Source organism: Prinia subflava, chromosome 16 (assembly GCF_021018805.1).
Source record: "Prinia subflava isolate CZ2003 ecotype Zambia chromosome 16, Cam_Psub_1.2, whole genome shotgun sequence".
NCBI lineage: Eukaryota > Metazoa > Chordata > Aves > Passeriformes > Cisticolidae > Prinia > Prinia subflava.
The window spans coordinates 12782827-12851947 of record NC_086262.1 but is presented as its reverse complement, the minus strand read 5'-3'; the positions used below and the strand labels follow the sequence as shown (position 1 = coordinate 12851947).

General features: G+C 50.1%; 3 protein-coding genes across 4 annotated transcripts; 2 read left to right on the top strand and 1 right to left on the bottom strand.

Moving 5' to 3' along the window:
• Window positions 1–18145: 18145 nt before the first annotated feature.
• Window positions 18146–29922, bottom strand: MFAP3 (microfibril associated protein 3). 2 transcript variants are annotated; one of them, XM_063413944.1, is made up of 3 exons: window positions 29799–29922; window positions 24841–25302; window positions 18146–23491 (listed from the first exon to the last, which is right to left on the bottom strand). In XM_063413944.1, the coding sequence occupies exons 2-3, from the start codon at window positions 25118–25120 to the stop codon at window positions 22746–22748; spliced, it is 1026 nt and encodes a 341-aa protein (XP_063270014.1). In that variant the 5' UTR covers window positions 25121–25302; window positions 29799–29922; the 3' UTR covers window positions 18146–22745. The 2 variants fall into 2 exon arrangements, with proteins under 2 accessions (XP_063270014.1, XP_063270015.1); XM_063413945.1 differs by having other exon boundaries at window positions 29772–29909.
• Window positions 29819–40226, top strand: FAM114A2 (family with sequence similarity 114 member A2). The gene is made up of 14 exons (XM_063413943.1): window positions 29819–29968; window positions 30992–31197; window positions 31411–31507; window positions 31947–32042; window positions 32343–32455; window positions 33411–33545; window positions 33711–33869; window positions 34214–34337; window positions 35291–35370; window positions 35957–36085; window positions 36298–36437; window positions 37145–37217; window positions 37763–37816; window positions 38542–40226. Exons 2-14 carry the CDS (start codon window positions 30994–30996, stop codon window positions 38638–38640), a joined length of 1503 nt encoding a protein of 500 aa, XP_063270013.1. The 5' UTR covers window positions 29819–29968; window positions 30992–30993; the 3' UTR covers window positions 38641–40226.
• A 14964-nt stretch (window positions 40227–55190) lies between these two features.
• Window positions 55191–69033, top strand: LOC134558922 (LON peptidase N-terminal domain and RING finger protein 1-like). Its single transcript, XM_063413260.1, has 12 exons — window positions 55191–56052; window positions 59687–59805; window positions 60228–60350; window positions 60564–60668; window positions 61309–61438; window positions 62211–62304; window positions 63436–63550; window positions 64172–64293; window positions 64684–64842; window positions 65305–65467; window positions 65553–65699; window positions 66813–69033. The coding sequence occupies exons 1-12, from the start codon at window positions 55206–55208 to the stop codon at window positions 67008–67010; spliced, it is 2322 nt and encodes a 773-aa protein (XP_063269330.1). The 5' UTR covers window positions 55191–55205; the 3' UTR covers window positions 67011–69033.
• The last annotated feature ends 88 nt before the right edge of the window (window positions 69034–69121 follow it).

Genomic DNA, 69121 nt, shown 5'->3' with positions numbered 1-69121 from the left:
AGCTGCCCCATCCCAAGCAGGGTCAGTCCTGCCTGCAGGCTGCCTGCAAGGGGCTGTGCCACTCCTGTAAAAGCCCCAGGCACTCCTCCCTGGTTTTTTCCAGGGAGAGACTTGCCAGATAATGATATCTGGCTAAGATAAAAAATAGCTCGAGGAAATGCACGCTTGTAAGGGACACCCCCAGACTCTGCGCCTGCCTCAGCAGTCACAGACCACATTGCAGCTGGGATTTTTCCTTTGAGGAAAAAAAATCCACTATTTAGTCACGTGGAGCAATGCTTGCAAAAGCACTGAAATGCCCTCATCTCTGCAAGCTGTCAGAAATGAGGGTGGGGAAAGGGAGCTGTGGCCCTTGTCCTTCCTTGAGAGATGCTGCAGGAGCAAGGCTGCAGTACCAGCATCCCTTTGGTGCCCAGTGTGGGACTCCAGCTAAACAAAACCACAGAGCTCAAGTGTTAACTCCACGAAATGAAGGGGCTGAAGATTTTTGATGGGTCTTCTCCTCACGCTGTGGCTGGGGGGTGAATCTCATTAGCCCAGTTACAGCAAAATGAGACAAGGCTGTGTTTTGAGACTCCTGCCTCAGAGCTGGGGCTGGATCCAGCCTCAGCCTGCACAGGCTGCTGGCTCCCAAATCCTCACCACCATCTCAGCTGAAGGATGCTCTTTGCTTCCCTTCATGAGAAAACTGCAGGAAGGTTCATCCCGGGTGGCCTCTGGGGATCCTTCAGCCCTCATGGCTGCTGTCCCCAAAATCACAGACCCAGATTCACGTCTGGTGCAGCCTTGGCTTCCTCCTCCTGGAGCAGCATGGACACAACCTGGAGCTGGCTCACACCTTCCTCACCTGAATGTTGGGTGTGGCATCATTAAGAAATAATACCCTGGTTCTTTTTATATTTTTCCCCTCAATTTATAGCTCCTGGCTTTGTGCAGCTCTTGGCTGCTTTCTCAGTCCCCTGCTGGTCCTCCAGGACTGCTGCACTAGTGCTTAGCCCTCCAGCCAAGGATGCTTTTTGCCACTGTCCCCAGTAAGCAGGGCTTTGCTCAAACTGGTGTTAACAGATGACAGCAGAAATAGCTCAGAAGACTTTTAAAACCCTGCTGCTCTTGAAACTTTTATTTAGCTGCTATAGCTCCTGTGTGATCCCTGCTTGGGTTGCTTGAACAACAGCTGGAGACTAATGTGGGCTGTGACTCTTGGGGACAACCAGAGCCAGAGAAAAAGGCCAGCAAGGATAGTGGCAAAAGTGATGATCTTGCTAAGAAAAGCTGTAACAGAAAACCCAGAGCTGCTCATAAATCCCATCCCCTTGTTATGCTCCTGAGCAAAAAAAAAAAAGCCAAGGTAAAAAACCATCACAAAAAGTACCCTGCTGTAAAGCCTGTGTATTGTAAAACTCAGGACATAAAAATAATAATAAAGCTGCAGGAAAATGTGGAGGCACAAGCTCTGACCCAGCAATAACAGAGCATCCCAGTCACACTGTGGGCAGGAGAAGGCAGCCAGTGAGGTTTCAGCATCAGGCTGTGGGGTCTGACTGGCAAAGCTTGGCCTTCCATGTGTTCAGCTCATTAAAATTCCTTGGACTAAGAAAGAATCATATGCATTATGAAGTGTTTCCCCCCTGCTAATATTTTAATTGCCAGCTACTCCCTGCTCAGGGCGGGGAGAGGGGAGTAAGGAGCTGAGAAGTGGCAGTGAATCATCCGGAGGAGCAGATGGAGTGAGGAGGGGACAGGGGCCGGGCAGGGATTGGCACTGAGCACACACCTCCCCCTCCCCTCAGGGGAGACCTCTTCAAACAACAGGTCTGGCATTAATATCTCATTCTTTATGAATAAATCAATAAAGGAAGCTCTGTTTGGCCGCTTCTCCTCTGAGTCACCTGTGATGCTTCAGGTCCTGCTCATCCCTGAGCTTTCCCTCCTTGGGTGGACACTGGTGGGAAGGGGACATCACCATCCCCTCCTGCACGGGCTGTGCAAGCCCTCCTGAGCCCTCCAGGCTCTTTTAGGGGAGCTGATCTCAGCCCTGAGGAGCAGCCTGGCTCCAGAGGGGATCACCCCAAAGGAGGAGCCCCTGCCCAGAGGTTTGAGGTTTTGCCATTTGTTTATAGCATCGATGCTTTGGAGTTAGGAAGTCAAAAAGGAAAGTTTTAAGCCTGCTGCTAAGTGCCTTACAAATAAATGGCTTGGAAAACATATTGGGGTGCTGGAGGGGCTGTGCTGCTGTGTATTTCCATAGAGGTCGGAGAGGGAACTGGAATGGTGCTGTGGGAACAGGACTGCTGGGATTCTGCACCCAGGGTGGCTCCATCCCAACATGCAGGCTGTGAAACTGAAGAGGGTTTGGCAAAAGATGAAGTGGCTAATTAAGAGCTTCTAAAGATGAAAATGTTGTGATGGAAGCATGGGGAGAAGAACAATTCCCACTGAACATCTGCAGAACATCTGGGCTTTGGATGGCTTTGCCTGCAGTCAGTTTGGGAATTTAACATGACACTCAAGAGAGCAGGGATGGGAAACCCAGAGCCTGCTCTCCCTTTTCTCCATATGTGCTCACAGGCTCCCTGTCATTTTTGTGGTGTGTTTATTCTTTTTTTTTCCCAACAGCTTGTATCTTATTGAGGAATTATGATCTAAACCACCGAGGCCCTGAGGGACCAGGGCTCTGAGCAGAGAAATGCTGTGTAACACCTCCCGGGGTGGATGGATGCTGGCAGATACTGCACTGGAACAAGAGGTTCAGGTGGTTTAAGATAAACTGCGTGTGCTGGGTTTTAATGCATATGCAGAGCTGCTCTGCTCTCTGACAAAAGAGACTGGCATTTCTCAGTCTGCAGCTCATGAAAATTACTTACAGCAAAAATTATTAATATTACCTACAGGAAGCTGGTGTGTGCAGCCATTGATCAGCACAGTGTCCCACAAGGGAGATTTTTGCTTTCTTGGAGTATTTGTTCAGGTGTCCAGAGCTGAGCAGCTCCTTGAGGCAAGAGCAGTTTTGCCTGGATGGAGCAGCCACAGAGCTGGGTGTGAGCTCTGCCAGGAGCACATTCACAGGAGGTGATTGTCCCAAAGGGATCAGAGCCAGCCCCTCGTTCTCCCTCATGTCTCAGACAGGACATCTGGAGGCACATCAGCTCCTCTGACAGAAGGGAACCCTTTTCCAACCGATGGGTCTGTGCACCCAGCAATGCAACTCACAATATTTTCTGGGCAGCTGACCTCAGGCCCCTCATCTCACCGGGTGTCCTTGTTGTCTTTTATCTGTGTTTGGCATCCCTTTGCTCCCTGGTGCATGCAAAAGTGTTTGCCACTCCTCCTGTGTGGCTCTTGTACCCGAGTCCTGAGTGTGAGCTGAGCCCTTGAGCATCTAATTGTTAAGAAATCAGAGCAGTTTTTCTGCAGCACTGAGCCTCCCCCCTGTCCCCTTGCTGCCTGCATGTTCAGTGAGGCAGCAAAAGCTGCTGAGAGTATCCAGGGGACCCTGCAGGGGCACCTGTGACTCAGGATAAATCCTAATTGCTAACTCTAAAATCTTTAAAAACATAAACAACTGATATGCTCTGGACTTCTCCTCTCTGGCTCTCAGATACCTCGGGAGTGCATGAACAAAGGGCTGTGTTCTACCTATGAATCCACCACAGCCATCAGCTGTGCTGAGCATGTTATACTCTGTTAGGAGCAGGTAAGGACTATCAATGGATGTGTTAGAGTCCTGATGAGTCCTCTCCTCTCCTCTCCTCTCCTCTCCTCTCCTCTCCTCTCCTCTCCTCTCCTCTCCTCTCCTCTCCTCTCCTCTCCTCTCCTCTCCTCTCCTCTCCTCTCCTCTCCTCTCCTCTCCTCTCCTCTCCTCTCCTCTCCTCTCCTCTCCTCTCCTCTCCTCTCCTCTCCTCTCCTCTCCTCTCCTCTCCTCTCCTCTCCTCTCCTCTCCTCTCCTCTCCTCTCCTCTCCTCTCCTCTCCTCTCCTCTCCTCTCCTCTCCTCTCCTCTCCTCTCCTCTCCTCTCCTCTCCTCTCCTCTCCTCTCCTCTCCTCTCCTCTCCTCTCCTCTCCTCTCCTCTCCTCTCCTCTCCTCCTGCTGGAGCCCAGCACAGCCCCAGCGTGTTACAAGGTGATCAGTATTGGGATTAATCAAGGGATTAATGCACTGGAAATGGCAGGTTCAGAGTCACTTTGGAGCTGTCACCCTTGCTTGGCCTCGTGGGGACAGCAGAGCACGTCGTGGGTCCCAGGCAGCTCCCAGGGCACTCCCTGCCTCTGTCTGGGCTCAGGGAGGTGCCCATCACCTTGGCTGAGCTGGCTGAAGTTAAACAGCTCATGCAGACCTTCCCAGGAGCCCGGGGATGTCTGTCCAGGATGATAAAGGTGAAATAAATCCCAACCTCAAGGCACCTTGTGCCTAGGCTTCCAGGCAGAAAAGCAAAGCTCCTTATGGACTGGAGATAAAAGTGACACCCTGCTGAAGCTCTTTAAAGAGAGGCTGGCTGCAGCTCAGCGTGGGCACAGCAGCCTTGATCTGGCAGCAGGGCCTTTCCTAACTTTCCCTGGGTGATGCACAGTCTCGGCTGTGCTGGCTGCACTCCACCAGGTCGGCTGAAGGAGTCCTGGTTCTGTGTTCAGCAGGGGGAAAGCAGCAGCATTTCCTCTCCTGCAGCCACTAAATATTGCTCTAATAATCAAAAGGCTTTTCATCTCTGTAAACCATGTCCTGCTAATTCTTCCTGCAGACACAACCCAGAGCCCATCCTCTCCCACCTCACTCATTTCCCACTTTCTCTGAGTCTTTATTGCCTAATAAACATTGTCTGATTCAGTTCTGGGATCTGCTGCTGTGTTGGTGGTCCTGCCCAGGACAGCCCCATCCCTGCTGGCCTGGGCTCCTGTCCCCAAGCCCTGCAGGAGCAGCACTGCTGAGGGGATGGGGAGCAGCAGCACAAAGCTCCTCGATCCCTCCATTGAGGAGGTGGAAGAGCCCTTTGACAGCCAGGTCTTTGCTCCAGAGAAGGAACTGTTTCTGAGTGAGCCACGATCAGGGGATGAATTCTCAGTGCAGAATTGGTTCATCTCTTTGGCCAAACATGCAAAATGGAACCCCACTGTGGGCTGTCACCCTGAAGCAGTGATTGATGGCACTGAGGGGACAGTGGGAACTGTGTGACAATGCAGAGACTTCAGCTCTAGATCAGGCCAGGGGCTCTCTGGGGTGATCAGTGGCCTCAGAGCTCCAGGAGGGCTGGAGGATGGCACAGTGTGGGCTGTGGCACTGGCACACACCCAGACGTGGGCCCTGCCTTGGGGCTCCCCTCAGAATGTGTCACAGCACACACATCTGCACCCCTCCATGCCCTGGGTTTGCCAGCCTTGCTGCCATCCAAACAGCACTTCTGGTCTCTCCTGCATCACAGAGAGATCTCTCCATTTGCAGCCAGAGGGTCACGTATTTTGGGCAGATGCTGAGATGAGGAGTCTGCAGGAAGCTTCCTGCATCATCTGCCGTGCTGAACCCACCAGCTCCAAATGTCTCCTGTGGGCTGGAGGCAGCAAGTGGCTCCTTGGCAGGCTGAGCCCATCCTCACACCCTGAACTGTAATGTTATAAACGTGAAATCTCATCAGGGCTGCCAAGGAAAAAGCTCCAAATCACAAATACCTGCCATTACAGGTGTGTGAGGCGGCCAAGCAAACAGCTTCTTGCCCCAGTGCTACTTTTAAGTGCTCTCAGCTGGGGTCTGCTGCAGCTTCTTTGGGTTTGTCATTCAAGAGAGAAAACAAATCCATTTTTATTTTCAACAGCAAAATCTTGGTCACTGCCCAGATTCACTGACTCAAACCCCTTTGGCATTGGATAAATGCTTTAGCCAGGGAGCAAGAAAAGTGCTTATCTTTTGTGGGGAGGGAGGGTGGGTGCCTGCTTCCATCCCTCCCCAGCAGGAGCTCCGTGCACGCTGCTCCCAGCAGCTCTCCAGGCACTGTGGTGAGCTCCCCCGAACACTTTAGTGCATAATGGGGCTGGTTCAATAATCCCATTACAGCCTGTCTTCAGGATGCCAGGACTAATTGGCAGGCGCTGGGACCTTCATCCCCAGCTGGAATTTTATGGCTCATCACAATTCACCGCGCCGTGCAGTCCCTGGGCCGCACACGTGCCAGGAGCTCCGTGTGGAGCCGTGTCCTCGCCGGGCCCTTTGGGGACCCCAGTGCAGCCTGGCCCAGCCCCCAGCAGGGAAAGTTTCTGGTTATTGCAGCTGATGTGCCTCGCTGTGTGCAGTTTGCAGTTTGATGGGATTTGCTTTGTGCAGGCTGGAGCTGCTCCTGTGCCAGCAGGGCTGGGGAGCCGAGCACAGCCCAGCCCGGTGCTTGGCCCTGGGGATGGGATGGGGAAGAGCAGCCTGAGCTGCCCCTGCCAGCCTGGGGGGCCATGGGAGGGGCTGGCATTAGGCTTTGCTGGGCTGGTGACATTTCTCAATCGCAGCTCTTGGCCTCACCATGCTGCCCTTCCCAGCAGAGAACTTGAGCTGTGCTTCACTTTGGAGGCAGGCAGAGGCACAGCTCACCCCACTGCAATGGGCACACCTGTTAAAGGCTGAGGGTTAGGCTTTTTTCCTGATCTAAAGCAGTTAAAGAGCAATTGTGGCTCATCCTGGTGGCTTGTTTTCATCTGGGGTGTGCCACTTCTAGGGAGTGGCATATCTTTTAGGGAGAGGGCAGAGAGCTCAGGGCAAACTCTGACAATGTTGTGGGTTTTATTTCCACTTAAGCAATTCAGACTTCAGAGACTCTGTTTCCTCTGGAGCACAGCGTGGTGATGAGGAGCAAACCCCTGGCCTCTGTGTTGTGTTTCCCACCCTGAGATGTGACTCAGATCCTACAGACTGAGCTCTTGAAACCATACAAACCTCCACCCACAGCATGGTCTTCAGCTGGAGACTAATTACAAGATGATACTGGACATGCCAAAACTTCACAAGGCTTCAGAAAGTGATTAGACAAATTCTAGGAAGAAAAAAAATCCATCAAGAGCCATTAAGCATCAAGACAAGCTCTAGGACCCAGATGGGAGGATGCCAAGGAAATGTCCCTCCAGACTGTCTGTTCTCTCCACTACATCCACTATTCCAGACCCAGCACTGGGATGCTGAGCTGAAGAGACTTTTGGTCTGGCCCAGATACATTGATTGTGGGCTTTACCTCCTGTCCTGTCCTGTCCTGTCCTGTCCTGTCCTGTCCTGTCCTGTCCTGTCCTGTCCTGTCCTCTCCTCTCCTCTCCTCTCCTCTCCTCTCCTCTCCTCTCCTCTCCTCTTTGCCATCAGCTTCTGGAGATGTTTTTAATCAAGACCTGATATCTCTTGGTGCTGGATGGAGCAGAATGTCAGGCATGTCTGGAGTGCTGCGAAGAAGCCTCTGGGATGAGGATCTGTCACGGGGAAAGCCAAGTGTGGCTCTTCAGACAAAAACTTGTTGAAAAGTAAAGAAAAAGGAGGCTGGAAGAGCCTTGGTTTTCACAGCTGAGGCTGGCAGGCAGGAGTGACAAAGCCTGAAAGCCCACAGGATGCAGCCAGGGAGGGCTGTGCCATCAAGCTGCCCCAGCAGCTGCCCGGGGCAGGGCTTCAGCTGCTGCTGCAGAAACCACAGCACAGAAATGATGACTTTTATGTTAGATGTGGGCTACAGAACCAGGTATCCACTGGACAGCAACCTCAAGTACATTTCAGTGCTCTCTTCACTGCTTTTGTGTTGGACAAAGCCCTGGTTCAGCCCATTTCTCCCAGCTAGAGCTGTTAGTCTAAATAAAACCCTGCCCTCGTTCTGGCTCCAGGTCCTGCTGTCTTGGCTTCAAGCCCATCACCCTGCCCTGCCAGGACCTGGCAGCACAGTGGGATGCTGTGCCCAAAGCCACCCCTGGGAGCCTGCCATGCCCCTAGGAGAGGCAGCATGCCTGATCCCTTTGGTGTCCAGCTCCTGTGGATCCCCCCTGCCTCTGCACTCACCAACATTACTTTTTTCCAAATAACTGAGCCACTCGTGTGTCCATCATCTTTAGGAGGATGAGGTGCTGCTCACACAGGTCTGGTTCACTGCTTCCTCCCTGCCCAGGTGCTGCTGGCCTTGGGCTGCCTGTCCCTGGCTGTGTCCCAGGAGGGCACCTGGGCATGGGGAGAGATGAGCACTCAGCTTCTGCCTCCTCCTCTGGTTCTGAGCTGTGATTCCAGCACAGAGCTGTGTGTTGGGGCAGTATTTCATGCTTGCCGGTGTTGGCTGATAAACCTTTGATTTTCACTTCTGGGAATAATAGCAGAGTAATGAATTATATTCACAAGAATAACTGTAATAGTCATAAAACCGCAAATAGAAGAAAATTGTAAATCAGTCACCCCCTTGTAATGTGCTTGCTTCATCTGAATCACCCTCCCTGGGCAGATTATCAATTTTATTTGGCTTTTCCATCCTAAACTTTTATTAAGTGGGGTGCCTCATGCGTAAAGATACCCAGCACAGGCCATATGTTCCAGGGATTTATCTGTTTACTTTGCCTTCCTTCCCTGCCTCTCCCCTCCCTCTCACGACCTGCAGGCAGCTGACCTCAGACCATTAAAGACACATGTCCCTAGTGTCACTTTACCCTTATTATGCAAAAAAAAAAGAAAAAAAAAAAGGCTGTTGGTGCACAGGCCTTCCTCTGTGCTGTGCAGCATTACCCACACCCTGAAGCATCTTTAGACTTCCATGTAATTAAAATAGAGAGCCATTAGCATAGCTCCAGGGTAATCAAGGGGACACATCCTCAACCCCAGCATGTCCTGGGCTGTGGCACAAAGATGCTGCTGCTCATAGTCCATGGAACAACGCTCATCCTGCCCCTTGTGGGTAAATGGGACAGCTCCTGGGCTAGGAGAGGGGTGGGAGGCAGCAGGGAAGCATCAGGGGCAGGAGGGTGACAATTTACCCCTTGCCCCTGTGCTGCTGGGGCTGATCAGATGGAGGGTGTGGCTCTGAGGACAGAGCATGGCACCAGGGGCTGTCTGTGTCTCTGCTATGACATTCCCTGTGCTTTATCCTGGCCATGGTGGGAGCCAGCAAAAACTTCTGGGCCCAGGTATCTTCTCTTGCTCAGTGCTGCATGGTAATTTTTAGCAAAGTCTTCATCTTCTCCCTTTTTATTGAAGATTCATATATTAAAATAATCCCTTTTTCCTCTGAAAGCCACCTGTTCACACCTTTTTCCTTGTCTTGTATCAGAAATCCTCTGGTTTCAGTTGTGTTTAAGGGGTTCAAGACTGGCACACTACCAACTCTAAATCAATGCTGATGGGAAGGAGGTGAGAGCAGCCCAATGAGCTGGGGAAAGGTGCAAATTCCAGTCAGCAAAACACAGCTGTTGGGTTCAGTGACCCTTTTGGAGGCAACCTGCATGCTGGAGTGGGGTTTGCTTCAGCTGGATGTGAACCTGCCAGGGCCTGCACGGTATTTCATGACTTTTGGAAACACTGACTGCAATTTTCCATCATAACACAGCAGGGGAAAAGGGAAAAAACCACAGACCGTGTGATTTACGAGATGCTTCTCTTGGATTTCCATCTGTGATCTGAAATTACCAAGCAATGTAGAAACCCCGAATTGTTGCTCCAACTGCTCCCATTGTGGGTGCTTTTGCCACGATTCCTCATGCAGCTCCAGCTTCTCCTTCCCCACGCCCAGCAGCCTCCAGTGCTGGCTCTGGCCCTTGCCCAGCAGCAGGTTGGTTTTGTGGCTCACCATGGCCAGGGCATTTTGGGTTGTTACTGATGGCTGGTGGAGCTGAAAGCATCTGCCCCCATCAGGGACTCTTGGTCAGTCTTTTAACAGCTTAGCAGGACCTGGAACATCTGTTGAGTGAAGGATGTGCTGGACACCAACATTTTCTGCTCTGGCAAAGAGCTCCTTGCAAACTCAGGCTCATTTGGCTGAGCAGCAGGCTCTTGGCAGGCACTGGAGCTGTGAGTGTGTGTTAGTGCAGGCACCATCCTGGGCTCGTCCTCCTGGCCCTGCACACGTGGGCATTGCCTGGTTTGTCATCAGTGCAGCCTCAGGGGTGACCATAGCAGGGTCAGGGGGTTTTGTCCAGCTCCCCCAGTCCTCCTCTCACCGCTTCTGCTGAGGGGCTGGGCCAAAGCCAGGCTTGTGATGTGGTTTTCCCAGTCCTCCTGGAGGGGCTTGCATTGTCAGCCTGGAGGGATCTCAGATCACCAGCCCTGCTCCTGCTGCTGCTGGATTCATCTGGGCTTTTCCAGAGCTCCTGTTTGGCCTCATCTAAGGAAAACCAGAGCCTGCCAGGCGTGCACCATCAGCAAGGCTCCAGCCCTGCTGTGCAGCTCAGACTGTTCCTGGCTTTGGCAGAGCTGGAAAATGCTGAGAGCACCCGAGCTGCAGAGGTGACAGGGCAGGGGGAGGGTGGGGGACAGGCAGGGAGCACAGGGTCACTGTGACTCTGGAGGTGCTTCTCTTAGCACCAGGCAGCACCTGGATCTGTGATCCAAGAGGCTCACAGGGGGAAAGAGCTGTCACAGGAGCAAGAAGGGAGGTGGGAGTGGGAAAGCTTGAAGATCCCTCAGCATCTGCTGGAGGTTCAGCCCAAGAGTTGCTCCCCAGACAGGGTCTTGCTTGCATTTTCCAGGTGATGGGTTGACATTTGCTCCCCAGTCCTCTGTTTCCAGAGATGCCAGAGGCTGGGGGGAGCCCACGATGAGGGCATGAGAGCAGAAAATCCCTTCTGGGATCCCTGCAGGGTGTGTAGACTGCCCTTGGTCCTCCAAAAAGCAGCGTGGGAGTGAGTTGTTGCTTATGCTGCTTCACAGCCCTGCAAGGGGTGGGGACAAAAACCTCGTAGGATTTGGATTTTAAAGGCAAGTTCAAAGTTCAAAAGTAGCTGTAATTTGAACAGAAATCTGCTCTTTGCAGCCAATTAGCAAGGCTGTGAAAGCAGCAGGAGCATCACATGTTTTGACAGCATTAAAAAGGCAACAAAACTAAACAGTGTGCACTGAACACGGCACCCATGAGAGCTGCTCAGAGCAGAGCTGGCGGTGCCTGCAGCAGCACAGCAGGTCCCAGGGACCAGCAAGATCCCAGCCTGCCACCAGAGCCAGCATCCCTGCCCTGCCCTACCCTGCCCTGCTGCTGTTTGCAGGAGAAAATGACACAATTTTTGTTAACTCCACCCAGAGCAGTTTTGCACACAATGCTCTGTGTTTTCTCCACTTGGTCCTCTCTTTATTCTTTTTGGCTTGAAAATTTTCTTGGGTGGAAGGGTCTGGTTTTGGGCTGTCTCTCTGCAGGGCAGGCAGCATAAAGGGATGCTCTGTCTGCCTGGCTGTGCTCACATGAACAGATGAGTGCACAGCTGTTTCACTGTCCCAGCAGAGTGAATCAGTGGGCCTTTAATTAATTTATTAATAAAATAATATTAATTAGGTTACATTAATTATTTTAGCAGACTTGGGGAATCACACAGGCCTGGCACAGTATCCAGGGTGTCACCTGGGGAGGACAGGGGAGGAGGACTCTTCCTGAGAGGGGCCTCCCCGTGTGTGGGGTGAGGGATGCTCTGTTGTCCTGAGGATGCAGGAGCTGGGTCCTCAGGTGATTTCTTTAGGGGCTATGAAGCATTGAGGCTCCCAAAGAGACGGATTTTGCTTCTCTCTTGACTAACAGATAGTGAAAAACTCCACGTTTGCTGTCTGGTGCTCACACACACGGAGATCCTCCAGGACCTGCTCCTATCAAGAACCTCTCGATGCAATCGCCTGTGGTTTTTTTGTGAGAAGGGGCTGACGTGTTTACCCCAGTGCAGATGTGCCCTGGGTGAGGGGCTCCCGGTGCCTTTTGTCCCAGCTGAGGCAAGGGGAAGCTCTCCAGACACTTGCGGCAGAAACGGGAGCGAGCAGGATCCAAGCCCCCTTTATTTCGGCACTGAGAAGGGGACAGACCCCGTCCCTGGGGACCCTCCTGCCCCACATGAGCTGTGTCCCTTTCTCGGGCCCAAGCCAGAGGCTTTGGGACAGCACCGGGAGCAGCCCCGGTGCCGGGAGGAGCCGGGGTGGGAGCGCAGCCCCGGCTGGGATCGCACTGATGAGCCCCGGCAGCGCCGGGAGGATGCTCCCCGTGACTCAGTGACCTGCTCAGGGTTTCTGTTCTGGAGGTGAACGCTGGAAAGCAGCTCTCTCCTTCCCTCCCTCTCCCCTCCAAGCCAAAAAAAAAAAAAAAAAAGAGCTGCGACAGCTTGATTTAGGGCTGGATAATGAGACAATTGTGAGGAGGATGGGTACAGCGGGAGCCGTCGCTTGCCAAATCATTTGGCTTAATTGATCAAATATTTTTTATGCATCGTTTATTCCTTTAAGGTGACCATAAGCCGCTTCTCCCGCAGCTCTGAAATGAAGAGAGCGACGCTGGAATTCACCCCGGCTGAACCCGGTGCCACAGCGGGGGCTGGCTGGCCCCAAGGAGCTCCTGGGCACCCAGGACTCGCCAAGCGGAGGGTGGGCGAGCAGATCCCGCCTCTCCAGAGCCCACCAGGGCAGGGAGCACCCGCCTGGCAGGGCTTGTGCCACCCGGGCTGTGGCTGCCCATCCCTGGCACCGTGTGTGCCCTGGCTGCTGCTCCTGCGAAGGGGAACACCCAGCGAGCCGAGACGGGCACAGAACCATCGCAGGAAATGTTCTCCCCACGCGATTAAGTCGCTGTGATCACTAAATACTTCAGCCGGAGCTGGATTTCTTAATCTACAGAGAAAAAAAAATGGAGAAATCAAACGCGTTCTTTGTTGGTGTTATCTCCTCCTCCCGCTGCAGGGTGGGCATTGCTGTGGGTGCGGGCAGGAGGGGGGCACACACCTCGAACCCCAAATTCTCCTTCGGACATCGCTGCTGCCCGCTGCCCCCCGAGCCCCCCGTGTCCCTGCAGCCCCTCCTGCCCCGGGTTCAGGCTGGCTCCGGGGGGTGTCGCTGCCCAGCCGGGCTGTGACACGCTGGAGAAAAGCTGCGGAGGGGCTCCCAGGGCTCCTGCCCGCAGCGCCATCCCCGGCACAGCCTCGGCTGCTCCTCCGTGCTCAGAGCAAACCAAGAGCTGCCTCTAGCGGGGCTCCAGGCGAGGAGCCGTGCCCGGCCCTGCCCCGGGGACTGCTCCGGTGTGTCTCCATCAGCCAACCACGGCACGGAGAGGCACCGCACTGCATCCCATCCCACCCATCCCCATCCCCATCCCCATCCCCATCCCCATCCCATCCCATCCCATCCCATCCCATCCCATCCCATCCCATCCCATCCCATCCCATCCCATCCCATCCCATCCCATCCCATCCCATCCCATCCCATCCCATCCCATCCCATCCCATCCCATCCCATCCCATCCCATCATTTCCCCGCCAGTATCTCCCTATGTTACCCACGTTTCCCTGGTCCCCAGCACGGTGCTCCCCGCTGCCTGTGTCAGCCCAGAGCCTGGCTCTGAGCTCACCTGTGTGTTCTGGTGTTTGGATGCTGCTTGGCACACAAGAACCTTGGCCCAGGCTCCCTTGGAGCTGAACAAAAGCAAGCCTTCTCTGCTGAGATGAGAGCGGCAGCACAGGCACACCTGGCACTTTGCTGCATCACTCCAAGGACAGTTTGGAGGGAAGAAAAGCACACAGGTGCTCACAGGAACAGGAGAGAACAGCAGGGATGGCTGGCAGAGGAGAAACACGTGGACCTGTGTGTGCTCCTTTGCAGGGGTGGCTTCACTGGTGCACTGGGAAATGTCAGGGACTGAAGAGAATTGGTCTGTGCTGTTGTCCCCATGCCTGGGGCTCATGCTCAGCCCTCAGCACTGTCCCCTCACACCCTGTGTCCTGCACTGGCTCCAAGTGTTGCATACAGGTAAAACCTTACAAAGGGAAGGCCTTGTAAAGCCATGACTCGGGCCTGCTGCTTTGGCTAAGCAGAAAAGGACTGTGGTAAAGTGACTCAGATGAATTAGGGGTAGAAAAAACAAAGTGATGAACCCATTGCATGTTCACATCCTGCTGTATGGTGATTGGTTGAATTATGTTATGATTTAAAACTATGTAGCTGATAACTGGCTAATTGCTTAAAAAGGCCAGGTTTTTGGGATAAAGCAGCTCTCCTTTGCACCTGCCTGGGGACTCTGAGTCACTATGGACCATCACCTCACATCTAAGGGCACCTTTCCAAGCTGGGGATGCTGGAACCTGCTCTAGATGAGAGCTAAGAGATGAGGCAGCTCATGAGTGCTGCCCCAGGTTCTATTTTGGACTCTCACAGCCACCAAATTCTGTTTCCTCTTATTCAAAAACCTCCACTAACTGTCCTCTTGCTTCACCTAGAGAATTATCAGGCAGGAAACCTCATGGTCCTTTTGGAGTTCGTGGCCAGGTGAGCTCTACCAGCATCCATGGAAGCAGAGGGCTCTCACATGCTGCTGGCCCTCCGCACATCCCCCTTTGTTCAGAGCAGGTCAAGTGACAGAAGATTTCCTTCACTCACCCAGGGGTGCTGGTCTATATTCCTGTGCTTCAGGAATGAGCAACTAGACTGTGAGGCTTCAGAAGAAGGCTGGAAATGCTGGAAACATTGGAATTGAAATGCAGGGAAGAAGACAATGAGATAGAGGTGAATTGGCATCTGGGGCTGACACTCCCAGCCCAAACTCAAAGGAGGAAGAGGGGCTGAGCTGGCCTGTGCTCTCTGCTGTCAGTCGAGGAAGGTCACTGTGGTTGAGGCATGTCAAGAGAGTTGCCATTCTGTACAACCACTAATGGTATTTGGAGCTCTGGATTTAAAAACGATGATAAAGGTAATCAAACTGTCAGGAACAAAGACAGATGGGGAGCTCCCTGGAGGCAGTGAGGGATTCCCTGCTTTCAGTGAGCAGCAGCAATTTATATTTCACTCGCACTATGGACTCAGAGCAAGGAGCGGGGCAGAAGTGCTTTGCAAAAAGATGGTAGGAAGGAGTACACACACACTGAATTTGTCTCTGCTTGAGCTTCCAGACCTTTTTATGCCATCTTTTGACATCACCAGGAAGTGTTGCAGGGGTTATAAACTTCTCCTAGAAAATATTTTGATGAGCAGAAGTCCCTGATGGGATAACAGCCAGTAACTTCCTGCAGCCAGGTGCATCCTGACAAAGAACAACCTCTTTTCCCCTTCCTTGTGTTCCCTCTCAAGGCTTCAGTGAGGTCCTTTCAGCAGGAACTGCAGCTCTTTAGATCTATCTGGGCTACAAGGTTCAAGGTTCTTTCAGAAATACAGTCAGAAACACCAGTGGTGGAGATGAAGGAAGGGGAGAGAGGAGCGAGGACTCTCCAGCTGCAGATCCATTGCCCCTGGCCTGCCAGCTCAGGTCTTTGATGGCTGTGGATCCAGAGCTGGAGAGTGCAGACCTCTCTTGCTATTCTCCGAGTTCTCCCTTTGTAATAACTCTGGCACCCCTCCTGTCCTCTGTCTTCAGATGTTGTCTCTTTTCTCCTCTTTCCTTTGTGCGGTGTCACGGTGGCAGCGGGAGCAGCTGGCAGCTTTTCTTCCTTTGTGACACGGAGCCATCCAGCATGGGGCTGTGTCTGTGCTGATACTGCATCCATGCAGCCCTGTGCTCCAAGGATCCTGTTTGCTTTATTTCTGTGGATTAAAAAAAAAAGCCCCAAACCCAGTAAGAAAACAGCCTCGCTCAGAAGAGTTCTAGCAGTTAATTAGTTTCAACATTGCAAGGCCCACTGCCCAGCAGCTAAAAATCATCGTGTTTGAATGGTGAATTAAGTCAGCCAAGCAATAAATCTGAGCAACAAAACAGTCCCTTTAGCTCAGAGAAGTTCTCTTTCCCCAAAACACTGAGAAATGGCTTTTTCTGAGAGCCCACAAGGTCATCGAATTAATAAAGCATTTCAAGTAATCTGTGGAAGTGAAGTGACACCCTGCTGCAAGAGATTTGCTGTTAAAGCCAACTTTCTGTAACAGAGTGTGATGCATATAGGATTTCCAAAGCAAACCTGTCCTCTAATTTAGGGCAGTTGTCCAAACTCCTTCATGTCTGTTCTGGTCCACTGTCTTCCTCCCTAGTCATTATTTAGGAGAGTTAAGCTTGAAAAAACTCACAAGGGGAAAAGCAAAACAAAACAAAACAAGAAAGAAAAAAGAAAACTTGGGATGCTCCCACTGGTCAGGCAAGATACTTCTGAATATTTTCATGCACTAAAGTGAAGACACCAAGGAGAGAAAGTGAGTGAAATGCTGGAAATCTCTTGAGATAGTGGTGGGACAGGCTCATGTGCTTTGCAGTGGTTTCCTTCCAGCCCCTACCACACACAAATACAAAGCTATCACCAGGCTGCTGCACCCAGAATATTGGAGCCACTCCTTTGATATGAACAGCAGTGGTGTCAGGGACATTTCCATGAGCCAGCACACACAGCAAGAAGGTCCAAAGCTGAGGAAGCAGCACTCAGACATCCAGGCATTAAATAAAAGGAGTTTGACTTCCAGTTAAATTCTGCCAGCCTAGGCTGAATACAGAATGATCTCTCCAGGCAAGACAGGCACATAAAGCCAAGTATGGCCCCTGCTTTATGTTGCCCTCCAATTCTTTTCCTACATGTTTGGAGTGGCCCTGATTTGTGCTGCAGATGTAGCAGCAGTAGGCATGGAAAGGATGAGATGGGTGATGCATTAAGAAATGATCTGTGGCAGATATTAGGGAAATCTTTGCAGTAGTCTGGAGAGTTTAGCAGGAGAACAGGTTGCCTGGGAGATGTGACATCTCTGCCAGCAGCTGTTTTTAAGCCAGGATGGACATCTGTGACTGAGAACACATCCTAGGTGGCCTCTCATGCTCCCTTCAAACCCAGGGCTGTTCTCAGTGTCCTGTCTTTGGAGGAAGAGAAAGCAGCATGCAACAGAATTTTCACTTTCAGCTCTTGCAGATGGCCCATAACAGGTCTTATGGAAGAGCAGGGAGCAGGGAAGGCAGGAGGAACTCCAGCCAGTTACCTCCAACCCCTTCAGTGGAAGTTTGTGTGATGGCAGCCTCTGCCTTGCACTTGGAACGGAGTATGTTCCTTCCCTTTCCACTAAAATGGCTTTGTGCACGTCTGTAGAACCATTTCACATGAAATATATATTTAATAATACAGTAGCACAAAGAGGCACTGAATAGGACAAACATAAAGAAGAGATGCCAATAGCCTCTGCAATATTGTGTCCACTGGGTCTCTTCTTCAAGACATCCCAACCCAGGTTCCCTTTGCCTTGGCTTCACTCAGCACAAAGCTCCTCAGAGAGTGTCCAGTCACAGAGCTGTGTCCTCGCAGCACTACCACAGCTCACAACGCCTGCAGTGCTGCAGGCAGCTGAAATCCCAGGGCTGCTCATCCCTCCCCAGCCCCTGACAGCACTGACATCCCAACCCTGCAGCACACAGGAGTGGCTGCAGCCTCTGCACGCTCACCGCCATGCAGCAGGACCCCCAGATCCTGCATGGCTGCAGATGGATGGACACTGATCCTGCATGGCTGCAGATGGACAGACACTGATCCTGCATGGCTGCAGATGGACGGACACTGATCCTGCATGGCTGCAGAGGGAAGGACACTGATCCTGCATGGCTGCAGATGGATGGACACTGATCCTGCATGGCTGCAGAGGGATGGACACTGATCCTGCATGGCTGCAGATGGATGGACACTGATCCTGCATGGCTGCAGAGGGATGGACACTGATCCTGCATGGCTGCAGATGGACGGACACTGATCCTGCATGGCTGCAGAGGGATGGACACTGATCCTGCATGGCTGCAGATGGACGGACACTGATCCTGCATGGCTGCAGAGGGATGGACACTGATCCTGCATGGCTGCAGAGGGATGGACACTGATCCTGCATGGCTGCAGAGGGATGGACACTGATCCTGCATGGCTGCAGATGGATGGACACTGATCCTGCATGGCTGCAGAGGGATGGACACTGGTGGATGCTCTCACATCCCCGTGTGGCCGCAACGCTCCAGTGTGTGCTTTGCGTTTGGGGCCACAGAGGATTTTTCTCCCATTAAATAAATAAAAGACGTTCAGAGCAACTTGGGATAAAGCCATTCTAATCCTTTTATTCTTTCCAAAAGGAAAATGATTCCATATTCAGGGCACTGTGCAAACAATTAATTAACCTAACACAAATGAAAGGCCTAATTGCTCAGTATTATTGCACTCATTGGCAGCCAGGCGTGACCAAAGAATAGGTAGTGTTTTACCAGGGATAAAGAACAACTTCCCTGCTTTTAGGGCTTTTTTGGTATTTCAGCATCTAGCAGAACGATTTTTTTTTTTTTGAATGATGGTGTAATTCTCACTTCCACATGCAAAAAAGCTGGCAGTGTTTGGAGACATCTGAATGAGCTGCTATCCAATTAAAAAAAGAGGAGAGGAAAGAGACTCAGCTGGTGTGAAATGACCTGGTGGAAGGGAAGTCAATAAAGCTGTAACTTGCCTGAGTTGAATGACACCGTGGTGTGTCTGCTGTGTCTCCAGCTGGAGAATTCACTCACAGAAGTGCTGTAACTTTAAGAAAAAAATGTATTTTTTAAGGTGTGCACCTAAAATTAAAGTACAATCATCCTTGATGCAGCTCACTTTTCAATGATCTGTTGTTACCAGATGGAAAAGTGCTTTAAATGGATGCAGATGAATTTGTTCACTGTGGATAGGATCATGAGGGATCGGGTTACAGCAGCTTTAAAAAACTGAACTGTTATCATTAATGCATCTCTCATAACAAGGAGATAGAAAGCAGATGCTGACTGAGTGCTGACCTAGCCTGAGGAGTACGGGTCCAGTAATTCTTCCTTTAGGCAGCTGATTCTCATGGGAAAATCCCCAAATATTCAGCTGTAATGCCATTATCTGCCTTGTGCAGAGACTGGCAAATAGAGACTCTTCTTTAAAAGCAATGTGGGTGAATTCTGCTCTCATTCACACTTGCACATCCCCATGGAAGGCACTACAGAGGGCTTCTCAGCAAGGTGGATTTTTGGTCTTTGGGGTGAGAGATTACAAAAAGAAAGGTGCTGACAATATAGAATAGTACCAGCATGTGAAAAAAGAACAAATAAAACAGATCCATGGTTGAAGGTCACACACATAATATGAAACAAAGAAATAAGAAAGGGCCTTCCTGCAACCATTTCAGGTCTGTACCTGTTTGTATATGCAGCTGGGAACAGTTATTAGATGCTGTTGAAGAGTTTGAGACACACACACAAAAAAAAAATCCAAAGATGTCATAGCAGGAATAGTCCTTCAGATGACTGAATATCCCAATAACCTCTGTCAGGCTCATTAACAACATTCTGCTGAGCTCAATGCAGCTGCTACATAATCTTGGTGAGACAGGCACTCCTCGCTTGTTAAAACAGAAAATTCCAGCAGAACAAGGTTTTTCTTTTCAATTTATTTTGCAAATCTACCAGTTCATTTTATGAAAGTATGAAATCCTACATGGTTACATTAAACAGTTACATTATAATCCAGGTAATACAAATAATCACTACAAAGTTAGTTTTAGGTACTCTTGGATAATGAGTAGGTTTTATATTTTTTTAAGGTAAGTCACAAAGAGGATAGAATAGCCTTGTGATTGTCAGAGACTTTAGTTTAAAGCAAGGAAACCACTGTAGATTCTCCTCATCCTACAAAAAGTTGAGAGAAACACTTCCCATGTTAATGTTCTATTAGATTCATCAATGACATTAAGTGCACACATCTACTCTCAGGGTAACAAGAATAGCTCACAAGTTGTTTGGAAACTGGTGTCAAATTTCATTCGCTGGAAATCACTTTTACCATTTAACATCACCATCGTCCTTGCTTTCAGATGCATAAAAATCCTGTAAAATGCAGCGAGCTCCAAATCCTCTCTAATTGAATTCAGTGGGAGTAGGATCAGTTGTTACATTCAGGAGGTACTCCCGACATACTGAAATCCTTACAAAACAACCTCCTTCCCAGGAATGAAATTCATTTAAGGAACAAAATACTGTAGTAATTCAGGAAAACTCTCAGCTTTGCTATCCAGCAATTGACACTGCAGCTGCATTTCTGAGGACATTTATGCATGGTCACTCTCCTCTCAACCAGCAATAGGATGTATGAAGACACCAGGTAACTGTGCTCAAGAAGAACTCAGAGCTACGTAAATAAAGCATAAAAATCAAAAAAGAGATCAAATCAGTCTTGAAACTGCTCTCCTGATCCCCATGTGACACACCTCCAGTGTCATTCTGCTGCCTGTAAGCTGCCACTTCTGATGTGACATCTGTCAATCACAGCTGCTCCCTAGGAAGCACTTAGTTTAGATTTTGTAGGGCTGTCTCTCATGGTGTGTGTATTTAGGGGTAACACGTCCATACGTTGCATATCATGCAACAGTTCCACAGAAGCAAGGAGAGCTGTTTATAAGGCAGGTGCAGGTACATTCTGACAGTCTGTGGCACAAAGGAGATTTAAACAGATCTCTCTTGTAGCCTTCACCTCTTTTGAAGATCCTAAAAGGTGCAAACTCCCAAATCTCCCCTCACACATGTGCAACAAACCTGCAGAACCCATTGCAGCACAGAAGTGAAGCCAGCAGCTTCCCTCTTCTATGAGAAATAGATATTTATCCACAGAGTATCTTTTAACACTGATAACCTCAAAAAACTTAAAAGAAACCAGACAGGTTACACAAAACCATGCAAACTTTTCACCTGGACATAAAGTGCCATCAAACTATGGAAGCAAAAAACAGAAGTCACTGTTGAGGCAGCTACTCGACGTGTGTACAGAAGGCTTTATTCCCCTAGAGCAGACACAGTTTGCTACAATCTTGGAAATGGCACCAAGCTGGTGGGAATGTTACTGTGATAAAGCCCAGCAATTTCCTTCCTGACTAACACCACTCTTACCCGACAGCCAAAGGCAACCAGAGTGATTTAATTGGTGGCTGACTGCAGGAATTCCCCCAGAAGCTGGTATAAAATGGTAATGGATGATGTCATTTCCCTCTCTCTGATATGGTAACTGTAATTCGTTGGGCCCCCTCCTTCTGAGCATCACTACCACGGGCAGCCCCACCCTGCTATCACCACTGTGCCTCCTTGTTTTCCACCTCTACTCATGTAAATGTAATGTCAAATCCTCATAAGAATCCTGAGCAGCCCTCCAGAATCACTTGTTCAACTGACATTTCTGTAATAATAAAGAAAGAAAAGAGAGTTGTGTGAAATTAAATGGCGCTCCTGTTGCCAAGCTGTTAAAATTATATGGCAATATGCTTCCAGTAGTTGTAAGAAATTAATTTGTGGAGTGCTTACAAGCTTTACATCTACTAAATCTCAACAGGATAAAAAATGCTATTTAAGTGATACAAATGTTAAGGAGTAAAAAAAACCAAAAAAACAGCACCAAAGAGTGGAAGAAGAAAGTAGGTTCTTGTCTGCACTCTGATTCCTGGAGCTGGATCTCTACAGCTGGGGAAGCCAGGTGGGAGATCCTTGCTGAAGTACTTGTGTGTGTACAGATGCCAGCAGCTGCAGCTGTCCCTTCTGCCACCTCTGCAGCACACGGGGCTGGGCTCTGTCAGTGAGTCACTCCCCTGCTGCAAACAGTGGCTGGCAAACGGCTCAGCCAGCCCCACATTCTCTCTGCCACTGCCTTGTGACAGCACCAGCCACAGCAGTGACTCAGTGTCACTATTTTCACTGTGTTATTGTAATGCTGTGTTATTTCACCTGCTTTATTGTAATGCTGTTCAGGAAGGTGTGCCTCAGACACCTGACTGTAGATGATAAATTCATTTATTAGTTTTGCCACTATATGATTACTGTCATTCCTTTCTCACCACAACATCAAATACAATATAAAACTTTGGATTTTCTCTAGTGAGTGAAATCAGCAACATGAAAAGCCAGGCAGTGCCAGCAGGGCTGCCACTGCTCCATTCTGTGGGACAGGACCAGGGTAAGGCGCTTTGGAAGTCAGCACCAAGTTTAAGCAACAAGCTTTTAGAATATACACAAGTTTCCTGCAGATGAACAGAAAACTGAGACCTCCTGTCGTTCTCTAAGCTGCTTTGAAACTACAACAATTCATTTAATCCAGCAGCAGATCCTGGCACTATTCTTTTCCTAAGTACAGTACATTTTGATAGCAACACAGAAGCACGTGACACAAAACAGATTTGTTCAAGCTCACTGTGGTTCTGATGGACTGCACGCACCAAGGGGCAACTCAAAAAGAGCACAGAACTCAATTTATCAGGACAACACCACTGACTCAAAGGAATTTCAGCTCAACTTCATGAAGAAAGAAGGAGCTCACAAAGGAAAAGTTCTTATTGCAAGTTGTACTGCTCAGCTTGGTCACTTCTCACACAGATCTGAAGTATCAAAAGCTACCAAGGAGCCAAGGACAAAGAATTGCTGATTTGTAACTATTTTAAATAGAGCAAGTTTGCTTTAGAAAGAAAAGTCCCCGCACAATATTCCAAACGGCCTTTTCTAGCAGACTGGAATTATTAAACCCACATTGACAGAAAATACACACTTCAGACCTAGCTCTGGCACCTTGCAATTTGAAAAACTCTTGTGCACATGGGACTGAGGCAGCTTGTTTGCAGACCCTTTTCTCACAAGTACCCTTGGATCACCCAGGCTTCCCTCGCCCCTGTGTGGCTCCCTGGCACTCAGCAGGTGCCCTCCTCGGCAGGCACGGAGTGGCAGCTGCCCTGAGACTCGGTGTCGATGCCCTGCCCTTGTGCCTGGGGGTGGATGGACACCTGCACGGCGATCTCCTGGCCCTGCTCGCTCAGGGAGCCATCGTCCGAGTCGCCGGCCGGGGAGTGGCTGCGCTTCACCCCCGCGCTCCCGGGGAACAGCGAGGCCTGTGCCCCGCAGCCCGGGGGCTGCTTCTCCTCCTTCCCCGCCTCGTCGGGGTCCTCCACCCGCACGGCCTCGAAGATCTCCTCCATGAAGGCCCTGCAGTTGAGGATCAGCGGCGGCAGGGGAATGCTCCTGGCGAGCTCCTCGATGTAGCGAGCAAACTCCATGGTCTTGAACTGCGTGACTTTGGCCAGCTCGAGGGTTTTGGCAGATGTGATGATGGGGATGCGCTTGGCTATCTCGAAAGCCTTCTGAAGCTTCTCGGCCCCCTCCGTGCGGAAGAACTCATTGATGGCCTTCTCTGTTTTGCGGAGGTGGCTGCTCATCATGCACAGGCGGGTGATGTTCAGAATGAGGGTGATGGCAAAGGCAACGAGGCACACAATCATGTAGTAGATGCTCATGTCCCCTGAGGTGAAGATAACCCTCAGGGTGACCGTGTAGTACAAGGTCTCGTTGTGATTAATGCCTGCACACGTGTACCGGCCCCGGTCAGCAAAGCTGACCTTTGTGATGTTGAGGGAGTTATCAGCAATTCTCCACTGGGCGCCTGCACAGGGGTGAGAAATAAACAGAGCTCATGAAACAAAAATCCCAGGGTAAACATCAACAGGAGCCAAAGCCAGTCCACTTCTAGCATAGTAACAGTGCACCAAGGACTGAAATATCCTTTCCATGCTTGTCATAACCCACTTACCCATCCTGCTGCTTAATGGTAAATTATTCTGCCTGCTTGTTACCCTGCTGTTACTTCCTTCTCTCACCTGCACTTTCCAGTGTGCTTCTGGCCTGCTGGTTCTTTCTGACAGGGATCCTAATTCTTAACTAGGGCTTCTCACCTATGTAAAAAGACTGTCCTCTATAAAGTCTAATTTTCCATATGTTCAGAGTCAAAAGTCAAGTGACCCATGAAAAAGATCAGTCTGTAAATGGCTCTGTTGGCGAAAGAACCCAGAATTTTCTTGAGACAGTTTTCTGCTGAGCATGCAGTGCTGACATGCAAAATCCAAGCAAAAAGAAATCAATACAAGAATCTTTATACAGCAATGCTGTGCATTTATAACTTAGGGGGAAAACTGTTTTCATAACTCATTTCTCCTAATTACTCTGCTTTGAACTGTTTTCATAACTTATTCTTCTAATTACTCTACTTTGAACTAATCTCCAGATGGCATTATAACTACAAAAAGGTTAGTGAACACTTAAGGCAGAAAGATGGCCTCCAACAAAATCCTATCAATTAGTTCGATGACCTTCATTAATACTAATAGAGAAAAACACATGCATCTCTAAAACATTTTTAATTAAAAACTGCTGGGATAAAACTATAAGAGCCAATGGCTAGGAAAAGACATTCCCCTTCAGTTCAAAAGGGTTATATAGCATGAATTCCATCCTTGGCCATTCCATACTTTGTTACTTTCCAGAGTCTCACTGGTGCATAAACCAAAAAATAAATGCACTAAGTATGTTTTAAAATGTCCTGTAACAAAATTAAAGCACCAACTGCCAGCTCAAAAGGTTGCAAGTTGTGGAGAATTGTGTTGAATTCATGCACTTGGAAAAATATTACTTAAACAAGAGCAGTAATAAATAAAACGTCTGTTAGCGTAGAGCAAGATGAAGACTCATTTCTTCTGTATGGAACACGGGGATGGCTCTTGAACAAACGCATTCTGTGGGGCACCAAAGCAGGATGGATGGGCTGGCACAGAAGTACTCAGGTGTAATTCCCATGCAACATTTCAGAAGGCAGAGGACTTTGTTTAGCTCTCTCCTTATCTCTAAATTGTAGAAATGGGAGGATAGGAAGAGAAAATTTATAATAAAGCCCCAGGGGTTTCCCAATACTGTTTAAAAAGGGAATAATGATGGACAGAAAACAGCAGGAAAACTCACCTTCATCTTTCTGTTCAAGCAGGTGTCCTCTGGAGTTATACCAAAGGATATGTTCATACTGGCTGATGTTCAGTTTACATTCAATTAAAACACTGTTCCCCTCTTTGGCTATGATATCATGGTGTGCTGGAGAACTTATTAAAGCTTGAGACACTGCAGGAAGTGATGCATTGAAAGACCCAAAAGCAACTGTCCTGTTAAAAGTTACATTTTCCACTGTGAATCCAACTGAAAGATCAGCACTAAGAGTCAAAATTAACAGGCAATAGCTGAGCTTCATGGAAAGCTAGTGAAAATTCCTCTTTCATTTAATTTGGAGAAATGAGGTCATATGATATTAAGCTGTCTGCATTGCTCTGAGATAGGAGAGGAGGCTCTTGATTTGTTCTGTGATGGAAAATGTCTCGGATCCAAATGCACTTTCAGGACCATCAATATTTGAAGTGGAAACTGGAAATAAAACTGAAAAAAAAAAAGGCAATAAGTTTATTAATGACAGGAAGGTTACCATGTATTCAAATTCAATTTCCAGTAAACAGATTTCGATTAGCATAATATAAACTGTCAGCTGAGAGGTTCCAAATCAGAGCTTTGCTCAGAACACAGTAATAAAATGAGGGTAAGAAGGCATTAGCACAACCTCCAGTCCACTAGATGTTCATCTTCCCAACCAAATAAATAATCTCTGGAACAATAATCGTTAAGGGGAAAAAGGTTTTACAAAAAGAACAAATTGTTCAGACTACTCGAAATGCACAATTATCTTTAAAAGTGGATTCTGCATTTGTTACCAGAGAAAAAGTGCTTTCTTAATAGAGGAAGAAAAGTGAGAAAGAGGATGTAATTTCTGCCTCCCTCTCCACCAATATCAAAGTGCTTTTAAGCCCTGGCTTTCTAAAGCCAGTCTATCATTTGCCATCCAGAGAAAAACCAAAGTGCACATGTGCACACACACACATCTCATTTTTAGCATTTACATCTACTTGATTTTAGGGGCACAACTGGTATTAGATGTCTAAATACTATATAATATGATTTAATTACTTGGGAAAAGTCTCCTGGTTGTTATCTACAGCCAGATGAGGAAGTCCTTTTCTGAATATCAGGACACTGATGCCTACACGTATTTCCTTTTTCGCAATATCTCTTGTTGCTGCTGCATTTTCTACTTCCTGCTATTCTTGCTTGTTTTACAATGAGCTCCTGTTGAAAATCTTTCAGTTTATGCTGCTTCATCTTAGCAGTCATACATTCTTCATTGTCTTTTCCACCCAAACTTCATAGCAGTGTGAAAAATTGTTTTGTCTAGGGACTGATACTCTTCAAATTAATGTGAACAAAAGATATTTTAAGACATTAGGATATAGCCTTTAATTTTCTGTCTTTTGCACATTAGAAGAATAAAAACAGAATAAAACCATCTTGTAACAAAATGAGATGACACTGATAGGAGACAATCTGTAATCAACTCCCCTGGAAGCCTGATTCAAGAAAATTCCTGATCCAATATGTGTTCCCTGAAGTTATGATTCCATCTAGACTGCTCCAGAGCCTTAAAAAACATTTAAGAAGTACAGAAGCCACAAGCTAAAATGTTATCCTAAAAAATATCTCACTTCATACCATTGACTGTGTGACTTCAAATTTATCACTTTTTCTTCTACAAATAACAGATATTCGTGTAAGGGAATTTCATAAATAGCACAATACGAAATAATCCATTTACTTAATAAATAATGCAGACACTTTTCATCCTTCTAGAATTACCAGTCAACACTATCTGAAGCACTTCTGAGCAATAATGTAACAAGCATAAAGGTGATTTCTAGTAATTGTTTTTCATCAAACTAAGCATATTCAAGAGGGGGAATTCTGCTGATGCTATCCAGACTGAGGTTTTTTTCAGTGGAACTTAATTTGTCGAAGGTCAAACCAGATTCCAGACTTGACATCTGATGAGAAAAGTGTTATCTGACCCATTTCCATTTCTGTTACAGCTACTGCCAAAACCAGTTTAACAAAGAAGGCAAAGAAGACTGCTGTGTCCAACTCTCCTCCAAGCTTGACTAACCAACTCACCCACTGAATCCTGCAAGAGAAACTGGAGAACAGGCTCCCTACTTGTTTCTCTGTAAAGAAACAATCCCTTCATCTGCCTTTTTTTTTTTTTTTTTTTTAAATCATTGGCCCCACTCTGTTTTCTATCACGCCTCTTGTCCTTTCATTTAAGATGAGACTAGTGCAGAGAACTCAATTATACCATTGTGCTGGAGAAGCTACTTTCCCACAGCTAAACAGTTAAAACCACCACCAAGGCCTCTTTCATTCCTGTTTTTCACCAGCTACACTTTAGGGAAAGTGCTACTGAATCCTGCTGCCTCTGAAGAAGAGCATCCCATCCACAGCAACAGCACAGGTCTGAAATAAAATAAATACTAAGGCTGTTGTTAATCAACAACTATTCTTCTGTTTGAGGGAGTGGTTTTAACCTTCCATTTTTAGACCCCTGGTATTTTCAGAGTTTCAGAGCAAAAGGTTCCTGACACTGACCCGCTTGCCTTCCTCTAAAAATGCACTTTTGTATGCATCAGACTGACTTCACAGTGCCTGATGCAGTTAAAACTGATGACTGTTCTGCAGCAAACACAAACCCTCATCTTCGCCCTTGAATCACAGGCACATAATAATTTCCAGTCTTCTAAAACAATAACCTCCCAACTGATACTTCAGATTTATTAGAGAATAATCCCAGTGCCTCTTGTACTTTGCCTGTGCTATTGTCATTTTAAATTATTAAATTTGAATTGTTAAGGTTTCCAAGCGTCTGTGACGTTTCTCCTAAATGACATTAGGAATCTCACTCATTTATTTAACACAAGAAATACTCAGCAACATTTTCCCTCATAAGAATAATTATCTTCAGTAATTGCATATGCTCTCCACTACACTTGCACTGAGCCTGCATAATGCATAAACCATTGGTGATGGGTCATTTAATTTTACTATTAAATTCTTCGAGGTCTGATTTATTAGAAATTGTTTGTCTTTTGGAAAAGCCATTATTGCTAAGCAGACAATGATCTCTCACTGCCGAGTGCTGGGAACAATAAAATGATTTGCAAAATCCATATTCTTCATCCATTGCACTTATGCAAAACAGCTGCTGGAGCTGATAAAGGACCCAAAAAGGATAAAGCCTGATCAGTGCCAACATCACAATTCTTCAACAAAGTGTTAAGCTCAATCAAGATGAAATGTGCCAGAATAGAAACTGGCTTTGTTACAACTGAACCTGAAGCTGCGCTCAACACATTTAACCTTTATTAAACCATAAGTTGTAACAACAAATAGCGCTGCAAAGATAAAAATCTGTGATGCATGTGCTTGTATGAGTCATTCTTGGCTCCTTCCCTGAAGAAGTGTATTTGTGTCGAACTTAGAGCACTCTAAGAAGTCCCACTGAGGTCAGTGGAAGCACTGATAGTACTTAAAATTACACACATTTATATGGCACTGCAAAATTGGGGCCCAAGAGGTTGCAAGTTATATGGCTTTACATTCACTGCTTATAACATCACTTCATACCTGGACTAACGTGAGGCAATAAACCGACACACACCTGACAGAGCACAGGCTGCTGATGTCTTGCAGAAATACCATTTGCAAGCCCCCCCGACCCTCTGTCAAACCTGGGAGACTCATTTGGCAGAGTCCCGCAGACAGGAACTCTTGGGAAGTTTATGAACACAGACAAGAGCCCTTCTGGGTGCTCCCAGCACAGGAGAGGCTGCAGGGAGAGCTCACCTTCTGCTGGCACCAGCGCTCTGTGGGGCAGTGGCAGCACCCATGGCCCAGAAACCAACCTAAGGGGCAAATCCACAACACCCCAGGGCCAGCCTTGTTGGTGAGGCTGCCTGATGGGATTTGTTGTTTCCCTGGGTACATCCCTTGGCTGCCTGATGGGATTTGTTGTTTCCCTGGGTACATCCCTTGGCTGCCTGATGAGATTTGTTGTTTCCCTGGGTACATCCCTTGGCTGCCTGACAGGACACAGAGTTTTGCTGTGCTTATCCCTTGGCTGCCTGACACCTGTCACGGGCTCACTCGCCACGACATGGCATCGGCTGCACACCAGAACAGGTTTTTTTGCTCTGTCAGCTAAAAAACGATCAGGCACAAAGTTTAACTTAATGTTACCCTGTCCTCACAGGCCCTGCATGCTCCAAGCTCACTTGTGGAAAAGCGCTGGTGCCGCTGGGCTGGTGATGGCAGCGGGACACACGACATGCGACACATGACATGCGACACATGACATGCGACACACGACATGTGACACATGACATGCGACATGACCACAATGCAGCTGAGGCACGGCTGGTGTCCCTGGGGCATGCCGTTATGCCAGAAACACAAACACACAGAATATTCGGAGTTGGAAGAAAACCACAAGGATCATCCAGTCCAACTCCTGGCCCTGCTCAGGACACTCCAGCAATCCCACCCCGTGCCGGAGAGCGCTGTCCAAAGGCTCCTGGAGCTCTGGCAGCCTCGGGCTGTGCCCATTCCCTGGGGAGCCTGGGCAGTGCCAGCACCCTCTGGGGAATGAACCTTTCCCTGATATCCAACCCAAACCTGCTCTACACAGCTCCAGCCATTTCCTAGCGCTGTCCCTGGCCACACAGAGCAGAGCTCGGAGCTGTCCCTCCGCTGCCCCTGGGGAGGAGCTGCGGACCCCGATGAGCTCTGCCCTCAGCCTCCCGTTCTCCAGCCTGCCCAGACCAAGTGACCTCAGCCGCTCCTCCTGTGGCTTCCCCTCCAGGCCCTCCACCACCTTCGCTGCCCTCCACACCCGTCTCTATTTACACGCCAAAACAGCGAGGCGGGACATGGGCCCGCAGCCCGCCCTTCAGCCGCTGCCCCCCGACCCCGACCTTGCCGGGTGACCCCGCCGCTCTCACCGGGACGAGGGTGCCCGTCCCGGCCCGTCCCGCAGCTCCCCCGCCGCCGCCGGCCCCGCCGCCCGGACGCGCTTCCCCGGGCCGAGGCCGCTTCCGGGGCAGCGCCGGGGCCGCTCTGCGCCGGCCTCGCTGCTCTCGGTCCGCCCGGAGCCGCGGGGGCCGCGCCGACGGTGAGGGGCGGCCCGGGGCGGGGGGGCTCAGCGGGCCACAGCGAGCCCCGCGGGGAGACGCGCTCGGGGGCCGCTGTGGGGCAGGCGGCACCATGGTGGGGTGGGGTGGGCACCTGGCGGGCTCCTTGTGCGGCTGGAGCCCCACGGGGAGGTTCGGGCACTTGGGGTGCCGGATGGGGCAGCCCCTGTGGGGGTTATGGGCTCTGGGGGTCTCCCGGGGGAGCGCAGGCACAGGGAGGCCTCCAGGAGGGTGCCGGGCTGAGCCGGGGTCGCTGCAGTCGCTGTGGAGGGTCCCGAGCAGCCCCGGAGCTATCGCTTTCCTTCTCTCGAGGCCATCGCTGCCCCGTGGCGGGGGCAGCTGCCCCGATTGCAGCAGTGAGACCCGGCCGGGACACGGCGTCACGGCAGTGTGATCCCGGGGCCCTGCGGTGCTCGGCTGGTCCCTGCCTGGCCCTGCGAGCCGCTTCACCCGGACCGCTGGGCCCAGAGCAGCCCCGCTCATGGGCTGCCCATCCCCGCTCCGCCGTGCTGGAGCTCATCGCGGCTCCTGGGGGATGTTCGTGCCCTGCAGGGCTCATCCCCGGCTACAGAAGTGACCCAGTCGCTGCCTCCCTGGCTGCTCGGCTCGCTGACAGCTGTCCCCATTTTGTCTCCTACACTCCTCAAACCAGCCACCCCAAGCGATTTGTTTTCACTTTTATTTTGGTGGAACACGTAATGGATTTCATTATCTGAGGCCCTTTTGTACTTTAATTTGTTTTCCTGAGTTAGCAAACTGTTTTGGTTTTATTTCTGTGGAGAGGGTGTGTCAGTTAGATAAAGCCACGTGTCCCTGTGGGACTTTAAACTTCCAAGTATGACGTTTCTTCCACTCAGACATAATTTGGTGTACACACATGTGGGTACGTGTGGCAAAATTGTTGTGTTTAATTATTTAAAACACCAACGTGATGCTCTTTAGCTAATGTCAAAGTGCAAGGGAGTGATGATTTTATTTGCTTTGCTTCCTGTGAATGTTTGTAGTCATGTCTGAAGAAGACAGTGGTGAAAATCTGAAAGACAAAACCTCTGATGAAGCTGAAAATGAGCAGAAGACAGAGGAACTTGGCTGCTCTGAGAGCAGTGAAGGGCGAGAACAAGAGACTGTGCCTGTGACTCGAAAAAGACCTGAACCCAAGCCCCCAAGCCAGCCTGCTGCCACGGAAAAGCCTGCAGGTGAAACCGTCAAGGTATGTTCCTGTGCTTGCTTGCAAAGATGTGATTTCACATTTCATGGCTTTGAGCACGGGAGAACTCTGAGCATCAGCCCTGCTCCTTTCTGAAAATTCGTATTGCTGTTCTCTGAAATGAGAAAGCTGCACAAAAGTCACATGTCACAGATTGCTTGTGTTCCTTTCCTCACCATAATGCCTGCATCAGTCTTCTGTTTTTCTTCATTAAAGGTCTCAGATCCTCCTGCAGTTCAGACAGGGTGGGGCTACTGGGGAAGCTGGGGGAAATCTCTTCTGTCAACTGCGTCTGCTACTGTAGCTACTGTAGGTAAGGCTCTTTCTGGTATTTGATAAATATTTTAATCATGTTTTGTGTCTCAAGCTGGCGCTTTAGAACTTGTTCCTAGAGAAAGGGATTTCAGTTATAGCAGCCATTATTGGAAAAATGTCAAGAGAATTGTTCAAGTAATGGGAAAAGCTTGTACCAAAAGGTACAGTAGATTGAGGAGGCACGCACAGACAGAATTACTTTCAAGTTTTTAAGGCGTTTGTGTAATTTTCGCCTGGTATTTTAAACTAGTATGCTGCCAGCCTTTAAAACTTTATTTAAGAACTAAGATGAAACCTTGGTTCATTACATTAGTAGGTGAGCTGGATAGAAGGAGTTTTTAGTGCTGGTTAAACTGTTTTGAACAGAAAGAATCTGGAATAATAAAAAAAATATGCAGCTGTAATCCTATTTCTGTTCTGATTTCTGTCTTCTCTAGGTCAAGGTATTTCAAATGTCATAGAAAAAGCAGAAACAACTCTTGGGATCCCCAGTCCTGGTGAAATCTCATCAAAGTCTAAAGATGCTACAAGAGGTCAGTTTTTTTACTGCATAAGAGCAACCCTGGAATGTTTTTCATAACATAATCAGCCCCAAATAACATCACCTTACTCTGCACCTTGCAGATATATAATGATAATGATAATAAAATCATTAAAATAATACTCTCTTGCTTAGTTCTGTTAGCTCTGAAAAGTAGAGAGGAGAATAATCTGAGTTGTAGGGTTGCTCCTCGTTGATGTTTAGTGTCTGTTGATTTTCTCCACTCTATGGCTGACAGGATCTTTGGGTTTTTTTGGAAGTTAGGAAGTTAATTTTCTGCCTTCTGATGCAGGAAGTGAGAATCCTGCTGCCAGCAGTGCTGAAGCAGCTGATGATGGCAGCTCCTTCCCTATTGCTGGGGCTCTTGAAGTGTTATCAACCATCTCTACTGCTGTCCAAAGCACAGTGAGTGAGTTGGGAATGCAGGAGAAAATGGGTTTGAGGGAGCTTTGGGGTTTTGGCCTTCCACCCAAAACACTGTAAGAGGAAACTTAATCTTGACATTTGTGGGATCATGGTGATAAACTTTTCTAACCTTCCGACAGCACTTATCCTGAGCCTTGCTTCTAAGTGGCACCTAATGTGAAAGGTGTCTTGAATTTTGATAGGTCTGTATTGGATGTTGGTACATAACAAAAAAATCCTAACGGTGGATTGTGCAGAGCGTGCATTTCTGTGCACGTCACCTCTGTACTCTGTCATCTCTGCCTTTCCTTTGGAGTAGTCAGCTAAATGCAGGGTCAGACTCATTCCTGGAGCATTTCCAGTGATTTCCACAGAACTAGAGATGAAATCCATTCTCCTCTTCAAAAATCTATGTGAAACTAGCCCAATTTGCTTGGAAATCAGCTTGCTCCTGTGACCATCAGAAATACACTTCAAAGGAAGCCATTACCCTTAGAAACTGCTTTTGTGATCTGCTGTCTTGTCAATTTGCCTGGAAATCTGAAAGAGCTGCAGATGGAAAGCTGGTTTCTGTTTCTGCTGTTAAGGCTCAAACAAAAGTTAGCAGTCAAAATGCACAGGTCTGGTGTTTTCTCATTGGAAGGATGAGAACTGAATACTGTAATGTGCTGAGAACCAGCTTGTTCACAAACTAAAAAAAGTTTATTTCCCATCAGATTGCTGCAGCTGTCTGGGTGCTGTAATAAGCTGTTGGGTGATAATGTGTGGTGGCTCTTTCCATGTCCTGCTGCTCTCTTTGTGATGATTAGGGTTGAATTTTAGGGTGACAAGGACCAATTTGGCTTTTATGTGAGTGGCCAGCTCAAGATTGCTGATAAACCCCTCCCAATTCAATTTCTTCCATTGTGTAATCTTTGAGTTTTATGTGCTGTCTTTATCCAAATCTGATTCCTAGGGTAAAAGTGTTATTAGTGGAGGTCTGGATGCCTTGGAATTCATCGGGAAAAAGACAATGGATGTAATAGCTGAGGGAGACCCTGGATTCAAAAAAACAAAGGGCCTAATAAACAGAACCTCTACGTTATCTCAGGTACAGCAGTTCCCCATCAACACCTCAGTGGTTTCTCTCATCTCTTCTCCCTTCTTTTGTGGTCCTGTCATTAAGCAACCATTTTTACTGTTGAGCCAAAAGCCTTCTCCTCCTGTATTCTCTATCTCCTGGCACTGTCACGTGGCCTCTGCTTTTCTTTTTCAGGTCTTACGAGAGGCAAAGGAGAAAGAAGAGCAGCAGACAGCTACCGAGGTTACCATGGCTACTGAGAAGAAAGCCCATTATGGGTTACTGTTTGATGAGTTTCAGGGTCTTTCGCATCTGGAGGCCTTAGAGATGCTTTCCAGAGAGAGTGAATCAAAGGTAATGGCCTTGAGCATTTTGCTTTCTATTTTGAGTTCAGCTGAGCAGAGGAAAAAAAGATTAGCAATATATGTATATACATGTAAAATCAAGTGCTCAGAACTTGCTGTAAAATTATCATAGGACTTCACTTTGATCCTTGCACTAGGATCTGGTGTTTACCTCGGGAGCAGTTTGTCCTGTCCTCAGCTCCTAAAACCATTCCCTTTACCCCAGCCAGCCTCAGTTCCTCCAGCTTTTCACAAGTCACTTTCCTCACACCCTTTTTGCTACCTTGGCCTGCATTTTCCATCCTCTTGGATGGATTTATTGATTCTCTCTTTGGCTGTGCTGTCCCTAACCAGGTGAAAGTGGTTCTGAATGCCCTCTCTGGAGATGAGTTGGACACACTGAAGGAGGAAATGGAACAACTCAAGGAAGCATTTTCTTTACCTGAATTCTTTGAAGAAGAAGAGGAAGAAAAGAAGGGTAAGAGAGTCTCAGGTTCTGAGAAGAGAAGCTGGTCCTCAATGCAGAGCCAGCCAACCCTGATCAGTAGCAAAGGGCATAATGCTAAATTTAAGTTTTTCTTTAGCTGGATGTTTAATCCTAAAGCCATCTCTGCCCAAGGGCATGACAGGTAGCAACACCCTTCATCTCTGAGAAGCTGTGCAGTAATTCTGTAGCAGGAATGATTTCTTGCCAGAGCAGGGTAGGGTTGTTTGACTCCTGGGCAGTTCATACAACTGACCCTGAGCCAAGATACTAATTCAGAGAGAGTTTCCTTGACCAGGAAGGGAAAACTGTGAACAGAGTTGTCCAACATGTGGGAGAGCAAAAAGCCTTTTTATTTGTTTTTTAAATGAGAATTAGCCATACAGAGCAAAAGATTCAGAGGTACCTTCACACACAAGAGCCCTGATTCTTGAGAATTACATGGATTTAAATGTAAATTTCTTGCATTGCTTTTACCTAAATGCTCATCAGGGAGGGCTTACACACCTGCACTTGCTATCATTCAACATTTAATGTATCTTTTATATTTGCACATAATGGATCTCACATCTGCTGTGCCATATATAATAGGAGAACCATAGGCTCTAAGTGATATTTCACACTCTCCAAGGTGATGTGCAAGTTAGTGTGTTATAAAAGGCTGCCTGTAAAAAAATAATAAAAAAAAGGAGTTGCCTTAGCTACAAAACCAGAATTGAGAAAGCAAGAACTAACCTTCAGGCACTGATGTCTCCACCTTTGCAGAACTTACCTTAGAAATTGTATTTGAAAGGGCTGGGTTTGATGCGTTTTTGCCTGAGGTGATGAGTCAAAGAGAAATAAAGGAAACAGTTGACAGACTTGTGCAGAACTAGTTGTGCATTGAAGTGCTGCCTATTCCTGAATCTGTCCTTTGTGTGGATTCTTTAACCTTTCCTGTCCTTTAGGAGATGAGGAGTTCACAAGAGAAGTAACAGAGTTGTTTTCAGAATTGCACATCTCCTCCAAGCCAGACAAAGTGATCACGGTGAGTTATTTTCCATATTCTAAAAGCTGGAGAGTTTTCTCACAGAAAGGACTTTCTTCACCTGCTTTGCTCGTGAAAATATCAAATGCACAAAACCAAGCCATATTTTAGATCTTTTGGCAATGGTAGGCAAAGGAGATGGGGCTTTAACTTTAATTTTAAGGGGCAGATTCATGTGAGCCTTCAGCCACCATGGTGAAAAAACCTACAGTCATGAACTGAAGGCCTCTCTTGGTACAAAGCACCTGGTTCTACCATGTTCAGGAGCTGGTATGAGGAAGAATCAATTTTCTTGCCATCATTTCACTACCCTTCAGATCCACCAAGTGGCAGCAGCATTCTGCAAACATGTTTTTAAAGCACCTCTGATAGTTTACTCCCTGGTGCTAGAGAAACAACTGCCCTCAACTACATCAGTGCAGCCAAACTTTTGCAAAATCCTGAAGGCACTGGGATCATTTGTCCTTGTTCTTCTCAGAAGCTCAGAAGGAGTTATAGCTGCTTCTTTCCTCTGGAGAAATCCAATACTTCATTGTCTTGTGGTGTTCATTCCAGTCATTTAATGTTATGGCACATCTTGCTACAGGTGAGGACATCTGCTCATGAGTGGATAGCACGATTCAACAGCAGTCTTCCTAAAGAAGAAAAAGAAAGTGAAGAAAACCAAGCAGTAGAATCCAGAGATGGTGACCAGGATGCTAAGAAATCAGTAGAGGTAACTGTGGAATCAAGGAAGAGGATATCTGCCTGCAGAATGTTTATCTGGCTGCTGAGTTACAGTTGTGACTCACAGGGTTTATGAGTTTCTATTTCTGTGTGGGTTCTGAGGTCTGAAAGGGCAGTGATACTATGTTGTGATTGACTTGTTTTAAATAATAAAAGCTGCTAGTTTTTGTGTTGTATGCAGAATTTTTGTCACTCTTGCAGGATATTCATGCATTTGCCATAAGAAGCCTGGCAGAACTGACAGCCTGCTCCATTGAAATGTTTCACAAAACTGCAGCTTTGCTTCTCTATGGTCAGAAACAGGAGGTGACAGCCACAGACAGAGCCAAGTCCCTTTCACAGTAAGTGCATCTCTCAGTAAATGGATAGCATATAATTACTGATTAAACTGTCTAATATTACTTTAGAAATCCATGCAATGCAAGGCTCTTGAATTCTGCATAGGTGTTTAAATTTGGGAGTTGGGCAAATTTGTGATGGGTGGCATCATTGTCTTCCAACAGAACTCAGCTGTCTCTTTCCAGCTTAAAGACATTTCTTGATTAGGGGAAACCCTTCTTGAAGGCTCTGTGTAGTCTAGAATTTGCCTTCAGCTTGTGCTAGTCAGTAGGGAGAGATTTAAAACATGACAAAACAGTTTACAAAAGTGATTCCTGATCACCTCTTTGTTAATCATTTAGTATGCTTGGTATGTGAGATGGCAGAATTACTGCAGAGAAGACACTTGGCATGTGTCTGAAATGTGCAGTACTTTCTAATTCAGAAAATGACACTTGCCAGTAAAAGAAGACAAGTTAGTACTGTTCCTTCTGGAATGGATGTGTGTCCTCTGAGTGCTCTGTAAGATCTTTAATTATTTATTTTCCCATCTTGCCCCTCTATTTTATTTGGGAAACTTAGGAATCTTCACACACCATTTATATCAGTTTTGGTTTAACTTAACTTAATAAGCATAGAAACAGGTCATTTATGTTTTAAAGGCATACTGAAAGAAACTTCATCTTGAGGACTGTGTTTACTTCAGTGTTTTCCCTGTCTTCTTCCACAGACTGACAATCATGCTGTGTAAAGAGCTGTCAGCTTTCTCTAAAGAGTTCACAACATGCTTAACAACTGCAGGGGTAAGAGTTACACCTCAGCTCTTAGGGATGACATGTGGTTATTTGATAACAGCCTGGGGATCTTTGCCATGAAGTGCTTTTTGTTTGTGCATGTTTACCTATGTACTTTTTAATTTGTGAACTGATCTTTCAGGCCAGGGTTCCTCAAACTGTGACATCTTGAGCTTTTGAGAGCCTGGCACAGAATGGGGGTGGGAACTGATGCTCACAGTGCTAAGGAGACAGAGGCAGATAAAGTCTGTGAGCCTGTTGTGGATTTTGCAAAGCACTTGGGTGTTCCTGAGGATGGTATCATCATCTCTGGGTCCTCCACTTGTCCCCAGTTCATTTGAAGATGTGGTGTGTATTCTTACCCCACCTGTGCTGGGCACATGCAGGTTTTACTTTGTTCTTATTTGCATGCTTCAAGGCTGCTGAGCTTGTGGCTTAGCTTTCCTCTAGTTAAGGGAGCAGTGGTTTTAAACTTACCAAGGATTTAGCTTTATCTTCCTTGACGAAATGTGATCAAATTTTCAATCAGGATAATATATGTCTGATCTCTGCAGGTCAAAGAGAAAGCAGATGTGCTTAATCCCTTAATCACTGGAGTGTTTTTGGAGGTCAGTTATGCTAACGTTAAAACTTTAAGCTAATACTTTAAAAATAAATGTGCTGGTTCTTCCCACTTTAGGATCCTTATGCATGCCAAGTTCTCTAGGCCATGGTCTAAAATTGTGCTTACCTGTCTAATAACCTGAAAGTTTTGATAAATGTCTGTAGATTTGCACAAGAGATGAGCTACTTAATGAGGAGTGAGTGTCAGCTCACAGTTATGATGGGTCAGGAGACACATACTAAATTCAGCAGTCTGGATTTTTAGAATTTAAATGTCCAAAGTTAAACCTTAGACAAGTTCAGAAATTAGCATGCAAGAGTCCCAGCACTTCCTTACTGTTAAATTGGTTCTCTAGGTTTGCAGAGCTCTGAGGTGTGGTAGGAAAGGGGTGTTTCATGTTCACGTGTTCTTCCTTCCTGCCACAGCATGCTATGCTTCACTTAGAAATAAACATTTTTCTCTCACTGAAAAAGGTATCCTGCATTTGGATTGGAACTGATCTTGTTTGGCAGTCTTTAAACCATTTGCTTTTTTTGCCTAGTGGCATAAAGCCCCTCAAAAATTTGACATAAAATTGATTTCTAGAAGGAAGCCTTTAAAATCCAGCAAGCACTAGACTTCTGTTTTTTTCTGTGCAATAATCAATGCTGTTTGAAATGAGTATGTGGTGAGTAAAGCTGATTGGTAGCCTGGCTATTCATTTGTGTATTTTGATTTTTGTTTTCACAGGCTTCAAACAGTGCTTCCTATATCCAAGATGCCTTCCAGCTCTTATTGCCTGTACTGCAGATCTCTCTTATTGAGGCTAGAACGGAACTATCACAGTAATAAAAATCCTTCTAATTAAGAACTTTTTGACCTTTCCACTTGGTAGTTTCCATGCTGGAGAATGATGTAATGGCTCTTATTAAAGGGAAAAAGATGAACTCTGTTCACTGCTGCTGCAAGAATGGTGATTAAGTGCAGTCTGGCAATGACAGCTCTTACAGCACACTGAGAGATGTGATTAGCATAGTCCAGGCTGGTGGACAACGTGACAGACTTAAAGTGCAGATTGCTTCTCTGTTTCATGGACTGTCTGGATCTTTTCACTGAAATCTCTCTGCTGTATGTGTTAATAAGCTCTTTGTGTTCACAGTCCAGAGAGCTTCTCCAGTGCTGAAGAGAAGAGTAGCAGCTGGCTAGTTAGAGTTAGCTAAAATCATGGTGTGATTTTTAAGTCAGACATAATTGGGTTCCTGATAGCTCTGCATTCGTGTTGAAGCGAATATTGGATAGGAGGTGCAAGAAAAGGCAAATTTTTGTGATTATGAACTTTGCAGCTCTTGGAATAGAGCAGAGAGGATTCCTGATCAAGCTGTTGTTGCTGAGGAGAAGCTCAGCTTGCTGAAGGTGTTTGTACTGACTCAGGGATGTGGGACAGGGACTCACCAGGGGGCTGTTTCTCAGTGTCTCACGCTGTGCTTGCTTCAGCACGAGCTGGGAAAATGCTGATCTGGCCCTGAGAATGCAGGTACTTGGTTTTATAGCAATAAATGAGAACTGGCTAAAAGGGATTGATTTGTGTTTGGGCACTTTAATGAGAGAATTCAGCAGGAGGATTCTCCTTTTTCAGTGCAGCTTGACATGTCAGCCACAGACTGTTCACAGACTCACATACTGCTTATCTTCTCTTTCTGTGGAAAAACACTATAATGCAATGCTCCTTCTTGGAAGGTATATATTAAAGTAGGGAGAGAGGCAGCAATTTGGTTCTGTTAGTAGGAGTCCTAATTTGCCTCAGAAGCTGCTCCATGTATGGTATCTGTTTCTTTGTGCTGTGCAAGTTCCCTGCTTTGTTCCTTTATCTTTTGAGCCTGTCCATGGGGAGGCAGTAGCCTCTGTTGGAATCACAAGACAGGAATGCACAGCTAAAATGGAATTTCGAGAAGTCCATAATAGCTAATCAGAGGTGACTGTCACACCTGCCTCTGCATTTGCTCATTGGTAACAATGATGCTCAAATCCCCTTTTGAATATCCTCTGGGTTTTAGCAGGTCTTGCACATCTCTGCTATACTGAAGGCTTAGAACATTCCTCTGCTCTAGTTCTGCGTTGGAGAAGTGCTTTTTGTATTAGAATACCTTTGGCTAATGCTCTGATTTTATATATATGGAAAAAACTCTGCCTTTAGTCATGGTTAAACTGATCAGATCTCTAAAGGGAAAGCTTTTTCTGGCATCTTAAAACTGGACTTGAAAGGAGTGTGGCTGGGGTAAAAAATCTACACTACAAAAAAAATCTGTATTTTTTTTCTCCTTTTGGTTGATAGCATTATTAAATAAAGGATTTGTTTTGACAACCGTTTCAGTTAAAAGCTATCAAGGTAGCAGTGAGCACGACTGAAATAAAAGAACTGTGGGTTTTTTCCTCTGCTTTGATTGTGTTTTTTGGGACAGAACTGGGTGCAGCTCTGGGGCCAGGACAGCTGGGACTTTTCTCATGGCAGGAAACAGAGCTCTGAACCCAGGCTGGGGAGTGAGAGCTCCCACAGATGAGCTCCCCATTCCCATGTCAGTGCAAAAAGGCAGCTTTGCTCCTGCCAGAAAGCCAAAATGTACAGGAATGTCAGAAGAGAAGAAATAAAGGTAATGGGGTTTTATGAAGCGGCAGCTGCTTTTTTGCAGATAAATTCTACTGACCTGCAGTGCTTTAGTGTTGAGTAGTTTAATAATTAAAGGAAATGAGGTGATTTTTTTTTTTAACATGCAGACAGTAATTCCTTCAGTCATGTGCCCACCTGGATTTTGTTACAGCAGCCAATAATGAAATGTGCACCAGCTTCGTTTGTGTGCCAGTGCAAGGACTGCAGTAGATAAACAACAAAAACAGTTCCACGGTTGCTGAAATCTTTCTACCCAAAGGATTCATCAGAATTCAGCATCCAACTGTCTGGAGGTCTTCCTGCTTGGCCTTGCCTTCCGTGTGAACCTAATGAGAGCTGACAGTAATTTGAACACTTCTGGTAGTGTGTGGGGAGGTGAGAGGTGGCTGAGAATAGATAAGAGTCAGCTAAGATGCCGGCAGTGACTTGGAGGGGAAAAAAAAAAAGCCTTCCACAATTGTTTTCTTTCCTTGGGAGTGATTCTGTTCATTGCAGCTGTAAAAGCTGCTTCCTGGCAGCTGCTGTGGAAAGGTTTAAAACATAAGAGAGGCTTGGGCTTCCCAATGGGCTTTGGGATGTTTGGGATGGGCTTGCCAACCTCCTTCCCAGGGACGCATTTTCCATTATTAAAACACTCATGGCCAGTGGCAGCAGGACCTCTGGCAGGGTGAGCAGTTGTCCTCGTTTGGAAGAAGCAGCAGCTGTGCTGCCACTGGTGGCCCTGACTAAAAGGACACCTGTCCCAGGTCACCCACAGCACAAATTAAAGGGCCTGACTCAGAGGCAGGAACGGGGGAGCTCATGGCAGGAAGAGGAGGGCTCTGGCATTTCCTTCCCAGGTGTGTACATTGAATCCAAAATAAAGAGTGGTCTGTGATGATGTGACCTAAACAGAGATGGGTGTTCTGTTGTAGGACAGGCTCCTTGGCACAGAAACAGAGGACAAAAGTGGCCTGTACTGTGCTAATCCATGTTTTCTGGCAGTCTCCTGTGGCAGCAGCTCGAGGTTACCACACACTGGTGTTTTGGGTTGGGAGGTTGCTTTCCCTCCAAGGGCAGCAGTATCCAGAGCCTGTGCAGTCTGTGGGCTGGGACCTAGAAGTGTCCCTGGCTGCCACTCTGCTGTCCTGCTGCAGGAGGATGCTGGTGGCTGCAGCCTGGTGTGTGGGTGATGCTTTGTGTCCCCATTTCTGGAGAGCAATGGCAGGGCTGTCCCCTGGGCCGTTCTCACTGGAGGATGCTGGAGGGATCAGTGGAATGAGAGCCCACCTGGGGCTGGCAGGGAGTGAGCAATGTGGTCACCAGTTAAAAATAAGTTTGAGTTTGGTATTTGTGGGGGAGGATCCTCCTAAGGTGGCAGGAGCTGCTCAGAGGCGTGGGTCAGGTGCCTGTGCTGGTCCCAACATCCAACAGATCCTCTCTGGATCTGTTTTCAGGGTGCTCCATGTGCACATCTCATCCAAATTCCCAAATTCTGCATTGACCTGGTAGCTGTGTGGTGCTGGCACAGATGGGATTGCAGCCAGTGTTTATCCCAAGACCAAGTGCTGGCAGCAGGAGTTCCCTGAGTGATCTGAAGCATCTCTGTAAGAGCACCAGAGCTACTGATTGCAAACTGGGCAGCAACAGGGACTCTGCCACCAGCTTGGCTGAGCTGCTCCAGGGTTTATCTGCTCTGGACATTTAAACCCGTCCCTCATTTCTGACCTAAATCTGCCCATGGGACTCTTGCTCTGGGTTTGGGGCCAGTGCAGGCTGTGGTGGAGGAGGTCTGGGGCAGAAATAGCTATTTTTTGGGGACAGGTGAGTAGAGCTGCTGAGTACAGGTAGGTTCACTCTGTGGAGGGGGCTCCACACACCCTGCAATTACTGTAAATTAAAGTTAAATTATTGTGGGAGCAACTTTGTTGTAGAGTTGAAGGCGTTAAATGGGACAAATCTTATGGGAGAGCTAATTTCTTTTATTAGGTGGGGAAAACAAATTAGCTGGGTACACAAGCCCTTTCTGACACTATTGTACTCTTATTATCCTGTTCTGGTGCTGTTAGAAATGAGGGCATTGCCTTGGAGGGAAGGCACATTATGCAAGTGTTTAGACGTGCTGGTAACTGCTCTCTGCTGACAGGTATTTACTTAATGATATGCTGGAGTGAGAGCCAGCAGCAAGGACAAGCATCAGAGGGAGCTGGGAGTGCTGAGCTCTGCCTGGTCCAGCCTTGCCTGGACCTCGTGGAGCTGCCTGACATCTCCCACCCACAGTAGGCATCCCCCAAAGCCCCTTTACAGCAGGGCCCTGACCATAGCACATCCCCAGGCTGAGTCCCCAGTGCTCTCCCTGGTCCCAGGCCTGGTCCACATGAATATCTGCAGCCTCCAGAGCTGCCCTGACGTGCTTGCAAAAGGTCTTTCTGCTCCTGCCTGTGCTGGAGGCGATGCCTCCCGTGGGTACCAGTGGGACTGGTCACGTTTCCGGTGTCATGTGCTGTCCATGACGGATGGCAGAGCCAGTTTTTCTGCTCCAAAAGTGGGACTGGGGAGGAGACCGCAACGCTCAAATACTCGGAGCCCTGGTTGCTGCCAGCCAGGCATCGAGGAGATCACTTCTTTTCCAGCTCTAGGTAAGGCCCTTCCCTTTCTCCCTTATGCCATCCAGGGAACTGAGAGCCACCTGTGCATTTTACATGCTGGAGAAGCAGGGCAGGGCAGCAGGGTGAGGAGGGTGCAGCAGGAGCATCCCTGGGACAGCTCGTGCTCCCTGTGGTCTTGGGGATGGCAATGGGGGCCTGAGCTTTGTGGGAAGGACTTCAGTCCCCTGGCTGAGATGGGAGTGGGCTCACTGTGAGCCCGTTGTTCCTGGGGGGTTAGGCCATTCAGGCTCATCTAGAAGGGTATGAATACACAGGTTTGCTCTGTTAGCCAGATCTGATCCAGCTGCTCCTCATGCCCAGCTTGGCTATGGACAACTGCAGCTGGTCCGTGGGGACCAGCAGCTGCTCGCTGGGTTTGGCTGGTTTGTCTGCCTGGGCTTTAGGAACCCAGCTCATCTGGGGCAGGCAAACCTGCCTGTGCAAAATGTGAGGTGGCTGAGGCTCCAGAGGAACAGGCAGAACTAGATCTGCTGGTCTGGGATGGGATGGGGAAAGCTGAGCATTGGCAGCCCTCAGGAGCCAGCACCCATGGCAGGGGCTGCACGGGGTGCTGGGTGGGACATCCCACACAGGGGCTTGTCAGAGCCCACCCCATGTCTTGGAAATCAGCAGAGCTGGTCCCCGGGGACAGAGGTAGCAGTGCAGGGGGGAATTAAAGGGGTTTAACACCCCACAGGGGCATTTCTTGCCATGTGTTGGGGCAGAGCTATCCTTTCCCAGCCCTGGCTGCTGGACTTTGGTCTGGTTGCCCATCTCCTAGTGCAAAGATGTCCACCTCTGTGCCTTCCCTATCTTGTACCTATCTTGTACCTTGTGCTTTCCCTAACTGCTCCCCTCTGGCAGTGAAGACACAAGGCAGGGGCATCCTCACAGATTTGGGGCTTAGCACACCATAGGAGCCGTGGGGCAGCTTTGGTGAGCAGGACCTGGGCTCAGAGCAACACCTACACCTTCTCCTACCCCTTCCCAGGGCTGTCTTTTCTTTTGTTAATGTTTGATTATTTTTAATGATTTTAGATTAAAATGTGATTATTTTCAATTAGTACTTGCACTTCTTAATTACGGAGATGAATTAGATTGCTGTTCATTATTAATTAGATTTTAACTTTGCACTGATTACATCTTCTATCAGTCACTTCCCACACTCCTTTTCTTTCCTTCCCATCCAAACTCCTTCTCCCCTGATGCCACCCCAAACCTCACTGCTTCCTGCTCCCCTGCAGCATCCTGGGGCTTTAAAACCTGCCTAGAAAATACAAATCAATGTTATTGGCTCAGAGGCTGCAACTGGCTCCTTCAAAAGGGCAAATAATACCAACAAGATGATGTCATTTTGTGGCTAAAAACCATTAAAAGGAAGCATTAATATTCTGCCTTCCTGCATCACTGGCTGGAAGAGAAACTATTTCCTAATTACCTGCTGCAGCAGAGGCACATCTGCTCTTCCCTGATCCCCTCACCCCTGCTGCCCTGTTTGTGTATGAGAGGGAGGGTTTGACCTGCCTAGGCTATTTCTTAGGATTTGTTTGGGCCTTCTATTTTCAAAGCAAGCTGTTTCCTTTCCTTTCTTTTCATCTGTCACCTTTCAGGTACCTAATCAATGCTTGGGAGGTTTCTTACCCTTGCTCTTGACTTCTTCTCTGCTTGCTGCTGTCTCTATCTCCCTCTCTGTCCCTCAGAAAAGGTTTCCTTTCTGCTGGGGATTCCTAGGAGTCCCCACATCTGCTCTTTATTGTTTTTTCCTTATTTAACTTGAAATACTTCTGTAATTTGCTCATGGTGAGGGGTTAAGACATCTTCCTGCACATTAGCCCTGAGATTTCTCTGCCTCCGTCACTCTCCACTTGCTGCTTTCCTGGGCAGAGAGGGCTGCCTGGGTGGTACAAGATCTGGTCCTTTTGGGTTTTGTGCAGTCCACAGATTATTTGATCTCTTTTCCTGCTGTTTTGGAGGGTAGGAATTACACAGGGCCTGTGTGAAAGCTGAATGTTCCAGGGAGGTGTTTTCATCCCTGAAATACTCACCTCCCTGCACTCTCTTGTTGCTTCTCCAGGTCCTCTGTTCTGCAGGTGTGAGTGTCTTGTGCCCCAGAGCTCCTTGGCTTTGGTGAGATGTCTACAATCCTGAAATGTGAGTGTTTGGTGTGGGCCCAGGGGCACCTGCAGGGTTGTGTGTGCTGGCAATGAACCTTCCTCTGTGCCCTGCTGCAGGGTTTGGACGGGAAGATAAGGAGAAAGAGGAGAAGGACAAGAAAGAGGAGAAGGAAGAAAAGGAGAAGACTGAGGGAGAGAAAGAGAAGGAGAAGCAGAAGAGGAGGAAGAAGGAAGAAGAAAAGGTAGGGGAATGATAGAGTTTTCTGCAGAACCATTTACAATCCTGGCTGTAAAGGGAAGCCACGTCTGACCCATGGCAAACCCACACCTGCAGTCTTATGCTGTCCACAGCCCAGAAATCACAGTGCCCATGGCTTTTCCACTGAGACACAGCTGTCTCCCTGCATTCCCAGTTAGTTCTCTCTCCTTTTTCTCTCTGAATGGGATGCTGCCTGGTGTGGACAGCAATGCTGCCTGCACTGCACACTCCGTGAAATCCTTGCTCTTGGCTCTGGAGGGCTCTGTGGTGCCAGGGTCACTCATGCAGCCACAGCAGCACCAGTGGTGCCCAGCCTGGCTCTAGATACCCACAGGACCAGGAGTGTCTCTGAGCTGAAGCTCTGGCTCAAAGAGTGCCAGGCTTCCCAGTGATGCTTGTCCCTCTTTCTTTACCCCAGCAGGGAGAGCGGGAAGAGGACAAGAGCAGCAGCAGTTCTGACAGTGATTCAGAGGAGGTAACCTCACCTCCAGCTCCATGCTGGGGCCTGGCTCCCCCTTGCACCCCAGCCCTGTGGGGTTTGCACCTACAAACCCCGGTGTGCAAATACCTGGGATGGGACACTCAGCACTCCCCTCACATGCTGTCCCTTTTCCTTCTGTTTCTGCCCCAGGACCAAGGCATTGCCAAGGATGATGAGAAGGAAGACAAGGATTAGTCTTCCCATGCTGGAGCAGCAGCACACGCCCTGGGCACTCTGAGGAGCTGGAGATGGAAACTGCAGCTTGTGCTGGAGGGCGACTGGGCCCCTCCTAGCTAAATAAAGATATGATCTCCAAAGAGAAATGCTGTTTATTCACCCAACCACCCTGCCTACCCGATGCTATCTGTCTCTCTGCAGAAGGAAACACTCAAGGCAGTAGTAGGTGGGGAGCTGGGACCTGGGTAAGCAGGTTTTGTACAGGACTGTGACAGAGTTTGGAGAGACATGCAGGGGCTCTGTGTGCCGGGCTCTGCACACTCCCTCCAGGTTTGGTATCACCGACATCCTCCCTGTGCCCTCCACGCCGTTTGTTGTGGGATGGAGCAGCGTGAGTGGGAAGAGACACCTGGTGCTGTGCTGAGCTGTTAAAACTGATTTCAAATTTATCAAAAACAAACGAAAAGCAGTTATAAGGGGGGAAACCCCGACAAATCTCTCTTTTTTTGCAGCACTAACCCCAGCGCAGGGGCCGTGCCTGTTCATTCCCAGCCCCTCCGCAGCCGCCGAGGGCTGGCATCAGGCGCGGCGCCAGGAAAAAATAAGTGGGAAAAATTAACAAAAATGAGCTGGCATCGCCATCTACCGGGAATGAGACGTCTGGCAGCGGGGCCACGGGTTTCATAACAGCTCGGCTGTTTTGTAAGGCTCCCGCAGCGCTCCGGGGGAACGGAGAGCATCGGGAGCAGGAAGCGGTCCAGGGACAAGGAGCGCTCCGGGGGCAGGGAGAGCATCGGGAACAGGGAGAGCGTCGGGAACGGGGAGAGCACCGGGAACAAATAGAGCATCGGGAACGGGGAGAGCATCGGGGACAGGGAGAGCATTGGGACATGGAGAGCATCGGGACATGGAGAGCATCGGGAGCAGGAAGCGCTCCAGGAACAACGAGCGCTCCGGGGGTAGGGAGAGCATCGGGGACAGGGAGAGCATCGGGGACAGGGAGAGCAGCGGGGACAGGGAGAGCAGCGGGGACAGGGAGAGCATCGGGGACAGGGAGGTCACCGGGGACAGGGAGGTCACCGGGGACAGGGAGAGCAGCGGGGGCAGGGAGGACACCGGGGACAGGGAGAGCAGCGGGGGCAGGGAGAGCATCGGGGGCAGGGAGAGCATCGGGAACAGGGAGAACGTCGGGAACAGGGAGAACGTCGGGGACAGGGAGAGCATTGGGTCAGGGAGAGCATCGGGGTCAGGGAGCGCTCCGGGGGCAGTGTGCAATGCAGGTCCCTGGATGCTGGCCGGCTCCAGCCAGCAGCAAAAGGGACCTCGGAGAGGGACACAGGACCCCTGCTGCCGGCAGGCACTATTAGGCCAAGCCCAGAAGTCTCACCATTACTAAAAAGTTCAATGCAAACTCGAGCTATATAAGTTCTCCCTGCTGTGTTGCTGCCTTGTTCTGTTTTCCTCAAGAAGTCTATTTTTATGAGGATTTTCTTGAGTAAGGCAGATTTCAGGCAAACTCGAGATTAAAAGTCAACACCGCGGAGGATTTTACTTGAAACCACAGAATGTGGCTTTGGATGTTCTATCCGTGGAACAAATGCAGCCTGCTCTTGTATAAGCACAACAAACAGCAGGAAAGATGCTGAGGAATGTTGTCTTAATTATCCAGCACAAAGATTAAAGGGAAAACACAAGATGGGAAAAACAAACAACCCCAAAAGCTAAACTGGGTTTCAATGAGCTGGTTTGGCTTCAGCAGGGAAGGATTGATTTTATCTGCCTTATTGCTTCATGAACCCTTGGGTGCATTAATGTAAAATAATCCTGTGTGGGGTTATTTTACATATTTTAGTTTTCCCTCTGTGCAAGTACACAGGACTCTTGCACAAGACACAAATTACTTCCAAATAGTAGATGGAGCTGCAGAATTTTACAGTCCCCTCAGGTCACGCTACTACAGGATGGTAATGCCTTGGAATAAATTCTGTGTTTGGACATGAAAAAGAGAGGCCTTGCCTTTGCTTTTCAAGACAAAGGTTGGAAACTTTTCAACCATGGTGTGCCAGACTCTGAGGTCAAGCCTGCCTGTAGATGCTCAGTTGGAGCTGAGAGGTGTTGTATCTCACTGGAGTGGGACTCTGCTTTACAGCTGACAGGTATTTCATCTAAAAGCCCTGAAATTGTCCTCTGTGCCTTGTGCCCCAGCTCCCAAAATGAGGGGAGCCTGCAAATGTCTGTCTGCACTGGCCCCACAGCCATGTCCTCATGCTGCCCCAATCTCAGCATCTTCACGTGCTCAGGGCCAGCGCTGGGCACTCTCTGCAGGGCTGGGTGATGGTGAGCGCCAAGCCAGGAGAAGTTTTCCTGTTTTCTGCTTGTGTTTCACAGTCCCTGCTTCAGGCCACTGCACCCAGCTCTGTGCAAACACAGCACGTGCAGCCAGATCCCTGTGGCAGCAGAGCAAAGAGCCAAACACACCCAGGGCTGGCAGTGTGAACATCCAGCCACCTCCTCCGGCAGCTGAGCTTCTCTGTCCTGCCTTTGGCACCTTGCCCTGCACGTAGCCCTCTCCCCTCTGCACCCTTTTCCTGCCTTCATTTGAACTGGCCAAGTTTCCCCAAAAAGTTGTGGAGGTGAAAACCATGACAAGTTCTCTGGTGTCCCTAATTCCTCATTGCATCTCAGCCCTGGCTTGAAGCCAGCTGACGTGAATGGGCGTAGAGCATGAACATTCGTGCCAGCCACAGGGATTAGGGCTCTGAAAACTCCTAGTGGAGGAGGCAAAAGGCAGGTGGAGCATTTGGGGATGCTGAGGACCTTCAGTCACAGCGTTCAGTGGCTCTCCTGAGGGCCACGTCCCCCAGCATGACCTCGGTGTGCTGAGATGGGTGTTTGCTCACAGAGGTGACAGCCAGCAGCTGTCCAAGCGCTGCTGGGCCTGAGGTCTGACCTCACTGGGGTGTTTTAACCACCTCCTTTGCTTGAAGCATCTGCGAGGTTCAACCAGGGGCTACTTGGAGCTGCTGTGTCTTCTGGGAGAGGAGCGTGGAGCACAGAGCTGGGCCAAGTGCCCATCACTCCACGCTCTGCAGGGGCGGAGTAGGAAAAGACCAGCAAGAGAAACTGGCAGCAGTGGAGTTACTTAAGCAAGCCTTGTTTACACAAATTTATATAATAACTTTGGCTGGTCCTCGGGGAGCAGGAGGGGTTGTGCTGCCCCTGCTCACAGCATCTGGGGGTGTCTGCAGGGATCCTGCACAGCACGTGGCTGTCTGAAGCCTCAGAGCAGCAGAGATGCCAAGAGAGTTTAGGTGTGGAGAAAGAATTGTTTCCTGTACCATTTCATACAGAGATGCCCCCAAACAGAGGCATTTTTCTATAAATGCCAACAATTTCAGAACAGAAAGGTTGGACCTGTATTTTGTGATGAGACTTTTCATCTTGCATCTAGGGGCTTTTTTATATAAAGTGTCCTATTAGAGAAACAAGGCTCTCTAAGGTAAAGATCAAAAAGAAATCTTTCCTCTGTTCCCAAGTGACCTTCTTCACGAAAAATTTCAAGCTGCTTTTTCATTCCACTAAAAAATGGAAACAGTTAAAAATCTTGACTTTCTCAGAAAAGCTGATTCCTGCAGCCTTGCTTATGATCTGCTAATCTCTGCAGAGTGCTGGGCAGAGGTTTCCTATGAATCCACTCTTCTATTTTTGAGATGAAAAAGAAGAAAAGCAAAACCCAAATGGAACTGGAGTCATACAAGTGAAGGGTGTTTTGGAAGGTGAAATCCCCACTCCTGCTTCCTGCACACCACTCAGACTTGCTCCTCTCTGTGCTGCATCCTTCTACAACTTGTCCCTCATTCTGAATATCTGTAAACTAAGACTCTTTGCTTTGCCAATTAGCAGCTAAAAGTTGTTGCAGAGCTTTATTCTTGGGATTAATTTTCATAAAAATGATGCTAAGGATACAGATCTTTCCCTCCCCTGCAAACCTCTCTAGAATTCTTCATTTACTTTTTCAGAAGAGCAGAGCAGGCTCCCTACTCCCCAAACCTCGCTTCAATACCTTCCTAAAACCCACAGTGGAAAGGTGCCAGGCTTCTTGTGAAGGAAAACCTTCAATTTGCTCTGGCAGATCCACCAGGACAGGTTTCTGGGTGACAAATGTTCCGAGCACTAACAACTTGACCTCTTTAACAGCCGTGACGTCTGCGCGTTATGAAAGGAGGGGCCAGGGCTGCCTTACCCAAACATGATTCACCTGCTGCTCAAAGTGCACCAGAGGTGGAGGCCAGCCAGCCTGTGGAACAAAAAGGCACAGACAGAAATATTTGTCTGCTCCTTGAGCAGAAAGCTCTGCCCAGGCTACCACTGCTGTGAACGGGCAGGAGCCCACAGGCAGCTATTTATAACCGTGGCAGAGACACAGGCATGCTCATCCTGCCTGAAATGCAGCCCAGGACGTGCTTAGGGCTTCACTCTGTCTGGGTGAGGGGAAAGGGAACTGCGGGGAGACCCCGAGCAGCCCTCTGCATTTCTCCCCAAGACTTCAAGGTGCTTCATTCTCCACACAGTCAGACATGGCTTTTGGACAGAATTTGAGCCACTGGCTTTGCAAGATCTCTTCTGTCCTCACCAGGGACACAGTGGTGGTGGTGGAGATGCTGGAGCTGAAGGAATAAGGACCAGGGCAGAGGATGAGGAGGTCAGACCCTGTATCTGGCCTGACAGCCCAGAGGCATCCCTGCAGAGCAGGCTGTGCCAGCTGCAGTGCCCACCCGCTGCCACTTGCAGCCTCTGGCAAAGCCAAGAGGCAGCGCTGGGTGCCCGCCAGCCCTGCTGGCATCTCTGTCAGGTGGGTGGGAGCTACACAGGAAAAGTGGAAAGAGGAAGAAATGAGGGAGGCAGCACGTACTCGCTTCTTGCTGAGGCAAGGAGCCAAGGCCACGAGAGCTGTGAGTGAGTGGGGCAGGGCAGGTGGTGAGTCCCTAGCTGCAGTGACAGGCCACCACAGTGTCACCCCCAGTCACAGGACAGGCACATGGACACACAGCAGCTGGTGAAGTTTGGCAAATTCTGTCTGACCCTGCAGTAAAGGCTGATTACAAATCCACTCTCCCTGTCCAGAGGATTAAGAGGGTGATGTGACCTCCAGGTCAGGCCCACTGAAATGCAGCTCCCTCTGGACACCAGTGTTCTTGGGGGTATTTTGGGCCTTGCTGCAATGTAAAAGTATGCTCAGGGGCTTGTTATGACTTTTCCTCCTTTAATCACTTTGTTATGTTGTCCATGGGTTTAGGAGGTGCTGAACAAGCCCTGCTGATTTTGGGCTCCTCCTTGGGATTTCCTCTAGATGGAGGATCTTCAGCTTCCATAGAAATACCAATAAAATAATTGCAAGACATCAAGGCAAGCTTACAGCACCTGGACCACAGCCCATGGTCTTGTCACCCATCCAGGACTTCCCCTGGGACAATGGGGACAGTTCTGATCTGGTTTTGTAGTCTCTCTTCAGGGGTATGTGGCTTGTACATGACAGCCCATGCTGTGGAAAAAGACATCTCCATCTATTTTGTGTGAGACTTGCTTCCAACACAGAGCAATAATGTTCTGCCAACCTCTTTGCCAAGGTGTTTGGCTGGAGAGAGTGAAATGAGCCAGATACGAATCTGGGTTCTCCCAGTGTGACTCTCCAGTTTCCAGAAATTCAGGCATAAGCCTAGTTACATGAGCAATGAGATAAAGTTACTTTGCAGCTCTCTGTCCCACCAATCCATGTCAAAGTCAACTCATTTCTCTAGGAATGATGCTGCCTCAGGCAAAGCCTGTATGAGTCAGAAGGAGAAAATATTAAAGTTTTCTTAATTCCCCGACCCTGTTTACATCTGATCCTCTGTACTGAGAGTCAGGACCTCTCTGAGCACTCAAGCAGCAGAGTTTCAGGACTTGGGAACCATACCATGTAATTTATATGATTGCTTCCTGCCCAGTGCCTGGTCAGCACAGTGCAGAACTCGGATCCCAAACCTCACAGAGCACCATGGCAATCTGCCTGCCTCTGCCAAGAGAAAACCAGGCCTGCAGCAGCTCCCCTAAGTGCACACAGAGACCTGAGAGCAAAGGTGCAGGTTATAAAAGATGAGCTCAGGACAAAGAGTCTCCCACACCATCTGCTTCCACTTCCTTTTGTTCCACTCCCTGGGAAAGGCTCTGAACCGCATGTGGCAAATGGGAAAACCTGGTGGTTGAATAACATCCTGGATCTAGAAATACCATGCTGTAAAGAAAGAAAGAAAAAATTCCAGGAAGCTGATGTGTTTGTTGACAGGTTTGGTGGGAGGGGAAGAGGGAATGATGCAAATAACTCCCTGCACATTATATGCACGTACTGAGGTGTGAAAATAATTCCTTGAGCCAACTCTCAGGGCTTGCAGACAGCCAGGATCCAGGTGCAGCACTGCTGTGTCTGCACAGGTGCATTGCCTGATCACCCACAGGCTGCCTGGCACTCAGACATGCCACTGTGAGCCCAGCATGGCCCTTGCTGATAGCAACACTCCCCCTCCTTGCTCTTCTCCTCCTGTGGGTTTAGAAATTGGAGAACTTGTTTCACGTCTGCAACAGGACTTTCAGGTCTGATGGTGCTGGAGGAAGCTGTGGGTAGAGCAGGGATAGCAGGGTGGAAAAGGGGTCATGACATACAGGGTGCCTGTTCCTGTTTACAAGTGCTTGTGGTGGCTTTGAAGACACCCTAAGGAGCACGCAGGCCTCCTCTCTGAACAAAGAAAAGGCAACACTGGGAAGGTGCTGTCACCTCAGAGCCACTCTTTAAACCCTAATGTGTCAAAAACAAGTGTCACTGCTTGCAACAAATATTTATGCACTAAAAATGAGCAAACGCAGCTGGTGTGAAATCCCTGATCCCCATGCTGGGCTCAGCAGTCTGGACCACATTAATGAGGCTGTGCTGGAGCCCAAGCACAAGCGGACGTGTGGCTGGGAGCCAGAGGAGGAGCTGCAGCCACACCTGGAACTCCTCACCCTGCACTGACCCTTGGATATTTCCCACCTCTAAAATGGAAAAAAAAAAAATCCTGTTGTGCTTTGCAAATAGTTCCTACACACAGTGCAATCTGTCCTCTGTTATGCAACACGTGAAGTTCTCATCTGGCTAGCAGAATGGTTAACATTAAGCATTTAAACCTTTTTTTTTTTTTTTTTCCCTTTTGCAGTTATGTACTGAGTCAGCACAAACAGGGCAGTGACAAGAGAAAGCATTCGGAGTTCTGAACCAGCTCAGCTCTGGACAGATTGAAGAAAACAAAATGTTCTTGCACACTGGTGCTAATGAAGCCTGGTTTGCAATGGCCTCGTGTGTCGTGGTTGATTGATTTTAAACTGTATTATGCAAAGGCAGCAGCCCGTCTGCTCTGCCTGTGAGGCGCTGGAGAGCCCACACATGTTTGTGGAGTGAATCAGGAGGTGAGGGAAAGAATGAGGCAGGTCCCAGGCGGGCAGCCCGGAGTCTCCCAGAGGAACCGGCTGGGGAGATGAAAGATGCTGTGCTCCTCACCTGACAGCAGCTGCCCCTGGCAAAGGGCTGCTGCTCCCAGGCTGAGCCACACAAACAGGTTATTGTGCACTTTGCTGCAATGCTGGCTCTGGTAGCTAAAATCACCCTCATTTCATGGGAGCCAGGAACGTGCCCTTCTTGAGGGGAAAAGCGGGGTCAAAACTGGCGAGGTCTCCCTTGTGGCAATCTCTGTTTTTAGTCAATAGCCAGGTTTTGGTGGGAAAACGAGCCATGGTGAGAACTAAACCATGAAAGGAGAGTGTCTGGTGTGAATGAGCTTTGTCCACCTGAGAAATGCCCACCATGGGAGAACTGCTGGGGGGATGTGCAAGGTCCTCTGAGGCAGGGGACGGGGGGGAAAGGGAGAATTAAAGACTGACCCTGCAGATGGGGACACAGAAAATGTCCCCTGCTGGGCAGAGTCCCAGACAGACTCCAGTGCTCCCAGGGTGATCACTGCCCCTAATGCCATGCTCAGCTTTTCAGGGCAGTGTTACCAAATGTCACCTGAGATTTTTCCAGTCTGGAGGGATCACTTAAAAAGATAACGGAGAAAGCAATAAAGCCTATCTAGCCCACATAAAATGCTTAGTTGTTGAGCTTTTAAAACCACTCATGAGCTGTTTAATGTAATTGCAATACATTTGGAAACAAAACCTGCTCCACAGCCCAAACCTCCTCCAGCCACTCCCTCAGTGGGGCACGGGTTTCACCAGCACTGACGTCCCACTGGTGATCTCCCTCCCTGAGCAGCCCTGACAGTGTGTGCGTGGGTTTGGATTGTTTCTGGGGACACACAAATGAGCCCTTGGGGAATGTGCATCATCCTTACATAAATTCGGATCTACTAAGCTCCAGAGCTGCCAGATTTCAGCTGTTTTTCTCGGCACCTGCTGTGCAAGAGCTGCTGACTTTTTGCTGTATGACTGTGTGGTGAGGGGATGCATCTCCCTTGTGACACTGAACCCATCCTGGGGGTCTGTGAGTGGGAAGGGGATTGTCCACATACAAAGTCTGAGTTCATTCAGTTCTGGGTAAGCACAGCATCTGAGGGAGATGAAGTTTCCCGTGTATATTGGAGGAGTGCCCCTTTGCCCCCAAACATGATGGGTTTCCACGGAGGGTAATGCAAAGAGGCATCTGGTGCACCCCAGCCTCACCAGCCTGCCCTGCTCTGGAGCACAGTAAGAGCCAGCACCCCACTCCCACTCTGGAGAGGTTCAGACCACTGAGGGACCCCAGGTATCCCGTGCCAGCCACCCTGGAGCATCCCACCCTCCTGTTCCCATCACAGAGCATCCTTGGATGCTCCCATCCAGGAGGACTTGTGCCCCAGCCCTGTTCCACAGCACCGCAGATACCCCAGGCAGCCCGCACCGTGGGTGGCTCCAAATTGCCCTGGCCCTATTCTGGGGCACCCCAAAACACCCCAGCACTCTGCACCTTGGTCCTGCTTCAGGGTGCCCCAGACCCTGTGGGACCCCGTGCCCCTCCGGAGCAGATCTCTCCTCCGCCCGGCGCATGGCTTCAGACGTGGTGTCCGGCTCGTACCCGCACCCCGACTGCCCCGGAGCCCCCCAGCATCCCCGCGTCCCGGCTCGGGGGGTCGGCACGGAGCCCCCCAGCACTCCTGCATCCCGGCTCGGGGGATCGGCACGGAGACCCCCAGCACTCCTGCATCCCGGCTCGGGAGATCGCACCCACCCGCACACCGATCCCCTCGGGCCCGAGCCCCCCGCCCGCCGCCCGCCGCGGCGGCCCCGGTACCGCGGGCTCCGTTACGAAACGCGGCCGGGGCGGGGCGGGCGGCGGCGGCCAATGGCGGCCCGGACAGCCCCGCCACCGGCGCCTGCCCGGGGTCCCTCCGGCGGGACGGGGCGGGCCGGGCCGGCAGCCGCAGCCTCCGCCGGGCCGGCCGGGGCGGAGCGGGGCAATGCGCGGGGGCGCGGCGGCGGCCGGGCCGTGCGGGCACCGCCGGCTGTAGGGACAGCTCCCCCGAGCGCCGCCATGAGCGGCCCCTCCAGCCCGAGCTCCCCGGCGCCCGGGGAGAGCCTTCCCGGGCCGGACCTGCTGCGCTGCCCCTGCTGCTGCCTGCTCCTCTGGGAGCCGGTGACCGCGTCTTGCGGTCACTCCTTCTGCAAGCCGTGCCTCGGCGGGGCCGGCCCGGCGCTCTGCCCGCTGTGCCAGGAGCGGCTGGAGCTGCCGGGCATCGCGGAGCCGAGGTGCAGCGTGGTGCTGTGCGGGATCCTGGAGCGCTGCGTGCCGCGGCAGCGGCGCCTGGCCGGGCTGGCGGAGCGCGTCCGCCACCGCCTCGCCCGCGGGGACGCGCGGGAGGCGCTGAGGATGGCGCAGAGAGGGGTCGAGCTGGGTAAGGACCACCGGGCTCGGGGTGCGGATGGTGGGGTGCGAGGGGCCAGCCCAGCGGCCCCAGAGACGGGGATGCCCGGGCTGGGTTGTTGCAGCAGGTGAGCACCGATGTGGGAACAATGTAGGTCACCGTGTCCCTGCAGCTCGGTGCGCTCCGAGCCTGCACTGTGCGGGGAGACGGGGGAAGCTGGAAGTGTTGTAAGACAGGGAAGGTGGGGATGGGAAGGGGGAACGCGTTCCTCCCATATCCGTGGCTGTGCCGAGGTGCTGGGAGCGGAGGGCTGCCCCGCAAACAGCGCTGCTCGTCCCCTGCCGGGGCTGCGGCCGTGTCCCACCGGCCATGTGCTTTTGGGGAGGAAAGAGCAGCGGATACTCAGATTCTGCAGCCCGGCAGTGTTTCAGGGTCAGAGGAAGAGCTCTGCCCAGGGGGTGGCCATTATGTAAAGTGGCTGGGAGTTGTCCAGTCGGGGATGGACACGTCCTCTGCCCCAGAGCCTGGCGAGGACGCAGCCTTGGCGGAGCTGCTGTGCCAGCCCCATGGGGCGGGTCAGCCCGGCCGCCCCTCTGCAGCCGGCTCGGGGCACACATTTGCCTGCAGGGCCAGCATCGGGCCCGGCGGGGGGGAGTGGGGTTTGATCTGCTTTAATGTGTGGCTGTAAGTGGATTTCTTGGAAAGTAATGCTTAAATAAAAGGAGTTATACAATGTGTCTGGAGCAAGGGGGTTGGGGCGACGGAGGCAGAATTTCCTTTCTCCGCGGCGTTTCTATGACAGCACTGAGCGCTCCTCCCGCAGCGCAGGCTCTTATTCATCGCCTGCTGCTAGACAAGTGCCAGAGGTTCAGGGTAAGCCTGGAAACTCAGGGCTGAGCGGACCGGTCGATCCTGGTGTTGGCTGCAGAAAACAAGTCCTTTTATGCAACTTCCAGAGGCATCCGTCTCTCCCTGCACACCCTCCTTCGCAGTAAAGGCACATGCACACTTCTCTGGTACTCACTTGCCAGGCTGTTGCCTGATTGGGGTGTACAATTACACGTTTCTTTAAAAATCCTTTGTTGGTATAAAGAGGAAACATTGCAAATTCCGTGCTCACTCCTCCCTGCACATTCTGTTCCCCGAAAGACAGGAAAGTGGCTGAAGGCAACAAGGAAATTGCAGTCACAGCCTCAGCTCCAGTGAACCTGTGCTTGCTGGGGCTGCCAGGCTCAGCCACGTGGGTGGTGCTTTCAGGATGATTTTTCCAACTCCTGCTGCCAGCTTTCAGCTGCACAATTTTTTTTTACGGGCTGCCTTTCACTTTGAAACAGAACCACTGATAAATGTTTGACCCATGGGGATGTTTTATTTGTGGTTCAGTGCGGTGTGATACGTGAGTTTGCAGTGTCCTGCACAGCCCAGCCTGTAAAGCAGCTCGCTTTGCTTGGGTGGAAATAAACTGTCAACTTTTTATCTTCATTCTTTCTGAGTGAACAACAGAAAAATGCACTGTAATGTGTAGCACAGGAGGCCCTCTGACATGCCTGGAGCGTGGAGGCTGGCGAGGCTCTGAGGCTGCCAGCTGGCTGATGGCCCTGGTGTGTAATGATATCATAGATCAAAAATAGCTGCAGCAGCAGAGAAATGCAGAATTCATTGCCCTGTTTTGCGCATCTGGGGTCGGGGGTTTTTTTTGGCCAAATCAGTTGCTTAATTGCTGGGCCGTGCAAATGTTAGAATGGGTTTGCCCACATGGAAAATAAGCCTCTAGACTTTGTACCTATTTGTTCATCCCTGCTCGTTGTTAGGGGCTGGGATATTTCATCTCTGGGTGGGTGCTTGTGGGACAGAGTACTGAGCAGCAAGTTCCCATGTTTCCTGACTTGAGCCCTAATATTGGCCAATATTATAAAGGCAAATAAACTGCCAGGGACCAGGTGCTGCTCTGCTGCACAGCCCAGCGTGGCCAATGCAGCTTTTGGTGCAAGAGTGGCTCTGGTGCTCTCTGGGTTAGGGTGACACCAGGCAGGGAGCAAAGTCTCGCTGTGCTCCGTGCTGGGCACGGGGACAAGGGAGCCATAGCCATGGCAGGGTTTCCTCCTCTGTGATAACAAGTGTTGGGTGCCTGGGCAGGGTGACAGCAGAGGCAGGCAGGGAAATGGGCAGATGCTTCCTGCACCCTGCTGTCATGGAGCTGCCAGTCCTGACCTGCAGTTTGCTGGCAGAGCTGCACCAGCACCGTGTTTGAACCGGGCCAGGAGGAAATGCTGCCGGGTTTGGAAGTGCAGGAGAGACATCATCAACAGTGATGTTTCCTGATGGTTGCTGATCAGCTGCCAGCCAGGCCCATGGACCCAGCTTGTTCCTGAGTGAGCTCCTGGCCATTTAGCAAGGTGATGTTGCTCATACCACATTTGCCACAGTAAATGCAGCAGCAGTGCCTGCAAGTGGTGCCTAATTTATGATACAAGGCTGGCCTTGGTGGCAGCATCCTGCAGGGCCACCACATGTCACCTGTGCTGGACTTGCCCTCATCCCACAGGGAGCTGGGAGCCAGTGAGGCGACCACTGGAGGCCTCTCCAAATGGACCAGGGAGCAAAACATCCCCAGCTCCAACCCTCAGCAGCTTTGAGCTGATGCTCAGAGCTGAGGGGATGCAGGGCTGGATGCACAGACCTGTTACCTGAGCTGGAACACCAGCACTGCACTGGATGTAGGTCACCTCCATCAGCTGTGATATAACGGGGTGGGTCTGGGCACCTCTGCATTTCAAACCCACAGACATTACCACACCTGGTTACTCCATGAATGTGGTATTAGGGTGCTGCTTCATTGCTCTCCCCAGCATCCCCCAACCCAATTCTGCCACTGGCAGTGCTGATAGGAAGGAAGGAAGGTCTTTATGTGGTTTTCTGAGGCAGGAAACAAGAGGATCTCACTGCCAGTTTTTTAGGAAAAGGCAGGAGCATGTCATGCCTGGTGTCATGAATAGCAATGTCATTAATAGCTGTGGGACCTGTGCCCCCCCCAGCACCCTAACGTCCTATCAGTAACATCTTGCTGACAAAGAACTGGATCCTCTTCCTCAGTTTTGGGAAATCCCAGCCTTTTCTCATACTTAGAAACCCCAGTCATGTGGTGCAGGCAGATTCTTACATCCCCCTTGGCTTCTCGTCTGCCCCAGGAGAGCAGTGACAGCCAGTTGGGTCTGGAAATGCAGGTCTTGGGCACTGCAGTCCTGTTTGGTAACGTGTTATTGTGACTGCTGGGTGAGTCACATCACAGAGCTGCCGTGGCCACAGCCTTGTAGGCACCACGTGTATGGTAGAGCTTTTTTGCTGCATCCCAAAAAGATGGATGTAAGCCCAGATCCAGCATGGCTGAGCCCTGAGGCAGTGGTGGGGGCTCTTGGCTGAGGGTATATAGGGAAGATGGGGGAAAAAACAAAGGGAAGAACCTCAAACAATTTAAAACTGTGTATTTAGGGGAAATAACCTCCTTGCAGAGGCTTACGAAGCCTCTTCTGACGAAGAGCAGTGCAGGACCAGGCTGTGCTCAGTGTGAGTCAGTGGCACAGGGACTGTCCCACTGTGGTGGCCTCTCCCCAGCCCCAGGGCTCACCAGGGCTCACCTCACGGGTGCCCACGTTTCTCTCTGCAGCCCTGGACTGCAGCTCCCTGCGGCTGTGCCGGGCAGAGGCGTTGGTGGCCTTGGGGCAGCATCCACAGGCACTGGAGGACCTGGATGCCGTGTGCAGGGCTGAGCCTGCAGAGCACGAGGTGAGTGAAGGCCACGTCAGCTGCAGCCAAGTCTTACTGCACAGGAGCAATTTCCCCCTCTCCTCATTGCTCCATCAGGTCCACCCTGCTCAGAAATGCCCTTGACAGACCCACTGGGCTGCTGATCAAGGTGGCAGGTGCTGTGTTGCCCTCACAGGGGAGGTCTGGCATTGTGTCCATCCCTCACTCCTTCTCCAGCTCTCTCTAGGCTTGGCTTTTGCAACTGCTGCACTTTGGGGAGTCCTGGGGGTTTTTAGGCAGATCTAATCAGGAGAGCAGTGACACATCCGGGTGCTTTGGCTTGGGGTGGGAGCAGGCAGGGGGCAAAGGGACATTCCCTTGGGGCTGGCACGGGAGCTGAAGGGGCATGTGTTCAGCTGGTCACTGTCTCATAGTCACCACATGTTTTTTCTGCTCTACAGGCCTTCTTCAAGAAAGGGAAGGTGCTCCTGGAGATGGGGCAGAGAGCCGAAGCCCTGCTGGCATGGGAGCACTGCCTGACACTCAGTCCCCATTTCCAGCCCGCTCGCAGAGAGATGGAGAAGGTGTGTGGGGTGGGCTCTGCCATGTTCCTGTGCTCTCACATCACACTGGGAGATGTCCTTTCCTCTGAAGGACTCCACAGAGTGCTCAGCCAGCACAGACACCTCCTGCAGTGAGCAGAAGGGTGCTTTGGGGAAAAAGAGTGAGCCTGGCAGCCCTCCCACCTCCTTGCTCTTTCCTCCTAGCATCCCCTAACCCTTGCTTTGTCCTTGCAGATCATCATGGGAGCCGATGCACCCCTGGGTGATGCTCCCCTGAGCTCAGCTGGTTCCCAGGTTGATGGAGGCAGCCCAGTGCTCCCATCTTCCACACAAGCTCAGGTAAGAGCCTCAATATCTGAGTCTGCAAGGAGACTGACTGTCCCTCTGGGATATCCCAGCTGCCCAGGGATGGGAAAGAAGGTGTGATAATGGGAGGTTGTGCTGGACATGTACCCATGCTTACCTGGTTGTGTGCTGGGATGAGAATCTGCAGGGTGGCAGAGCAGGTGCCATCAGGGCTGATGCTGTGGGGGCTCAGGAAACAGAGACTTTCTCTCTCTGTTCATCTCAGTACATTCAGAGGGAAAAAAGAAAAAAAAGAGTTTAGTTTTTTTTTTTCATCTAAAAACCACATTTGAGGATAGTTCAGACCATTAGCTGTTAAGGGAAGCTTGTATTTTCCTCTTGGCCTTTTATTAACAAACTTAAAAGGCTTGGAGAGAAGAGGGAATTCAGAAAATGGCCTTAGATACACCCAAATAGCAGTTGGTAGGTCTGGACAGAGTGAACCCATGTTTCCACTGTGTGATGGGCAGCAGTGTCTGAGGGCCACTCTCCTGCTGTCCTGCAGATGCAAAGTGTTGATGTACAACAACACACCAGGAAACCTCCCAGTGCCATCGGGCTTGGTGGGACAGATGGGGCTGTGCTTTCAGAGGGGGAAGAGGGTTTGGGCTCAATTTCATCTTGCTGTGCCTAGGATCAGGAGGGACAGCTGTCAGATGGGGATGCTGGGTGTGAGCACAGCCCAGACACAGCCAGCCCTCCCCAGCCGGGGCGATGGCAAGAACGGGACACCTCGGCAGAGAGTCAGGGCCGGAGCCTGCTGGGTGAGTGTCATCAAAGGTACCTCAGTGCTGTGTCACACAAAACACTTGCTTGAAATCCATTTGGGCACTGAAAACTTGGTGTTTGCACGGTGTCCAGCTCAGCAAACAAATATCCCAGGGGCACATGATGGGGCAGCTGTGGCCAGGACTTTCCCTGCCTCTCATGCACATGAGGAGGATCCACCTGATCTTCCTGTGGGAGCAGGTGAATGTTTGGCTTCAGCTTGGTGACACGTTCTTGCTGAAGCCAGTCATCACTTGTTCCTTGTGTGGAGTCAGGGAGAGGCTTTCTTTGGTTCCCATGATTTTAGGTGGCTTTTGGTTTAGATTAAATTTCAGTGTGGGGGACAGGACATGCCGTGAGCTGGGGAAGGAGCACCTCCATCAGCATTAACTTGCCATCAGTGCCCAGCCAGGTGGCTGCCACATACCTGGGTTTGCATAAAGCAGTGATGGCTCATGGCAGGTCTCCAGAGACTTCCATCCTGGAGCTTTATAGGCCAATTTGCTGCCCAGTGCCTCAGTTTCCCTGCCTGCAAAAGGAGGAGGAACCACCTTCCTCTACCAAGCACCATCAGACCCACTGACACACCAGCCATGGATGAACATGGATGGGTTAATAGAGGGGTTTATGTTGCATTTCCCAGTGTTTTTGTTTTTCTTTGACACTTTGAAAGCACTGTGTGGGGCAGTTATGCCTCAGAATGAGGTCAGAAAGCAAAGATTAATTTTATATATTGAAATGGGTGATTGTCTTGTCTTTTGCCACTAGATAAAGAGGAGGAAACAGCAGCAGCAAAGTGTACCCAGCAATGCCTCAGGGAGTCACTGAGCATATCTGACTTGGAGTGCTCGCTCTGCATACGGTGAGTTCTCCAGCAGGAGAGCTTTTGGGATGAAGAATTAGCAACTGCTGGGTTTTCTTTACTGGTGTGCATCTTTCTTCACATCTTAATGCAAGCTCAGTCCTGAGGACTGCTGAGATATAGGTTTTGGTACAGATAAGAGGGGAAGGCAGGGCCATGGGACACCCTGCAGGCTGCAGGGGCTCAGATCACCCTGTCTCAGGGTGCAGCATCACTGGGGCTGTCCCCAGGGACACAGGTGTGGAGGTGGGGATGTTCAGTGGGGTCAAAGACCAAAAGCAGTGGTTGCTCTTTGTACCTGCAGGCTGGGACAGGAAGGTATTGCCCAGGGGAGTTCCCTCCATGATGGGGATGTTGCAGACCCAGAAGGGAACATTTTTGAGCTCTTTGCCTGGTGCAGGTGGAAAAGGGAACAGGGCAGAGCCTGTGTTTGTCTGCTGGCTCAGAGCTGGCTCAGGACTGGTGTTGCACTGCCAGAGGGCATGCTGAAAGCAGGCTGTTATTCCTGGTGTGTCCCAGGATGTGGAGCAGTTGTGCAAGCAGCTGCTGGCAGAGAGCTGAGTGGGTGTTGCACTGCCAGACGTGCAAGTTGGTCAAGGTCCTGTGTGGCAGCTTTTTCCAGGTCTGTGCATGGGGGAGAGAGATTGAGGCTGTATCTGATCTGAGTTATGTGAATTTGGGTCTCCTCTGAAAGAAGAAAACAGTATTTAGGAGGAGTCAGGTCTTTCTTGAGACCTTAATTTAATTTCAGATCCTGGAGCTACCTGTGAGCAGCTTGGGTGCTCGCTGCTGGCTCTGCTCCTGGAGCAGGGGAGAAGGAGGAACTTCCCTGTCACTGCCCTTTGGCTCACATACCACTGTGGGTGTCTGGGGAACCACAGCCCTGGCAGCACCACGAGGTGCCATGTGTGTACTGGTGGGGTCTGCTGGGACTCCGTGGAGACCCTGCAGAGAGGGAGAGTAGAACTCAGGCATGGAAGAGTTCTTATTTACATCATTGTGCAAACCCAGAAGTCTGAGCCCAGACTTTCTAATTAAAGGGCTAATTAAAGCCTCACTCTGCCAGACCTATCTGTGCTCCTTTCCCTGTGTTGCTCTCTGCCATCCACTGGCTCTGATCACCCTTTGCAGGATGTTCTTTGAGCCGGTGACGACGCCCTGTGGTCACACCTTCTGCAAGGAGTGCCTGGAACGCTGCCTGGACCACCGGCCCAACTGCCCCCTCTGCAAGCAGAGCCTGAGAGAGGTGAGGGCACGAGTCCCACGGGATGGGGCCTGAGGAGAGCTGGGAAGCAGCTCCAGCTTCTGGCTGCCTGCCCAGGGCTGGGGTGGGAAGGTGCTCGTGCATTAGCAGCTCCCTGGCACGGCGGTGTCAGCTCCACTCACATGGGGAGGACCAGACAGTTGATAATTAAGACCAAGAGATTCATTTCCACAAGATGCCACAGTGAGTTAGTGAGATTGTAAACAGGAGAAGAGAGAGAGAGAGAAGGAAGAAAATGCTAATTACTTTAAAAAATGGAAATGGATGGAAAACCTGCTAGCCTGGAGATTTGATTTAATCTTTAATGGAAAGGGATTCAGATGAGACCATCAGGGAAATTAGGTTGTCATACAAGGACTGCATCACTGTCAGAGACAGGACTCTGTGTTGGACGGGCCCTGGCTCTGAGCTGTGTCTGGAGGTCTCGGTGGAGCTGACATCCCATCCTGCTCGATGGCTCAACATCCCCTGATAGGTTTTAGCCTTGACTTTCTCTGGTCTAAAATTACCTTCAGTTCCAATAAAAGTGAGCATGATTCAGAGTCTAGCAGGGCTTCCTCCCTGCTCCTCTCCAACCTATTTTTGGGTCTTAATTCCTTTCAGTACCTGAAGGCTGGGAGGTACAGCCCCACGGTGCTGCTGCAGGACATCATGCTGGCCACCTTCCCCACACAGCTGGCCGAGCGCCGGGACCTGCACCGGGCGGAGATGGCAGAGCTCTCCAAGTAAGGAGGGGCTGCTCCCCTGTGTGTGTGTGTGCACATGGGGACTGACAGGGGCTCTGCTCTGAGAGGGCTGTCCACACCCCATACCATTGCTCTGGCTTAGTTCTGCTCAAATGATGTCTGTCCCACCCCCAGGATCACGTTGCAGCAGTGCTGGGTGGGTGCAGATATGGGGCACCTGGGGGTGAGGGACCATCTTTGCAAGAAGCTGTTTTGTGGGCAGAATCTCTCCTTGGTCTCTTGGCGAGCCAAGTGGAACATTGCTCTGTGCTAGAGCATCACTTCTTGTGGTTAAAGATGCCCCTGGTTTGGGGGAGCAGCTGATACAGAGCCATTGGGGTAGGATTTGCTTGGAGAGGCATCACAGCAATTTCTCCTTCTGTCCCTCAGCCTGACCAAGAACATTCCCATCTTTGTGTGCACGATGGCCTTCCCTGGCATCCCCTGTCCCCTGCACGTCTTCGAGCCTCGGTACCGCCTGATGATCCGGCGGTGCCAGGAGAGCGGCACCAGGAGGTTTGGCATGTGCATATATGAGAACGGGAAAAGGTGAGCTCCTGGGCAAGCTTCCCCCTGCCCCAGCTGATTTGCCCCTCTCTGCCCTAGCCCCAAATGTCTAAAATACTGAGCAGTTCAGGAGGATTTCCTGTCAGTGCCATCTCACAGATAAAATCAGCAGGGAGGTGGTGCCTTCCCCACAGTGCAGAGTGAAATGGAATCAAGGAATAAGGCCAGCACTGGAGCTGCACAGAGCCAGTGGTGGCTGTTAAATGCAACATTCTTGGAACAGCTTCTGACTCGGGATGTCTGTGAGCTCCATGGTTCTCTGGCTGTGACCTCCAGCTCCTCTTAGTGAGCCCTGGGAGGAGACTTGATTGAGTCTTGCCCCTGCCCAGACAATTTGTTCCTGGGCCTTCTCCTGCCTTGGAGACGGTACCTTTAGGAGAAGCAGCTCTCTTGCCACCCATTGCCCCAGCTCAGCGCCTGTTTTCTGTCCCCGTGTCCCTGCAGCTTTGCTGACTATGGCTGCATGCTGGAGATCCGTCAGGTGGAGCTGCTGGCAGATGGCAGGTCCCTGGTGGACACCGTGGGCCGGCAGCGGTTCCGGGTGCTGAGCCGCGGGCACAGGGACGGCTACCACACCGCCGACATCGAGTACCTGGAGGACAAGAAGGTGAGGGCAGGGCTGGACAAAACCCTGGGCTGCAGTGGGACAGGTCCTCCCCACGGACACCTGTGTCCCTCTTGCCTCTGTTCAGGTGTCTGGGGAGGAGCTGCAGGAGCTGCAGTGCCTGCATGAGAGCACGTATCGCCTGGCGCAGCGCTTCTGTGAGCACGGGGACCTCACCTCCAGGCACATTCTGATGCAGCACGGGCCACTGCCAGAGAAGGAGGAGGACATCCAGGTAATGCCCAGAGGGAAGGGATGCACCAAACAGAGCACCAGGAGAGCCTCTGAAGCAGTGCTGTTCCTGCACTAACCACCCTGCTTCCCTACTCGGCTTCCCCCCAGGATGAACAAAACAAATCCAGTTTTTCACCCCTCTTAACAGCATCTGTTGTTCCAAGAGTTGGTAGGGCTTGTCTTGTAAAACTGCTCGATGGTTTTAAACTGTTCTTGGAAACTGAGCACTCAGTTCTAAAATCTTTCCCAGAGTCTTTTCCTAAATGAGAACTGCGAAACTGAACTGTGTGTTTTTGAAAATGCTTTGGGAAAAAGAAACCAAACAAATTGGCAAAGAGTCGAACCCTGCAGCTTGTGAAGTCTGCAGTCTCCTTTCTCACTGTGATCCTTTGAGACAGCCATAGCTGGGCAGAGGTGAGGAGTTAAGAGGACAGGATCCAATTTGCATATTTTACTGCTCTGACAAATTCAGATTCTGTAGGAGAAAAAAAAATCTCAAAATTTAATTTTCACTCCTTTAAGAAAGTGTTTCCTCTCTGGATTGTTACAAATATACTCTTGCTGGCTTGTCCCAGGCTCAGGCTGTCCTGGCCAGCAGTCACATTAATGATGTGCTGAGGAATTACAAAATGCTTCACCCTCCTTCAGCTGAATCGAGCTTTTCCCTCTTAGTTTGGCTCAGGTTGTAAAAAAGCCACTTTACAAAAGCAGTGCCCAACAGCTGTGCCTGCCTGGCTGCACCTCACCTCTTCAAGTGATGGCCAATGTCCCAAAAACATTGGCCATGAAGGACTTGGCCTGTGTTTACAAAGAGCACTGGCTTAAACAAGGAAATGCACAAGATATTTCATTGTCTCTTTAGTATAGACTTTTTACCAGCTACATCTGCATCTGGAGGCTCCCTGGGGAATGCTTGTCTGGAAATTAAATTAGTTTGTCCAGCAGTTTTGAGCTTGGACAACAAAAGGGCTTGTTCAGATGAGTACCTTGGCCAAAGCTGGCGTTGCTGTCCTGACAAGAACAACCATTTCCCATGGGCAATGCTGCCTGAGGGCCACCCCTGTGTTCACCCCACAGCTCCTGATGTGGGGCTCTCTCCCTCTCTCCTCTCCAGGCTTCAGCAGACGGCCCCACGTGGTGCTGGTGGCTCATCTCCATCCTGCCCCTGGACCCGTCCTACCAGCTGAGCCTCTTCTCCTGCACGTCGCTGCGCGCGCGCCTGTCGCAGCTGCAGCGCATCCTCACGGCGCTGCTGCAGCAGCCCCCGCCGCGCCACCTCCTGCCCGAGCGCGGCCCCCGGGGCCGGGTCTGAGCCGGCCCTGCCCTCCCTCAGGCTCAAAGCCACCCTCAGGCTCCTCTCTGTGTGTTGCTCCACGGTTTGTGTGTGGTTTGAGCCGCCCCATCCCCAAAAAAAGTGACCTCGGCGCCGCCCTCGCCCGCCGGCAGCGACACTGTGCCGTCCGTGCCACCGAAGGGGACACTGGCATGCAGAGCTGGGTTGTGTCTCCAAAGCCAAAGCCACTTCTGAGTGGCTTTTGCACTGAGGAGGATTCTCCTTGGGGCAGAGGACTGAGTGCAGGGATTGCCTCAGTTTTGGTTCTTCCACTTTGAAGGACAGCTTAGGGGTTTTGGTAGATGATCCTGATTCACGCAGAAAGTTCAGAGGCTGGGCAGAGGTGGCACTGGGGAAGCAGAGAGGTTCCAGTGGCTTCCCCCAGCCTTGGGAGCTGATGGCTCTGCCACTGCTTGCAGCTTTGACTTAGTTTGTGTTTGAACAAGAAGGTTAAATTAAACAATCTGAAACTCATGGTCTTGCTCCTAACCACCTCCATGGCCACGTGGTGAGGAGATGGTTCCCTTTGAATGCTCTCAGGTCCATTCATCCCCTTCCCATGCTCTGCTCGGTGCTGTGCTTGCTCGCCAGACCCTTCCCACCAGCCACTCCCCTCACTGCCGTTCCAATGCTGTGAAGTGCTGTGGCAGGGGGATTTTGTGGGATTTTGTCAGCTTTGGTGCTTTTCCCCCTACCCAAAGGCTGCTGTTCCCAACCCTGGCTGGGTTCAGGTTACAGGGTCCGACCTGGGGGCTGGGAGGAGCTGATAGCACAAGGGAGTTAAGTCTGGAAGTTTTATTGTGAGACTTTCTGCTCCTTGACTAATGCAATTTTTCCCCTGTTCTGTGTTTCTTGTGAACTTTCTGACTCCTCAGGAGAAAATTGGAATCTCAGCCGAGGCTGGACCCTTGCACTTGGGACCCAGAATAGTTCAGGATCCCCCAAAAGAGCACAGTGAAGTCAAAGGGATCCAAATCTCTGGAGAGGCAGGGAGGGGGTAGGATCAGTGACTGAGGCCATGAGCCACAGGTCAGGGCAGTGAGTGCTTGGCTGCTGCTTGTCTCTAGACACAGGGCAAAGACTCTCTGGAGAGACCAGACCTCCATGGGAATTCTGGAGATTTGGGATTTTTGTTTTTCATCCATAATTTCAGTGGCTTTGGGTTCAATTCTAGGAGTGACATCCACTCAGTCACTGGATTAACATTGCTTCTGGAATTCTATCCCTGCATTTCTCAAAGGCACCACACCCCCTCAGAGTGCTGTTGGATGTCTCTGTGGGAGAGAAAATCAGGGCAGTGATCCTTACTGCATGTGTTGCTGGGCTGAGCCTGGGCTGGGAGACTGGGCATAGCTCCAGAGAGGTCCCTGCTCAGGGCCACCACCTTTCCCTGTCCTGTCTCCAGGACTGAGAAGTCCCTGTCCCTCCTCTCTATCAAAGTGCCTCCCTGGAGTGACAGTCAGGAACTGAGGGCTTCTCCCCAGGGACCTCTGCCAGCACAGGGCAGCTCAGGACAGTTCAGAGCTGTGTTTGCTCCTGCACCACGACTCCCAAGAGCCATATCCCTGGGATGTCAGATTGGCATGGGCTGGGGTGGGTGATGAGGGGGTGCTTTGCAGTCCCAGGGCAGGTGGCAGGATGACACTGAAGTTTGGGAAGTGCCTTTCTTTTCCCCTGGGTCAATGTGGGCTCAGTGACATCCCCACCCCAAGCCACTCTCCTGTCCCCTGAGTCACCATTTCCCCAGGGTTGAGAGGTCCCTGTGGGTCCCTCCAGCAAGGGGTGGCCTGGGGGGGATGCAGGGACAAGTGTGGCTGTGCACCATGTCACACTGGGGAGGAGCCAGGGACCAGAGCCACATCAGCCTGGCTGCTTGACAAGGGATCCGTGCAAATCGCTCCAGTTTGCTTGGAGCACCTTTGTGGTTTTTATTACTACCTGTGCTCTTGGAATTACATTTTCTTTCAGGTCATTGAAATAAAGACCTTTGTTGTTGTTGTTATTTTGTTGCTGGTGTTTAACTTTCAGCTGGTCATTAATAAACGTGCTTGGGCATCCCCAGGGAGATTTGGGGACATTTGGAGAGTTCA

What these genes read in the sequence shown, in the direction of transcription:
- LOC134558922 (XM_063413260.1), top strand. Translation starts at nt 55,206, where the DNA reads ATGGCTTCAGACGTGGTGTCCGGCTCGTACCCGCACCCCGACTGCCCC. An exon ending in CTCGCAGAGAGATGGAGAAG is followed by an intron (nt 60,351 to 60,563) that starts GTGTGTGGGGTG and finishes TTGTCCTTGCAG; the next exon opens with ATCATCATGGGAGCCGATGC. An exon ending in GCAAGCAGAGCCTGAGAGAG is followed by an intron (nt 63,551 to 64,171) that starts GTGAGGGCACGA and finishes AATTCCTTTCAG; the next exon opens with TACCTGAAGGCTGGGAGGTA.
- FAM114A2 (XM_063413943.1), top strand. Translation starts at nt 30,994, where the DNA reads ATGTCTGAAGAAGACAGTGGTGAAAATCTGAAAGACAAAACCTCTGAT. An exon ending in CTACTGCTGTCCAAAGCACA is followed by an intron (nt 32,456 to 33,410) that starts GTGAGTGAGTTG and finishes TCTGATTCCTAG; the next exon opens with GGTAAAAGTGTTATTAGTGG. An exon ending in ATGCTAAGAAATCAGTAGAG is followed by an intron (nt 36,086 to 36,297) that starts GTAACTGTGGAA and finishes TCACTCTTGCAG; the next exon opens with GATATTCATGCATTTGCCAT.
- MFAP3 (XM_063413944.1), bottom strand. Translation starts at nt 25,120, where the DNA reads ATGAAGCTCAGCTATTGCCTGTTAATTTTGACTCTTAGTGCTGATCTT. An exon ending in GCTTGAACAGAAAGATGAAG is followed by an intron (nt 23,492 to 24,840) that starts GTGAGTTTTCCT and finishes ACCCCTGTGCAG; the next exon opens with GCGCCCAGTGGAGAATTGCT.